This window comes from Hordeum vulgare, chromosome 1H, assembly GCF_904849725.1.
Source record: "Hordeum vulgare subsp. vulgare chromosome 1H, MorexV3_pseudomolecules_assembly, whole genome shotgun sequence".
Taxonomy (NCBI): Eukaryota; Viridiplantae; Streptophyta; class Magnoliopsida; order Poales; family Poaceae; genus Hordeum; species Hordeum vulgare.
Genome location: NC_058518.1, coordinates 513,419,656 through 513,491,744, shown reverse-complemented (window position 1 = coordinate 513,491,744; position 72,089 = coordinate 513,419,656). Strand labels below are relative to the sequence as shown.

The 72,089-nt window shown below is 43.6% G+C and overlaps 2 protein-coding genes and 2 long non-coding RNA genes across 7 annotated transcripts; 2 read left to right on the top strand and 2 right to left on the bottom strand.

The window, feature by feature from the left end:
* Positions 1-46,342: 46,342 nt before the first annotated feature.
* On the top strand, positions 46,343-47,124 carry LOC123421671. Its single transcript, XM_045107580.1, has one exon. The coding sequence runs from the start codon at positions 46,398-46,400 to the stop codon at positions 46,959-46,961; it is 564 nt and encodes a 187-aa protein (XP_044963515.1). The 5' UTR covers positions 46,343-46,397; the 3' UTR covers positions 46,962-47,124.
* Positions 47,125-50,277: 3,153 nt separating this feature from the next.
* LOC123421636 lies at positions 50,278-53,717 on the bottom strand. Of its 3 annotated transcripts, XR_006619883.1 has the most exons (7): positions 53,490-53,717; positions 53,202-53,377; positions 52,923-53,027; positions 52,732-52,794; positions 52,022-52,153; positions 50,931-51,021; positions 50,278-50,838 (listed from the first exon to the last, which is right to left on the bottom strand). It is a non-coding gene; the product is annotated as an uncharacterized LOC123421636 (long non-coding RNA). The 3 variants fall into 3 exon arrangements; XR_006619889.1 differs by lacking the exons at positions 53,202-53,377; positions 53,490-53,717 and adding an exon at positions 52,281-52,330 and having other exon boundaries at positions 52,923-53,189; XR_006619877.1 differs by lacking the exons at positions 53,202-53,377; positions 53,490-53,717 and having other exon boundaries at positions 52,923-53,185.
* A 54-nt stretch (positions 53,718-53,771) lies between these two features.
* LOC123421657 lies at positions 53,772-54,950 on the bottom strand. Of its 2 annotated transcripts, none has more exons than XR_006619899.1 (3): positions 54,805-54,950; positions 53,931-54,004; positions 53,772-53,837 (listed from the first exon to the last, which is right to left on the bottom strand). It is a non-coding gene; the product is annotated as an uncharacterized LOC123421657 (long non-coding RNA). The 2 variants fall into 2 exon arrangements; XR_006619901.1 differs by having other exon boundaries at positions 53,772-53,828.
* Positions 54,951-61,190: 6,240 nt separating this feature from the next.
* LOC123421620 (disease resistance protein RGA5-like) lies at positions 61,191-65,083 on the top strand. Its single transcript, XM_045107570.1, has 2 exons — positions 61,191-62,043; positions 62,918-65,083. The coding sequence occupies exons 1-2, from the start codon at positions 61,244-61,246 to the stop codon at positions 64,818-64,820; spliced, it is 2,703 nt and encodes a 900-aa protein (XP_044963505.1). The 5' UTR covers positions 61,191-61,243; the 3' UTR covers positions 64,821-65,083.
* Positions 65,084-72,089: the final 7,006 nt, after the last annotated feature.

Sequence of the window (72,089 nt, the reverse complement as noted above, 5' to 3'; positions counted from 1 at the left end):
TTCATGGCCGGAGATGTGCAGAGTAAAAACTAGTGCAGCGAAGCTCGGAAAGCACTTCTATTATGTGGTACTGTCCATAATGTTGAACATCACCAAGTTATGTTTGAAATATTAATAACCTACTAGCGGTCGGAGGCGCGGCGGCACGCCCATGGGAAGTTATGTTTGAAATATTAATAACCTACTTGTGGTTTAGATCTGCAGCTCGTCAAATTATTGGATTGTTCACTAAGTCGAATAATTAATATTTATGTTGATTGTCATTCCTCCCTCCATTGTGTCCCCCCGGGCAAAGTTCACCATGCAACGAAAACTCAAGTATTTGACTCTTTGAATTTAATTTCTACGCCGAATAGTTTGCAAGATGACAAAAAAAATACATATTTGCAAGCAAACTCAAAAAGTGGAATAAGTTCCAATTGAGCTACCTGCCATCTTCTTCTATTGGATCTGAACATCTTCATACACTTTTGCTCATCCAAATGGCCTATATGAAATTATCTAGAAAAATTCTTCTACAGAATTGTGAATTATCATGTCATATATGAGAAAATAGCATGATGTCCAAAACAGCCAGGAGTACGTAGATACATAGAGAACTAAATGAGAAGTTGCAGTGCAAACTTGACTGGCATTCACAAAACAGGACTCGAAATCCAAACGGAGTGAGTGGTTCGATTCCACTCTCAGAACGAGACTGAACGAAAGAAAATGCAAGTGAAACGAGACGAGAATCAAATTGTAGGCTTCTTTCCTAAAAGCGTTTAGACCCTCTCAATTGGTATTGGCATTGGCTCGAGAGCAAGGACCTTATTTGATCGCTTAGAACTTGATGGAAGGAAACTCACTCGCTTGATGAGACTGCCGTCTAAAAGTGCATAGGAAATGTGCTGGTGCTCCACGCTGTTGGTCCATAGGTGCCATCACTGTAGTTTTTACACAGCAGTTTAATTGTATAGCCAGCTAGGAAAGGACGCTGCATATTATTGGCCTGGATAACAAATCGTTCAAACCCTGCATCACTGACTTTTACAACTATATTAGTGGGAAAGCAGTATGCTTTGCTGGGTGCAGGCCATGCAAGTAAAAATGGTTAGATCAAACATTGAGTATTGTCGTCAGGAACATAATCAAGTACACAATTGGGTCACAATATTGGTTCTACAACTGGATCTGATCGAATATAGAGAGGAAAACTTCTCGTGGATATTGTGATTCTCTGGTCACTTGCAAGTTGGAACCGTCATCAGATGTGATTGCATAACGTTGTTTGCATAGAGTGTTCCTTTCATCTGCTAGTTTGAATACCTACAGTTCACAATGGTATTGAAAGGAAATAACTTTTCTTTCTTCACTGGTCTTGTGGTTTAGATCTGCAGCTCGCCAAATTATTGGATTGTTCACTAAGTCGAACAATTAATATTTATGTTGATTGTCATTCCTCCCTCCATTGTGTCCCCCCGGGCAAAGTTCACCATGCAACGAAAACTCAAGTATTTGACTCTTTGAATTTAATTTCTACGCCGAATATTTTGCAAGATGACAAAAAAAAATACATATTTGCAAGCAAACTCAAAAAGTGGAATAAGTTCCAATTGAGCTACCTGCCATCTTCTTCTATTGGATCTGAACATCTTCATACACTTTTTCTCATCCAAATGGCCTATATGAAATTATCTAGAAAAATTCTTCTACAGAATTGTGAATTATCATGTCATATATGAGAAAATAGCATGATGTCCAAAACAGCCAGGAGTACGTAGATACATAGAGAACTAAATGAGAAGTTGCAGTGCAAACTTGACTGGCATTCACAAAACAGCAAAACATGGTTCATTCAACATTTGTTTAAATTCAACAAGACTTTAGCACAGCAATAAGCAATTAGCTACGCATATAAAATAGTTTTTGGGCTTTGTTGGCATACCACTGTAGGCTATTGGACAGTGCCACAAACATATCGATGAATTTGGAAGAAGACTCGCAAGCAATATGCTTCCTTTCCTGACAAAGCCAATGTACATGGAAAGATTTACGCAATTGATTTGACTGGAACAATATGAACATGGAAATTTGTAGAGATAAACATATTGCAATGAGATGAAGTCTTTAAAAACATCACATATTTCAATTTTGTTATTTTCAACTAAAAACCAACATGAAGTAACTACAGAGAGGTAAAACAACAAAGGGAGGTACTTTGACAATAAACATTTCCAATGCTTTCATTTAGAGCCAAACATCAGTCAACACACTTAGTGGCCACATGCATCGACCTGATGCAGAGGCTCCTCCTTTTTTTAAAAAAAATCAGTCAACACACTTGTGCAATTATGACGGAAATAATTGTGCTTCCAAAATAATCAAAAGTCTTGTGTAGTTTAAGTTCCACTGGTAGGATATGCTACATTCAACTGAAAACTAACAAAGTGAGTTTTACAATACCTAAAAAGCAGAATAAATTGTTAACTGCGCTAAAGTATGTACACATCTACCTAGTTCCTCTATGCATCAGTGTGCGAAATTAGTAGCTCCTCGAGGTCACCAATCGAATCAGCGATGAACAGTGGCTGTTAAAAAAACAGAAATTGATGAATTCAAATACGTCAAAACAAAAGGAGAACAAAAATTCATCAACTAAAAACCAAGCCACCTTTCAGCAGAGCAACATCTTTCTTAGAAAATTAAAAAATCAGCCCTGAAATTGGCAGAATAAGACACCTAACATCAGTTAAATAAAGGTAAGCAAATTATAAACAAATTATGACAGAAAAATGGAGAGATTTGCTGACACCAAAGTACATGGCCTTGCATTTTTTTGAACAATAACTCCAAAGAAATTTCCGTTTCTTTCTATTTAAATCAGTCTACACAGAGTCAACATAGGGTAGTCAGGCAGACGATACACTGATGGACATAAATACTCGTGTCATCAAAAAGTTTTAGACATCCCTCTTTGTCCTGCATTAGAATAACAGTCCAATGATATATAAAATTATCAATACTTCATGTAACTCTACAGGTTGTATTGTTTAAATCCACAAAGCAAATTTGTATACCTACAGTCACTTTGATCATATAACTACCTGGATCACCTTCTCAAATAACTACAATTTGCATTACGAATAAAAGGAAACATGTCAAATTCATATTATCTGCTTTGGTACTTCGTATACAACCCTTGATATATGAACCAAAATTAAGAAACCATATTCAGATGGGGAAAAAGATAAGAACCTTTTACCTTGCAATTGTGCTACACTTGTTATTTGGTCCGACGATTCTATATGAATGCTCACAGATTTAGGACTGCACAAATAAGAAAAGATAATTCCTAGGGTCTGTATAAGGGAATCATCTACAACAGATGTTTTGAAGAGGAAGATCACGTGTGATTAAATATGGCAGCTTGGTAAATTAAATATGGAAAAAGTAATAAATAAGGATCAAGTTAGAACAAATTACCAATAAATCGAGACAGAGGGAAGTGGATCAGGGGAGTACGGTTGGCATGCAACACCGCGCCCTGTGCGACGCCCGCGCCCATCTTCAATACGGTACAGAGCAGCGCCGGCTGACTTCCCTTTGCGTGTGGCAGGGGCTCCGACTCCGTCGCGTTCAAGACCTCCAACGTGCTGGTACAGGTTGGGGCGCGGCGGCGCCACATACCGGTACCCAGAGCAGCACGTGCTCCGGCTACCGTGGCGCGCCTGCTCCCATGGCCGGCTTTGGGAGAGGCCTAGGGTTTGTGTATGAGAGCCACGTGCTGGCCGTAGGTGGGGGAGAGGCGTGGAGAGAAGAGGTGCAGGAGGGGGGCACGGAGGCGACATAGGGTGGCTCCCATGGAAGGCGAGAGAGAAGTCGGGGATGGAGAGGCCGCGTCGCTGCAAGGAGAAATAGAGAAGGAAGGAGGCGACTGGTTGGCAGCTAGGACTGACTCTAGATATTTCTAGAGTGGTGGCCTTGATTTTTCTACGGCAGCGGTGAACCATGAATCAGTCATATCAAAAGCAAAAATAAACCGACAGTGAACAGGGGAAAACCGGGGACACGTGTGACGCAGGTGAAAGCCATCGCCTATAACTGCGGACGCACCGGAGGAGGGCTAGCTTAGCAAGTTTAATATTTTATATATATATATATATATATATATATATATATATATATATATATATATATATATATATATATATATATATATTATATATAGACATATCAGCGGAAACATATCTTCTGCTCATTTCATTTGAGTTACCAAATGCATGTCATTAGTCACTTGGAATATTCGTTAGAAGTACAATATTAGGTGTATCTTTATAAGAACTATAAGTCAAATAACTCTTTCTGGATCGTTTAGAAGTAAAATAACTATATAATGTATGCTCAGAAAAAGATATTTGCATTATTTTTCTTTGGATCTATCAACGGAGGTGTGGAGGCCAATGAAACCCAGACTGTGAGGCTTTGCACCACATACACTAGTGGGGACGGGGCCTTTAGCCCCGGCCCATAAGGGGCTTTAGTCCCGGTTCACCAAGCGGGACTAAAGGGGCGGGACTAAAGGCCTAACCTTTAGTCCCGGCCCTGTTTCAAGCCGGGACTAAAGGTGCTCCACGTGGGCGTCTCGTAGCGCCCTCAGGGGTAGGCCCTTTAGTCCCCGTTCGTTACATGGACCGGGACTAAAGAGTTTCAGATTTTGTTTATTTTCGGGTTTTAGGGTTTTAGGGTTTAGGTGTTCGGGAGATTAACGTGATGCCTCGTTTGGTGTTCGGAAATTAGTTTTCATATAATTCTAAATAAAAATAATTATGCATATATATATAAGATTAACTTATCTTACAAGCGAGCATATATATATACAATTATATGGAGATCTGAATTATCGGGACTAGAGCCCGTCTATTCGATTACATGGACGAACATCAGTAATGGCCCCTAGCTACACTAAATCGTCCTTTGTCATCTATAGCTTCCGTCCTCAGAAAGGTCGCAAGCTCCTCTGCAACAGCAATCGCGCCTTTCTCTGGTAGGACCTTCTCCCTCATGGCCGTGTACTATATAGGAAGAGGAGATGAATATGAATATTAATCATGATAACAAAGAATGACGGGTAAAAATAGAGGTGTGAATGTTCATTGCTTACGTCGAATCTGTGATCCTTGTGCTCAGAGGTAAACGTGTGAATGGTCTCGCAAACATAGTATCCGCATAGATGCGTCCCCCGTGGCTGCTGATCGCACTTTACGAGAATAGAATATATATAATCAAAATAATAATCTAGCATCATAAATGTATTGAAAATAGAAGTATATCATACTACTACTTACCTGAGCCGCTCTAAAGGTCAGCTTCTCAGGCTCGATACCGGGAGTCACGCACTTGAACCGCTTCCAAACCCTGCCCGACAAGGATAATGATTTGCTAAGTTTTTCATTAATTGATATATCAGAAAATCATCGAAAGAGACCGATAGAGCGCAAGAATGATTGAAATTACCCTTGGATCATGTCCTGCAGGCTTTGGAACTGTTCCAAGGGTCTCGATAATGGGTTGAAGGCATCAACTCTTCCCTTATCAATTTGAATGTCCAACAGAATCCAATGGAAGCTGCACATGTATATATATATATATATATATATATATATATATATATATATATATATATATATATATATATATATATATATATATATATATAAATATGTGTGTGTGTGTGTGTGTGTGTGTCAGTAACTTATCAATTACACTTATAAGTGAATGGACACAACAGAATAAAGACCCTCACCTGAAGCTGTATGGAAACAGCATATGCTCACAGAAATTTTGATCTGTTAGAAACCTTAGAAGGTTTTCCTCCGTCTCCTTGGGTTTATCACTTAGCGTCGCTATATGTTTTTTATCTGGGCCAATAAACCCAATATTTAGGATGTTCCTACTTTTACGATCCAGAATCTTCATTCTGCATAATAGAGTCCAAGTTATATATAGACAATGAATTGAAATAACTAAACAAGTTATATGTAGACAACGAATTGTAAAACTTACAGACAATAGCAACTCATAAGCGATTTGTCGAGGGCGTCGCCATTCTACATCTGGACGAGTTCATCAAAGTCGATATAGATTTCTTCGGGGCGGCCGTAGTACTCCTGTGGGTCACTCTCCACGATCATCATTCTCTCATTCTTTGATTCACTAAAGTACCATGTATGCAAGTAACGCATATTTGTTGGGAGATCATCTTTGCTGACCAAAGGCGCTCCCATGACAAACTGTGGCTTAGGGGCTACCACAGCCTTGGGTAACCTGTCGTCTTGGGATGCCAGAATGTCTTCAACCGGGATACCCCATTCATCCGCCCACTTCTTTGCTAATTCCAAATCTTGCCCCTGCACCGAAGGGGGGACATTCTCGGGTAACACCCTAAGGGGTGGGATCGACTGTTTGGCCTGTTGTCCAAGCTAAGGAACGTCTGATTTTTTCTTGCTTGTAGTTGAACTTGATTTGCTCCCACTTGCACTTGCACGTGATCTTCTCTTTTTCACTTCCTTCTGCAATGTGCGTGTATAGTCATCAGGCTTATGGTGTAAGTCATACTATGATGGAAGGGTCGTGAAGTATTTTGCAAATGCTATTTGCTTCTCGGTGTATTTCGGCCGGGGCTCGGGTTCCTTCTTTTTCATCTGCGCATCATGATGTTCCTTTGCTATCCTGGCGTTTTCCTCGGGGGTACGATCATAAGGTCTGATAGGAACATTAACATGAGGTACCTTTGGGAGGGGCGACAGTTTGCGCTTTTGGGGGCTCCGTCGCTTAGAAATCGTTGGCGGAGCGTTCTTGCTGGCACGCTTCCGCTTAGTATCCGGAGCGGGTGGCGACGGAGACGGACGACCCAAGTCCGGCGGCGGTGATCGAGATGGACTCGTGTTGTGCTGGCCGACGTCATGTGGAGGGCTTGGAGGTGATGGAGGTGTAGGTGACCTGCGACAACTCGGAGGCGGTGTTGTCCTTGGGGCCGAGCCTGGAAGCTTGATGTAGTTCTTGTCCCATAGGATGACTCCACCCAGTACTTCTCCGAGTATCCTCTCATCTTTGGCTCGAGCTATGTCGAGCTCCATATCATGAAACCCTGCCATGATTTCATCCACCCCGACTTTAGCAAAGCCAGGTGGAATCTCACGGCCATGCCAGCGTGCATCAGGGCCAGAAGGTAAAGCTTGTCCGACGGCCACCTTCATGGATATGTTCTTGAATTTCTGATGGAGTTCACATGATGTTGACTCCTTGATTCCATCCACGGGGTAGCCGGGACCGCCCTCTATCACTCTTCGTGCATCGTGGGGCGAGGCCTCGGATTCAGCCACGCTGCTTTTCCGCTTAGATGGGGCGCCCGTAATATCAAGTGCAGGATCTTCCTGGCGCGCTACTCCTCTAAGCTCATCAATCTGCTTCTGTTCCTCATTAATCCTGGCAACCAACTGGTTGAACTTGTCATTCTCCTCATCGTGCTTCCGCTTCTTTGCTCTCGCTCGGCTTCTATAAGTGTCTTGGTCTCTGGCAAACCCAAGCCACCACGGGTAAGAAGGACCGAAGCCTCGCGTTCGTCCTCCATGTTCGTCATTGCCGAGGACCAGTGTGAGCAAATCTTTCTCTCTATCTGCAGTGAACTTTCTTTTTCCCTCCTTAATTTCTTTCACTATCTTTTTCCAATTCTCCCTGGGTATCCTAAGACCGTCACTGCAGATGAGGTCCCCTTTTTCTTCATCGTACGAACCACCATGCGCAAGGAACAAATTTCTTGCTCTCAATTCCCACTCATCACGGAGTGGTTCAGGTACGATGCCTTTAGCTAGCAGATCTTGCTCTTTCTTATCCCACTTCGGATGGCAGTCTCATAGCCCCCTGGCCCCAGCTTGTGGTGATATTTATTCTTGTCGGCATTTATCTTGTTCTTTTCTGATAATGCCTGGGCATCTTCTGACTCCTTGCACTCTTGAAAAGCCTTCCAGTGATTCGCCTGCTTGGCTATATACCCCTCGAATACTGGCACTTTCTTTGTCTTTAGATAGTTTTTCCATAGCTTCTTCTTCCAGCTACGGAACAGTTCGGTCATCTTCTTTAGAGTCCACTGCTTGACTTTGGCCCTCAGTTTGTCTACGGCGTCTTCATTCTCACATTTTGGCAGGTTGAAATGTGACATGAGATCATTCCAAAGATTATGTTCTTACCTTTCGGCGACATAGTCACTATCGGCTGCCCCTTTGCGCTTGTTCCACTCCCGAACGCTGATCGGGACGTGATCCCTAACGAGAACTTCGCATTGCTTCTTGAATGTGTCAGCAGCATTCTTAGGAAGCTTGGGTTCGCCAGTAGGCAATATCACCTCAAAGGTGTAATGCGTCCGTGCATCCAACTTTCTAGTCGGGCCTCGTTTCGTAGCTTTGCTCGATGTGGAGGCCTAAGAGGGAGAAACATTCGTCAAATGAATGTATATGTATACAATATAGATCTATCTCCAATATTTTTCACATATTACAAGTGATTGTCGAACTTCATATGTATACCTCACCGGACTTTATTATTTCTTCACCGGCTTCTCCACCGGCTTCTCCATCAGTGGAGCTATCACCTTCTCCGTCATTAGACCTATCTCCTGCCCCATCGGCTTCATCTTCGTGTCGGTCGACCTCCATTCCATATCCGAAGGGGTTTAGATATGACGACGGAGATTCAGCTGGTTCAACGTCGGGGCCATCTTTGATTATATCTTCGAGAAGTTCTTCCTCTTCGAGGTTCCTGATATGTGGATCCATAGTTCTGCAAAAAACGGACATTTTATTAACTAATAAACTAACAAACTATATAAGAGGGGTTGGAAACTTCGAAGTGTTGTTTTATATAGGAGGACCTTTAGTCCCGGGTCTTGGCTAGAACCTAAACTCTAAAATATGTCTAACGGATTCTCTTACCTTTAAGGATTTAACAAAATGGCGACATTCTAGATGTGTAGAAAATGATCCTATTTTTCCTGATCTCATCTACCCTTCTATATGTCACATTGTCTAGTGTCAAAGGACTTTGTTGAACTTTGTACCAAAAAAGAATTATTCTATCAGGAACTCCGTTCCAAAACAACTTTATTCCCGGGTCGTGGCTTCACCCGGGACTCCTAGATTTCTACATAGTATTCAAAGTAGGAGTACTTTTCCAATTTGAGCATTCAATAAGCAAAACCAAATCGTAAAATAAAGTAGTATTCAAATTAGCATGCATTCAATTATAAGCAAATACATCATCTCTTTTGTCCGTACATCGTCGAATATTATCACTAATACTCCTCGAATACTATCATACATATAGCATCACTGATACATCTAGAACCGTAGCGCCCGACGGGTATGGTCGCGGGCGGTGGACACCCAAAGAGAAGGAACCATCACAAGATCAAAGCTCCAGTGAGATCCCCGAAGAACCTGCCTGGTATGCTCGAACGTGCCCTCCAACGCAACCATGTAGCGACGGACGTGCTCATCCTCCTCGCTGACACGGTGACGTACCACCTCCGCGGTGTCCGGAAGCCTCGGCACCGTCACTGGCCCACGCGATCGCCACCAAACAAGGATCGGGTCAACAACGGGCTGGCTCCTTACCAACCTACGCCCCCCGGAAGGTAGAACCTCCCAATACCAACTGGGCGGAGCCCAGTCCCGCACAGGGCCCCTCTGATCAAGCAGGTGTCCTCCGCCGAGTCGACGACGAGGATGCGGGACAGGCATCGTAAAATGAACTAAAAAAATAAACTAGTTCTATTAATTTTCTTGCTAAAAATAAACTATTAACACTTAAGCATATACAATAGCAAAATTAAACTATTAACACTTAAGCATATACAATAGCAAAAATTAGGAATAATCTAAGAAACACTATTAACACTTAAACATATACACTATACAATAGCAAAATTAAATGACAAAAAAAATATTTCTTCTTCTTGTAACCCTAACCTAATTTTTCCTCTTCTTCTATTTCTTCTCTTCTTCTACTTCTTCTTCTACTTCTACTTCTCCTCTTCTTCTACTACTTCTCCTCTTCTCTTCTTCTACTTCTCCTCTCCTCCTCTTCTAATTTTTTCTCTTCTTCTACTTCTCCTCTTTTTCTATTTTTCCTCTTCTTCTCCTCTCCTCCTCTTCTTATTCTCCTTTTTCTTCTTTTCTTCTCCTCCTCTTCGTATTTTCCTTTTTCCTAATCTTATTTTCTTTTTTTTTTTCATATTTCTTCTTCTTGTAACCCTAACCTAATTCTAAATATTACTAACCCTAATAATCTAGCACAAATCTAATAACAATAGGAATTAAATGACAAAAAAAATCCTTTTCTTTTTCTTCTTTTCTTCCCTTTTTCTTCTTTTCTTCCCTTTTTCTTCTTTTCTTCTCCTTTTTCTTCTTTTCTTCTCCTTTTTCTTCCTTTCTTCTCCTTTTTCTTCCTTTCTTCTCCTTTTTCTTCCTTTCTTCTCCTTTTTCTTCCTTTCTTCCCTTTTTCTTCTTTTCTTCTCCTTTTTCTTCTTTTCTTCTCCTTTTTCTTCTTTTCTTCTCCTTCCCTTTTTCTTATTTTCTTCTCCTTTTTCTTCTTTTCTTCTCCTTTTTCTTCCTTTCTTATCCTTTTTCTTCCTTTCTTCTCCTTTTTATTCTTTTCTGCTCATTTTTCTTCCTTTCTTCTCCTTTTTCTTCCCTTTTTCTTCTTTTCTTCTCCTTTTTCTTCTTTTCTTCTCCTTTTTCTTCTTTTCTTCTACTGACCGGAGTGTTGGGGAGGAGGGGGCGGGGGGCTTACCGGCCGGAGGTATCGACGGCGCGCGGTGCGGAGGACGGCGGCACGCGGCGAGGAGGACGGAGGCGCGCGGGGAGGAGGACGGCAGCGGCGAGGAGGACGGCAGGCGACGGCGAGGAGGACGGCGGGCAGCCTGACGGCGTCGCCGAGGTCGTCGGTGTGCCGCGCCGGGCAGGAGAACGAGAGGAAGAAGAAGAGAAACGAACGATTTGGGTTGGAATTTTTCTAACTCCCGCTTATATAGGTGGATCTTTAGTCCCGGTTCGGGGCTCGAACCGGGACTAAAGACCCCCTTTAGTCCCGGGTGGAGCCACGACCCGGGACTAAAGGCCCTTTTTCGGTAGACCAAAAGGCGGGAAGCAGGGGCCTTTAGTCCCGGTGCGGAGCTCCAACCGGGACTAAAGGGGGTCTTTAGTCCCGGTTGGAGCCACGCACCAGGACTAAAGGCCCGTGCTCGGCAGGCGGCAGGCGAGGGGCTTTAGTCCCGGATCGTGGCTCCACCCGGGACTAAAGCCCCTCCTCGGCTGCATGATAAGTTTAGTCCCACCTCGCCCAGCGAGGGGGACTAACACTTGTTTATAAGCCCCGTCGCAGCTACTCCATCGAGCTCCTCTCTAAACCAGGCTTACGGGCCTAAACTGACTGTAAATTAAAAAATTGAAACTATATTTGAAATTGTGGAGAAAATTAAACCTGAATTCAAAGTGAGGTCACTTTGAATTTAGGTTTAATTTTCTTTACAAATTCTCATATAGTTTCAATTTTTTTCTATTTTCAAAATTAACTATTTTGTTATTTTCAATTAAAAACTATGCTTATTAAAATTCTTTTTGCGTATTTGAGAATTTGACAAAACTATGAAAATGAAAAGTGTTTGAAATTGAATAAATAATTCAAAACTATTTTCTATTATCAAAAGTAATTATTTTGAATATCCAAACTATTAACTATTTTGTTATTTTCAATTAAAAACTATGTTTATTAAAATTCTTTTTGCATATTTGAGAATTTGACAAAACTATGATAATGAAAAGTGTTTGAAATTGAATAAATAATTCAAAACTATTTTCTATTTTCATAATTAATTATTTTGACTATCCAAACTATTAACTATTTTCCTGTTTTCTTATCAGAGTACAAAACATTGAGTCCTAGCACCCACGGGCCATGGTCAAACGTACAACGGGATGCTGATCTGGTATGTAAATATTACCTACTCACATTATCTTGTTATTTAAGTCGGACAGTGTTATCGATCTAACTCAAAACTCTGAAGGATATGTTTGCAACGAAATGCATATCAGATATAACAAGCAGAGAAGATTCATAGTGATAGCATTAACTTCTTAACTCTTTAATACATAAGCTATCAGATATAACAAGCTTAACAGTATCACAATCGCATATTCTTCCTTTTTTCAATTAGGTAATACAGAAGGATTATGCACTCGAGCACTTTCCACGTGAATATACAATTGTCATACTCCAGCTGCCTGGGAAGAACAAGGAATGGAAATGCACATTCCGCATCAGGCCATCCGACGTGTGTGCTGCAGGTCGGTGCAGCCTCTATTTGGGAAACTTTGCCCGTGACAATCATGTTAGAGCAGGTGATATCTGCCTCTTCCAACCAATGACAAATGTTAAGCAGAGAAGATTCGTAGTGAAAGTGCATATTCTTCACAAAATGAGCACTAATGGCACTACTCAGTCGTCAGGAGGCAAAGGACAAGATTCCCATGGATGCGTGAAGGAAGGCTCGTCCCATAATTATAAATCAGAAAATACCCCTGCAGTATCTTATACTTCTAAGGAATTTTCAGGTTAAGTTTGTTCTTAAGTTAAATCAGTTACCCACTTACCCTTTAATCTCTTACTCTTCATTTTCTTTACTACAGGAGAAAATCGAGCTACAGATGAGGTTATGGAGTTGGATGATCTTCAGACGCTCTCGAAGGATTATGTCTTATCAGGGAAATGTGACATTACAGTAGCATCCGTGTTTTGTTTCTCCAACATTGTCATTTATTTAGCTAATATTCTGTAGCTACGTACATTTTCTTGTTATCATATTTTTTAGGGAAGTCGGTATTTTGGTTTTAACTCAAAACGTCTGAAGGATATGTTTACAACAACATGCATGTGCATTGCTAAATCAGCATTATGTGTGTATTGAATTCGAACAATTTAGCCTTTATGACAGTGTTAACTTCTTAGATCCTTAGTGCTTCAGCTATCAGATATAAATATATAAGCAACTTATCAGCATCACAATCACATTTGGTTCCTTTTTTCGATTAGACCATAAAGAAGGATTATGCAATCAAATACTTTCCATGTGAAGATGGCCGGCGCACCCTTTATTTAGGAAGGTTTGTGCATGACACTCATATTAGGGTTGGTGATATCTGTCTCTTTCAACCAATGACAAATGTTAAGCAGAGAAGATTCATAGTGACAGTCCATCTCCTTCACAAAGAGAGCATTGCTCATTCCCTTGGTGGAAGAACTGACATTGGCGTACACAGCTTTTCTAACAGAGATTTTCTAACACCAGCACAGTTTATGAAATGCCTGGAGAAAGTTGAGGATATTAAGTTCAAACCGCCCTTTTATGTTTCTATCATGAGCAAGACCACTGTGTGGCAGCATGACAGCGAATGTTCTCCCATCCTAGTAAGTCCAAGGAAAACATTTTTATGTTCCTTTCTGTCAGTTACTCAATTGCATCCTTATCCTTTGATAAGATAAATAGCAAAAAATCTCCCAAGTATCTCTACGCCTGTGTCATTCTAACATTTGCCCTGTGTTATGTATATAAACAGCACTTTGGCTTTAAGTATGCGACCACATATCTTGTTCAGAAGTTCGCTGCTGCTCATCTCTTACAAAGGCATTTCATTTTTTGAACTTATTTGAACTCCATACTTTTTGTGTGTTCAAAATGCACCATTCAAAGGCACATCACAAAATTTCAACAATTTCTAACTTCATTTGGTATATTTCGTGCATTTACTTTTTTTTTGAGCTAGTTGACCCTGAAATTGAAAAGCACTACAAATGAACTCTGAAAATGTTGAAAGTTGGCATGCTATCATCATTTCACCCACATAGCATGTGTTAAAAAGTTGAGAGGGCTACGACAAAAACTGGATGCACTTCGTGTACAAAACGGACAATCTCTCTCGAAGTATGAGGGTTTCGAACGAGAACTCATCTCTTACAAAGGGATTTCATTTTTTTGAACTTATTTGAACTCCATACTTTTTGTGTGTTCAAAATGCACCATTCAAAGGCACATCACAAAATTTCAACAATTTCTGACTTCATTTGGTATATTTCGTGCATTTACTTTTTTCTGAGCTAGTTGACCCTCAAATTGAAAAGCATTACAAATGAACTCTGAAAATGTTGAAAGTTGGCATGCTATCATCATTTCACCCATACAGCATGTGTTAAAAAGTTGATAGGGCTACGAAAAAACTGGATGCACTTCGTGTACAAAACGGACAATCTCTCTCGAAGTATCAGGGTTTCGAACGAGAACTCATCTCTTACAAAGGGATTTCATGTTTTTGAACTTATTTGAACTCCATACTTTTTGTGTGTTCAAAATGCACCATTCAAAGGCACATCACAAAATTTCAACAATTTCTGACTTCATTTGGTATTCTTCATGCATTTACTTATTTTTTTTGAGCTAGTTGACCCTGAAGTTGAAAAGCACTACAAATGAACTCTGAAAATGTTGAAAGTTGGCATGCTATCATCATTTCACCCACATAGCATTTGTTAAAAAGTTGAGAGGACTACGACAAAAATTGGATCCACTTCGTGTAGAAAACGGACAATCTCTCTCGAAGTATCACGGTTTCGAACGAGAACTCGTCTCGTACAAAGGGGTTTCATTTTTTGAACTTATTTGAACTCCATACTTTTTGTGTGTTCAAAATGCACCATTCAAAGGCACATCACAAAATTTTAACAATTTCTGACTTCATTTGGTATATTTCGTGTATTTACTTATTTTTTTTAACTAGTTGACCCTGAAATTGAAAAGCACTACAAATGAACTCTGAAAATGTTGAAAGTTGGCATGCTATCATCATTTCACCCACATAGCATGTGTTAAAAAGTTGACAGGGGTACGACAAAAACTGGATGCACTTCGTGTACAAAACGGACAATCTCTCTCGAAGTATGAGGGTTTCGAACGAGAACTCATCTCTTACAAAAGGATTCATTTTTTGAACTTATTTGAACTCCATACTTTTGTGTGTTCAAAATCCACCATTCAAAGGCACATCACAAAATTTCAAAAATTTCTGACTTCATTTGGTATTCTTCGTGCATTTTTTTTAGCTAGTTGACCCTGAAATTGAAAAGAACTACAAATGAACTCTGAAAATGTTTAAAGTTGGCATGATATCATCATTTCACCCACATAGCATGTGTTAAAAAGTTGAGAGGGCTACGACAAAAACTGGATGCACTTCGTGTACAAAACGGACAATCTCTCTCGAAGTATCAGGGTTTCGAACGAGAACTCATCTCTTACAAAGGGATTTCATTTTTTTGAACTTATTTAAACTCCATACTTTTTGTGTGTTCAAAATGCACCATTCAAAGGCACATCACGAAATTTCAACAATTTCTGACTTCATTTGGTATTCTTCGTGCATTTACTTATTTTTTTTGAGCTAGTTGACCCTGAAATTGAAAAGCACTACAAATGAACTTTGAAAATGTTGAAAGTTGGCATGATATCATCATTTCACCCACATAGCATGTGTTAAAAAGTTGAGAGGGCTACGACAAAAACTGGATGCACTTCGTGTACAAAACGGACAATCTCTCTCGAAGTATCAAGGTTTCGAACGAGAACTCATCTCTTACAAAGGGATTTCATTTTTTTGACCTTATTTGAACTCCATACTTTTTGTGTGTTCAAAATGCATCAATCAAAGACACATCACAAAATTTCAACAATTTCTGACTTCATTTGGTATATTTCGTGCAATTACTTTTTTTTGAGCTAGTTGACCCTGAAATTGAAAAGCACTACAAATGAACTCTCAAAAAGTTGAAAGTTGGCATGCTATCATCATTTCACCCACATAGCATGTGTTAAAAAGTTGAGAGGGCTACGACAAAAACTGGATGCACTTCGTGTACAAAACAGACAATCTCTCTCGAAGTATCATGGTTTCGAACGAGAACTCATCTCTTACAAAGGGATTTCATTTTTTTGAATTTATTTGAACTCCATACTTTTTGTTTGTTCAAAATGCACCATTCAAAGGCACATCACAAAATTTCAACAATTCCTGACTTCATTTGGTATATTTCGTGCATTTACTTATTTTTTTTAGCTCGTTGACCCTGAAATTGAAAAGCACTACAAATGAACTCTGAAAATGTTGAAAGTTGGCATGCTATCATCATTTCACCCACATAGCATGTGTTAAAAAGTTGAGAGGGCTACGACAAAAACTGGATGCACTTCGTGTACAAAACGGACAATCTCTCTCGAAGTATCAGGGTTTCGAACGAGAACTCATCTCTTACAAAGGGATTTCATTTTTTTGAACTTATTTGAACTCCATACTTTTTGTGTGTTCAAAATGCACCATTCAAAGGCACATCACGAAATTTCAACAATTTCTGACTTCATTTGGTATTCTTCGTGCATTTACTTATTTTTTTTGAGCTAGTTGACCCTGAAATTGAAAAGCACTACAAATGAACTCTGAAAATGTTGAAAGTTGGCATGATATCATCATTTCACCCACATAGCATGTGTTAAAAAGTTGAGAGGGCTACGACAAAAACTGGATGCACTTCGTGTACAAAACGGACAATCTCTCCCGAAGTATCAAGGTTTCGAACGAGAACTCATCTCTTACAAAGGGATTTCATTTTTTTGACCTTATTTGAACTCCATACTTTTTGTGTGTTCAAAATGCATCAATCAAAGACACATCACAAAATTTGAACAATTTCTGACTTCATTTGGTATATTTCGTGCAATTACTTTTTTTTGAGCTAGTTGACCCTGAAATTGAAAAGCACTACAAATGAACTCTCAAAAAGTTGAAAGTTGGCATGCTATCATCATTTCACCCACATAGCATGTGTTAAAAAGTTGAGAGGGCTACGACAAAAACTGGATGCACTTCGTGTACAAAACAGACAATCTCTCTCGAAGTATCATGGTTTCGAACGAGAACTCATCTCTTACAAAGGGATTTCATTTTTTTGAATTTATTTGAACTCCATACTTTTTGTTTGTTCAAAATGCACCATTCAAAGGCACATCACAAAATTTCAACAATTCCTGACTTCATTTGGTATATTTCGTGCATTTACTTATTTTTTTTAGCTCGTTGACCCTGAAATTGAAAAGCACTACAAATGAACTCTGAAAATGTTGAAAGTTGGCATGCTATCATCATTTCACCCACATAGCATGTGTTAAAAAGTTGAGAGGGCTACGACAAAAACTGGATGCACTTCGTGTACAAAACGGACAATCTCTCTCGAAGTATCAGGGTTTCGAACGAGAACTCATCTCTTACAAAGGGATTTCATTTTTTTGAACTTATTTGAACTCCATACTTTTTTTGTGTTCAAAATGCACCATTCAAAGGCACATCACAAAATTTCAACAATTTCTTACTTCATTTGGTATTCTTCATGCATTTACTTTTTTTTGAGCTAGTTGACCCTGAAATTGAAAAGCACTACAAATGGACTCTGAAAATGTTGAAAGTTGGCATGCTATCATCATTTCACCAACGTAGCATGTGTTAAAAAGTTGAGAGGGCTACGACAAAAACTGGATGCACTTCGTGTACAAAACGGACAATCTCTCTCGAAGTATCAGGGTTTCGAACGAGAACTCATCTCTTACAAAGGGATTTCATTTTTTGAACTTATTTGAACTCCATACTTTTTGTGTGTTCAAAATGCACCATTCAAAGGCACAACACAAAATTTCAAGAATTTCTGACTTCATTTGGTATTCTTCGTGCATTTACTTTTTTTTGAGCTAGTTGACCCTGAAATTGAAAAGCACTACAAATGAACTCTAAAAATGTTGAAAGTTGGCATGCTATCATCATTTCACCCACATAGCATGTGTTAAAAAGTTGAGAGGGCTATGACAAAAACTAGATGCACTTCGTGTACAAAATGGACAATCTCTCTCGAAGTATCAGGGTTTCGAACGAGAACTCATCTCTTACAAAGGTTTAGTAAAATTCTTTTTGCATATTTGAGAATATGACAAAACTATGAAAATGAAAAGTGTCTGAAATTTAGTACATTCCATACATGCATTACATAAAAGGTTTAATACATTATTACATTATTGCACCAATATTCCTATCTATTATTTCTGTTTTCTTCTGGGTCGTAGCCATGGTGAATCTTCATCATTCAGTAGGATGCTTGGGTCAGTTTTCACTTTGAAGGGCGGAATTTCATGAAACTTATTATAATCTTCTGACATGTTTGTCTTGTCATCTACTCCCACGATGTTTCTTTTCGCTGAAAGAACTATGTGGCGTTTTGGCTCATCGGACGATATCTTCTTTTGCTGATTTCTTTTTCTCATTTTTGTAGACATGTCCTTCACATAGAAAACCTGAGCGACATCATTGGCTAGGACAAATGGTCCGTCCATGTACGCAAGATTGTTGAGAACCACTGTTGTCATGTCGTACTTTTGGTCTACAACTACCCCGCCTCCTGTCAGCTTCACCCATTTGCACCGAAACAAAGGGATCTTAAAAGTAGGTCCATAGTCAAGTTCCCATATCTCCTCTATGTACCCGTAATATGTTTCCAAACAGTACCCATTCTCGTGTGTTGCATCAAAGCGGACACCACTATTTTGGTTGGCGCTCTTTTTTATCTTGGGCAACCGTGTAAAATGTATTCCCATTTATCTCATACCCTTGGAAAGTACATATAGTCGAAGATGGTGGCCTGGCCAAACAGTACAGCTGATCTCCAACAGTGTCATCATTCATGAGATGTGTCTGCAACCAACTTCCGAAAGTCTTCTCATGTTCCCCTTTAATCCAAGAGTCAGCCTTCCCCGGGTTTTCGGAGCGTAGAGTATTCTTGTGTCGCACGATATACGGAGCCACTGTTGGAAATATGCCCTAGAGGCAATAATAAAATGGTTATTATCATATTTCCTTGTTCATGATAATCGTCTATCGTTCATGCTATAATTGTATTAATAGGAAACACTAATACATGTGTGAATGAATAGATCACAATGTGTCCCTAGCAAGCCTCTAGTTAGCTAGCTCGTTAGTCAATAGATGATCATGGTTTCCTGATCATGGACATTGGATGTCGTTGATAACGGGATCACATCATTGGGAGAATGATGTGGTGGACAAGACCCAATCCTAAGCCTAGCACTAGATCGTGTTGTTCGTATGCTAATGCTTTTCTAATGTCAAGTATCTTTTCCTTCGACCGTGAGATTGTGCAACTCCCGGATACCGTAGGAGTGCTTTGGGTGTATCAAACGTCACAACGTAACTGGGTGACTATAAAGGTGCACTACGGGTACCTCCGAAAGTGTCTGTTGGGTTGGCACGAATCGAGATCGGGATTTGTCACTCCGTGTGACGGAGAGGTATCTCTGGGCCCACTCGGTAGAACATCATCATGAGCTCAAAGTGACTAAGGAGTTAGTCACACGATGACGTGCTACGGAACGAGTAAAGAGACTTACCGGTAACGAGATTGAACAAGGTATAGGTATACCGACGATCGAATCTCGGGCAAGTTCTATACCGACAGACAAAGGGAATCGTATACGGGATTGATTGAATCCTTGACATCGTGGTTCATCCGATGAGATCATCGTGGAGCTAGTGGGAGCCACCATGGGTATCCAGACCCCGCTGATGGTTATTGGCCAGAGAGGTGTCTCGGTCATGTCTGCCTGTCTCCCGAACCCGTAGGGTCTACACACTTAAGGTTCGATGACGCTAGGGTTATAGGGAATTGTTATACGAGATTACCGAAAGTTGTTCGGAGTCCCGGATGAGATCCCGGACGTCACGAGGAGCTCCGGAATGGTCCGGAGGTAAAGATTGATATATAGGACGGATGGTTTCGGACACCGGAAGTGTTTCGGGCATCACCGGTAACGTACCGGGACCACTGGGACCACCGGAGGTGGTCCCGAGGGACCACCGAAGGGGGGCTGCGACCCCAAAAGGTAAGATGGGCTAAGTGGGGGTGGGAACCAGCCCCTAGTTAGGCTGGTGCGCCTCCCCACTCAGCCCATGGCGCAGGGGAAAGAAAAAGAGGGGGGAACCCTAACTTAGGTGGGCCTTAGGCCCACCAGAGGGGTGCGCCACCCCTCCCCCTTGCCCTGGCCGCCACCCCTTCCCCATCTGAGGGCTGCCGCACCCCTTAGGGGTGGGAACCCTAAGGGCTGCGCCCCCTCCCTCTCCCCCTATATATGATGAGGTTCGGGGCTGTTTGAGACACGGTTTAATCTCTCTCTCGCAGCCCTGCTCCTCTCCCTCCTCCTCTCTGCAGGTGCTTGGCGAAGCCTTGCCGGGAGACCTCGTCTCTCCACCAACACCACGCCGTCGTGTTGCTGGTCTTCTTCCCCAACCTCTCCCTCCTCCTTGCTGGATCAAGGTGCGGGAGACGTCACCGGGCTGCACGTGTGTTGAACGCGGAGGTGCCGTTGTTCGGCACTAGATCGGAATCACCGCGAGTACGACTCCATCAACCGCGTTCTAGCAAACGCTTCCGCTTAGCGATCTTCAAAGGTATGAAGATGCTCTTACCCCTCTCTCGTTGCTGGTCTCTCCATAGGAAGATCTGAACATGCGTAGGAAATTTTTTGATTTTATGCTACGTTACCCAACAGTGGCATCCGAGCCAGGTTTTCTATGCGTAGATTCTATGCACGAGTAGAACACAAAAGTTGTGGGCGATGGTTTGTTAATTTGCTTGCCGTTACTAGTCTTATTCTTTTCCGGCGGTATTGTGGGATGAAGCGGCCCGGACCGACCTTACACGTACGCTTACGTGAGACTAGTTCCACCGACAGACATGCACATCGTGCATAAAGGTGGCTAGCGGGTGTCTGTCTCTCTTACTCTAGTCGGATTGGATTTGATGAAAAGGGTCCTTATGAAGGGTAAATAGCTTTGGCATATCATCGTTGTGGCTGTCATGTAGGTAAGAAGGCGTTCTTGCTAGAAACCCAAATCAGCCACGTAAAACTTGCAACAACAATTAGAGGACGTCTAACTTGTTTTTGCAGGGTTTGACATGTGATGTGATATGGCCAAAGTTGTGATGTTGCATGTATGATGTATGAGATGATCATGTTATTGTAATAGGTTTCACGACTTGCATGTCGATGAGTATGACAACCGGCAGGAGCCATAGGAGTTGTCTTAATTTATTGTATGAGATGCAACGCCATGTGCTTGCTACTTTTACTTCATTGCTAGTTAGCCATAGTAGTAGTGATAGTAGTAGTTGGCGTGACGACTTCACGGAGACACGATGATGGAGATCATGATGATGGAGATCATGGTGTCACGCCGGTGACGATGATGATCATGCGATGCCTGAAGATGGAGATCGAATGAGCAAAGATGATAATGGCCATATCATGTCACTATATGATTGCATTGTGATGTTTATCATGTTTTACATCTTATTGCTTAAAACGACGGTAGCATAATAAGATGACCCCTCCTAAAATTTCGAGAACGTATTCCCCTAAGTGTGCACCGTTGCGAAGGTTCGTTGTCTCGAAGCACCATGTGATGATCGGGTGTGATAGATTCTAACGTTCGCATACAACGGGTGTAAGCCAAATTTACACACGCGAAACACTTAGGTTGACTCGACGAGCTTAGCATGTACAGACATGACCTCGAATACAAGAGACCGAAATGTCGAACATGAGTCGTATGGTTGAATACGATCAGCATGAAGTTGCTCACCATGGTGACTAGTCCGTCTCACGTGATGATCGGACACGGGTTAGTCAACATGGATCATGTATCACTTAGATGACTAGAGGGATGTCGATTTAAGTGGGAGTTCATACTTAATTTGATTAAATGAACTTAATTGTCATGAACTTAGTCTAAAAGTTGTCTTTATAAATATTGTAGATGTCCAACGTCAACCTCAACTTCAACGCATTCCTAGAGAAAAACAAGCTGAAAGATGATGGTAGCAACTATGCGGACTGGGTTCGCAACCTGAAGCTCATCCTTGAAGCAGCTAAAAAGGCTTATGTCCTTAATGCGCCGCTAGGTGACCCTCCCGCTCCCGCAGCAGCCCAGGACGTTCTAAACGTCTGGCAAGCGCGGAGTGATGACTACTCTCTGGTCAGGTGTGGTATGTTATACAGTTTAGAAACGGGGCTCCAAAGACGTTTTGAGCAACACGGGGCATATGAGATGTTCCAAGAGCTGAAGCTAGTTTTTCAAGCTCATGCCCGTGTCGAGAGAAATGAAGTCTCCGACAAGTTCTTCAGCTGTAAGATGGAGGAGAACAGTTCTGTCAGTGAGCACATACTCAAAATGTCTGGGTTACACGGTCGTCTGACTTCACTTGGAGTCGAACTTCCGGATGATGCTATCATTGACAGAATCCTCCAGTCTCTCCCACCAAGCTACAAAGGCTTTGTGCTTAACTACAACATGCAAGGGATGGAGAAAACCATTCCCGAGTTGTACTCGATGCTCAAGTCTGCAGAAGTAGAAATCAAGAAGGAGCATCAAGTGTTGATGGTCAACAAGACCACTAGTTTCAAGAAAGGCAGGGGTAAGAAGAACTTCAAGAAAGACGGCAAAGCTGTTGCTGCGCCCGGTAAACCAGATGCCGGGAAGAAGAAAAAGAACGGACCCAAGCCTGAGACTGAGTGCTTCTACTGCAAGGGAAAAGGTCACTGGAAGCGGAACTGCCCCAAATACTTAGCGGACAAGAAGGCCGGCAATGTTAAAGGTATATGTGATATACATGTTATTGATGTGTACCTTACCAGTGCTTGTAGTAGCTCCTGGGTATTTGATACCGGTGCTGTTGCTCACATTTGCAACTCAAAGCAGGAACTGCGGAATAAGCGGAGACTGGCCAAGGACGAGGTGACGATGCGCGTCGGGAATGGTTCAAAGGTCGATGTGATCGCCGTCGGCACGCTACCTCTACATCTACCGTCGGGATTAGTTTTAAACCTTAATAATTGTTATTTAGTACCAGCTTTAAGCATGAACATTGTATCAGGGTCTTGCTTAATGCGAGACAGCTACTCATTTAAGTCAGAGAATAATGGTTGTTCTATTTATATGAGTGATATGTTTTATGGTCATGCTCCGCTGGTGAATGGTTTATTCTTGATGAATCTCGATCGTGATGTTACACATATTCATAGTGTGAGTACCAAAAGATGCAAAGTTGATAATGATAGTCCCACATACTTGTGGCACTGCCGCCTTGGTCATATCGGCGTTAAGCGCATGAAGAAGCTCCATACTGATGGACTGCTAGAGTCTCTTGACTTTGAATCATTTGACACATGCGAACCGTGCCTCATGGGCAAGATGACTAAGACTCCATTCTCAGGAATAATGGAGAGAGCCACCGACTTATTGGAAATAATACATACTGATGTGTGTGGTCCAATGAACGTTGAAGCTCGCGGTGGTTATCGTTATGTTCTCACTCTCACCGATAATTTGAGTAGGTATGGGTATATCTACTTGATGAAACACAAATCTGAGACGTTTGAAAAGTTCAAGGAATTTCAGAGTGAGGTTGAGAATCAACGTGACAGAAAAATTAAATGTCTACGATCTGATCGTGGAGGAGAATATTTGAGTCACGAGTTTGGCACACACCTAAGGAAGTGTGGAATTGTTTCACAACTAACGCCGCCTGGCACACCGCAGCGAAACGGAGTCTCTGAACGTCGTAATCGCACTTTATTAGATATGGTACGGTCTATGATGTCTCTCACCGACTTACCGCTATCATTTTGGGGATACACATTAGAAACTGCAGCATTCACTTTAAATAGGGCACCGTCTAAATCCGTTGAGACGACACCGTATGAACTATGGTTTGGCAAGAAACCTAAGTTGTCGTTTCTTAAAGTTTGGGGCTGCGATGCTTATGTAAAGAAACTTCAACCAGAAAAGCTCGAACCCAAAGCGGAGAAATGCGTATTCATAGGATACCCTAAGGAAACTATTGGGTATACCTTCTATCTTAGATCCGAAGGTAAAACCTTTGTTGCCAAGAACGGATCCTTTCTAGAGAAAGAGTTTCTCTCGAAAGAAGTAAGTGGGAGGAAGGTAGAACTTGATGAGGTAATTACACCCCCTCTCGAACAGGAAAGTAGCGCAGCGCAAGAAGTTGTTCCTGTGGTGCCTACACCGACTGAAGAGGAAGTTAATGATGATGATCATGAAGCTTCGGATCAAGTTACTACTGAACCACGAAGGTCCACAAGGGTACGCTCCGCACCAGAGTGATACGGCAACCCTGTGATGGAAATCATGTTGTTAGACAACGGTGAACCTTCGAACTATGAAGAAGCGATGGCGGGCCCGGATTCCAACAAATGGCTTGAGGCCATGAAATCCGAGATAGGATCCATGTATGAGAACAAAGTATGGACTTTGGTGGACTTGCCCGATGAACGGCGAGCCATAGAAAATAAATGGATCTTCAAGAAGAAGACTGACGCAAACGGTAATGTAACCGTTTACAAAGCTCGACTTGTCGCAAAGGGTTTTCGACAAATTCAAGGAGTTGACTACGAAGAGACTTTCTCTTCCGTAGCGAAGCTAAAATCAGTCCGAATCATGTTAGCAATTGCCGCCTTTTATGATTATGAAATCTGGCAAATGGACGTCAAAACAGCATTCCTTAACGGGAATCTTAAGGAAGAGTTGTATATGATGCAACCATAAGGTTTTGTCGATCCTAAAGGTGCTAACAAAGTATGCAAGCTCCAGCGCTCCATCTATGGGCTGGTGCAAGCATCTCGGAGTTGGAACATTCGCTTTAATGAGGTGATTAAAGCGTTTGGGTTCATACAGGTTTACGGAGAAGCCTGTCTGTACAAGAAAGTGAGTGGGAGCTCTGTAGCTTTCCTCGTACTATATGTGGATGACATATTATTGATGGGGAATGATATAGAGATGTTGGAGAGCATAAAGGCCTATTTGAACAAGAGTTTTTCAATGAAGGACCTTGGAGAAGCTGCATACATATTAGGCATCAAGATCTATAGAGATAGATCGAGACGCCTCATAGGTCTTTCGCAAAGTACATACCTTGACAAGATATTGAAGAAATTCAATATGGAAAACTCAAAGAAAGGGTTCTTGCCAGTTTTGCAAGGTATGAGATTGAGTAAGACTCAGTCGCCGACCACGGCAGCAGATAGAGAGAAGATGAGTTCTGTCCCCTACGCTTCAGCCGTGGGCTCTCTAATGTATGCCATGCTGTGTACCAGACCTGATATAAACCTTGTGATAAGCTTGGTAGGGAGGTACCAAAGTAATCCCGGTGTGGAACACTGGACAGCGGTCAAGAATATCCTTAAGTACCTGAAAAGGACTAAGGAAATGTTTCTCGTTTATGGAGGTGACGAAGAGCTCGTCGTAAAGGGTTACGTCGACGCTAGCTTCGACACAGATCCGGATGACTCTAAGTCACAAACCGGATACGTATATGTGTTGAATGGTGGGGCAGTGAGCTGGTGTAGCAGCAGGCAAGAAGTCGTGGCAGCATCTACATGTGAAGCGGAGTACATAGCTGCTTCAGAAGCGGCTCATGAAGGAATTTGGATGAAGGAGCTCATCACCGACCTTGGAGTGGTTCCAAGCACGTCGGGTCCTATGACACTCTTCTGTGATAACACTGGAGCCATTGCCATAGCCAAAGAGCCCAGGTTTCACCGGAAGACGAAGCACATCAAGCGCCGCTACAACTCCATCCAGGACCATGTCCAAACTGGAGTGATAGATATTTGTAAAGTACACACGGATCTGAATATTGCAGACCCGTTGACTAAACCTCTTCCACGAGCAAAACATGATCAGCACCATAATGCTATGGGTGTTCGATACATCACAATGTAACTAGATTATTGTCTCTAGTGCAAGTGGGAGACTGTTGGAAATATGCCCTAGAGGCAATAATAAAATGGTTATTATCATATTTCCTTGTTCATGATAATCGTCTATCGTTCATGCTATAATTGTATTAATAGGAAACACTAATACATGTGTGAATGAATAGATCACAATGTGTCCCTAGCAAGCCTCTAGTTAGCTAGCTCGTTAGTCAATAGATGATCATGGTTTCCTGATCATGGACATTGGATGTCGTTGATAACGGGATCACATCATTGGGAGAATGATGTGGTGGACAAGACCCAATCCTAAGCCTAGCACTAGATCGTGTTGTTCGTATGCTAATGCTTTTCTAATGTCAAGTATCTTTTCCTTCGACCGTGAGATTGTGCAACTCCCGGATACCGTAGGAGTGCTTTGGGTGTATCAAACGTCACAACGTAACTGGGTGACTATAAAGGTGCACTACGGGTACCTCCGAAAGTGTCTGTTGGGTTGGCACGAATCGAGATCGGGATTTGTCACTCCGTGTGACGGAGAGGTATCTCTGGGCCCACTCGGTAGAACATCATCATGAGCTCAAAGTGACTAAGGAGTTAGTCACACGATGACGTGCTACGGAACGAGTAAAGAGACTTACCGGTAACGAGATTGAACAAGGTATAGGTATACCGACGATCGAATCTCGGGCAAGTTCTATACCGACAGACAAAGGGAATCGTATACGGGATTGATTGAATCCTTGACATCGTGGTTCATCCGATGAGATCATCGTGGAGCTAGTGGGAGCCACCATGGGTATCCAGGCCCCGCTGATGGTTATTGGCCAGAGAGGTGTCTCGGTCATGTCTGCCTGTCTCCCGAACCCGTAGGGTCTACACACTTAAGGTTCGATGACGCTAGGGTTATAGGGAATTGTTATACGAGATTACCGAAAGTTGTTCGGAGTCCCGGATGAGATCTCGGACGTCACGAGGAGCTCCGGAATGGTCCGGAGGTAAAGATTGATATATAGGACGGATGGTTTCGGACACCGGAAGTGTTTCGGGCATCACCGGTAACGTACCGGGACCACCGGAGGTGGTCCCGAGGGACCACCGAAGGGGGGCTGCGACCCCAAGAGGTAAGATGGGCTAAGTGGGGGTGGGAACCAGCCCCTAGTTAGGCTGGTGCGCCTCCCCACTCAGCCCATGGCGCAGGGGAAAGAAAAAGAGGGGGGAACCCTAACTTAGGTGGGCCTTAGGCCCACCAGAGGGGTGCGCCACCCCTCCCCCTTGCCCTGGCCGCCACCCCTTCCCCATCTGAGGGCTGCCGCACCCCTTAGGGGTGGGAACCCTAAGGGCTGCGCCCCCTCCCTCTCCCCCTATATATAGATGAGGTTCGGGGCTGTTTGAGACACGGTTTAATCTCTCTCTCGCAGCCCTGCTCCTCTCCCTCCTCCTCTCTGCCGGTGCTTGGCGAAGCCTTGCCGGGAGACCTCGTCTCTCCACCAACACCACGCCGTCGTGTTGCTGGTCTTCTTCCCCAACCTCTCCCTCCTCCTTGCTGGATCAAGGTGCGGGAGATGTCACCGGGCTGCACGTGTGTTGAACGCGGAGGTGCCGTTGTTCGGCACTAGATCAGAATCACCGCGTGTACGACTCCATCAACCGCGTTCTAGCAAACGCTTCCGCTTAGCGATCTTCAAAGGTATGAAGATGCTCTTACCCCTCTCTCGTTGCAGGTCTCTCCATAGGAAGATCTGAACATGCGTAGGAAATTTTTTGATTTTATGCTACGTTACCCAACAGCCACCACGGTGGAATTGTGTAGAACTGTGTAGTGTGCTTGAGAGAAAGAATGCCCGTCCATACATACTTTTGCTTTCCTTCCTAGTGTGCCTTTTCCTTTCAGCCTACCCTCATACCGAGATTCAGGAACACCAATCGGCTTAAGGTCAGGAAGAAAGTCCACACAAAACTCAATGACCTCCTCTGTTCCATAGCCCTTGGAGATGCTTCCTTCTGGCTTAGCACGGTTACGAACATATTTCCTTAAGACTCCCATGAACCTCTCGAAGGGGAACATATTGTGTAGAAACACAGTACCGAGAATTCTAATCTCTTCGACTAGGTGAACTAGGAGGTGTGTCATTATATTGAAGAAGGATGGTGGGAACAACAACTCAAAGCTGACCAGACATTGGACCACATCAATCTATAACCCCGATAGACTTTCTCGATCGATTACCTTATTAGAAATTGCATTGAGGAATGCACATACCTTCACAATTGCCAGGCGAACATTTTCCGATAGAATTCCCCTCAATGCAACCGGAAGCAATTGCGTCATAAGCACGTGGCAGTCAGGAGACTTTAGGTTTTGGAATTTTTTATCTTTCATATTTACGATTCCCTTTATATTCGACGAGAAGCCAGACGGGACCTTGATACTGAAAAGGACTTCAAAGAAGATTTCTCTCTTCCTTAGTAAGAGCGTAGCTGGCACGCCCTTGAAACTGCCCTGGATGCATGCCATCTCTTCCTTTATGACGTTCTTGGTCCTCCCGTGCTTCCGGTGTATCTTTTGACTTCCCATACAAGCCCAGGAAGCCTAGAATATTCATGCAGAGATTCTTCGTCAGGTGCATCACGTCGATTGCCGAGCGGACCTCATGGACTTCCCAGTAGGGTAGCTCCCAAAATATAGATTTCTTCTTCCACATGGGTACGCGCTTATCAGGGCCGTTAGGAACAGGTTGGCTGCTAGTACACTTTCCAAAGATTACTTTTAAATCTTTGACCATATCAAATACTTCAACACCAGTACGGATGACAGGCTTCCCCCGGGGTTCTGCCTTGCCATTGAAATGCTTGCCTTTTTTCTTTAAGGGATGCTTGGGCGGAAGAAAACGACGGTTGTACGCGTACACATTCTTCCTACATTTGTCCAGATATATACTTTCTGTCTAATCCAAACAGTGCGTGCATGCATTGTATTCCTTGTTTGAGTGTCCTGAAATGTTACTAAGAGCAGGCCAATCATTGATGGTTACGAAAAGGAACGCTCGAAGGTCAAATTCCTCTTGTTTGTGCTCGTCCCACACACGTACACCTGGTTCGGCCCACCGCTGTAAAAGTTCATCAACTAATGGCCTTAGGTACACATCAATATCGTTGCCGGGTTGCTTTGGACCTTGGATAAGCACTGGCATCATAATGAACTTCCGCTTCATGCACAACCAAGGAGGAAGGTTGTAGATACATAGAGTAACGGGCCAGGTGCTGTGACTGCAACTCTGCTCCCCAAAAGGATTCATGCCATCTGTACTCAGACCAAACCATAAGTTCCTTGCGTCAGCTGCAAATCTCGAGAACTGTCTCTCGATTTTTCTCCACTGCCGACCATCAGCGGTGTGCCTCAACTTATCGTCTTCCATACTATCTTCCATGTGCCATCGCAACAACTTCGCATGATCTTTATTTCTGAACAGACGTTTCAACCGTGGTATTATAGGAGCATACCACATCACCTTGGCAGGAACCCTCTTCCTGGGTGGCTCGCCCTCAATATCACCAGGGTCATCTTTTCTGATCTTATACCGCAATGCAGTGCATACCGGGCATTTATCCATATTCTCGTACTTCTCATCGCGATAGAGGATGCAGTCATTAGGGCATGCATGTATCTTCTGCACGTCTAATCCTAGAGGGAAGACAAGCTTCTTTGCTTCGTTCGTGCTGACGAGCAATTCGTTCTTTCTTGGAAGCATCTTCTTCATTAGTACCAGCAACTTTTCGAATGACGAGTCAGTCGCAACCTCGCTGTGCATCAGAAATGACCCGGCCAAGATCATCAGCGGGCTCATCTGGTTCCCGTTCTTCATCCTGATCTTCTTCTTCATTGTCTTCCATTGCGGTATCAGCATACTCAGGAAACATAGATCGGTAGTTCTCATCATCGTTGTCTTCTTCTTCATCGTCGTCTTCCATCATAACCCCTCTTTCTCCGTGCTTGGTCCAAACATTATAGCCCGACATAAAACCAGACCGAAGCAGGTGGCTCTGAATGACTCTTGAGGAAGTGTAATCCTTCTCATTCCGACATTCAACACATGGACAAAACATAAAGCCACCACCATGCTTGTTCGCATCGGCTGCATCTCGAAAAGAATGCACGCCTGCTCTGTAAGCGGCTGTGCGTCGATCACCGTACATCCATGGATGGCTCATCTGCGTTATACGACAGTATATCAAATACAATCACGATCCTAAAAATTAGTACCGCACGGTCTAAACGAGGAAATATAGTTGCTAACCTTTTAGAATAAGTAGAAATAAAGAGGAAGAGGTTTAAGCGTGGCTCAGGCATCTCATATCGTAGTTGTGTTCGGTGAACTCAAGCGACATCGCTATAACACACATTTCAACAAACACCTCTAGTGCACCAAAAAAATGGAGAGCTAGCACACACCCACATTCTTTCATCCAAGAAAAATGCAAGGAGGAGGGGAGAGGGGGGCTGTGCTATATATAGGCAGAGGACTTTAGTCCCGGTTTGAGACACAAACCGGAACTAAAGGTGACGCACATGCAGGCTGCACACCGCGTAGCCCTTTAGTCCCGGTTTGGGACACAAACCGGGACTAAAGACTCCTTACGGGCCAGGATTAAAGCCTCGAGGGAGGTATTGGAATTTGGGGCGACGTGGCCGGGCCCGGCCAATGGCCCGTTTTCCACTAGTGATACATGGATTTACCATGCCTTTGTCTTCATGATGAAGGAAACATATTTTTCTGCGGAGGATTAACATCAAGACAAAGGCATGGTAAATATGTTTCCCTCATCATCAAGTACAACGAAATAACAAGAATCCGCCGAAAAATATGTTTCCTTCATCATCAAGTACAACGAAATAACAAAAACATGTAGCTTACTACACATGACTGTATCAAATAAGAATAATATCGGACCGATGTGATGCATGGGCAAAACCATGTCCACCACCTCCATTCACTGATGGCACCAGACGGTAAAAATGCATGGCATATATGTTGGCCAATGGGAGTGAGAGACTAGAAGAACACTGCTTGCCTGGTGCATGTTTACTCCAAGGAAAAGTTAAACAACTTATGAATTGTTAAGAAACTAGTATTTGCCCTCTTTTTGGAAGCGCTTAAAAAACAACTATGTCAAACTTGTAAAGGGCAGATATTCTGCAGGGAAATATAGCACTAGTGGGGACAGGGCCTATAGTCCCGACCCATAAGGGGCTTTAGTCCCGGTTCACCAACCGGGACCAAAGAGGCGGGACTAAAGGCCTAACCTTTAGTCCCGACCCTGTTCCAAGCCGGGACCAAAGGTGCTCCACGTGGGCGCCTCGGAGCGTCCTCAGGGGCAGGCCCTTTAGTCCCGGATCTTAACACGGACCGGGACTAAAGAGTTTCTGCAGATTTTGTTTATTTTAGGGTTTTAGGGATTTAGCGTTTAGGTGTTCGGGAGATTAACGTGATGCCTCGTTTGGTGTTCGGGAATTAGTTTTCATATAATTCTAAATATACATGTTTATGCATATATATATAAGATTAACTTATCTTACAAGCGAGCATATATATACAATTATATGGAGATCTGAATTATTGAGACTAGAGCCTGTCTATTCGATTACATGGACCAACATCAGTAATGGCCCCTAGCTACACTAAATCGTCATTTGTCATCTATAGCTTCCGTCCTCAGAAAGGTCACAAGCTCCTTTGCAATAGCAATCGCGCATTGCTCTGGTAGGTACTTCTCCCTCATGGTCGTGTACTATATAAGAAGAGGAGATGAATATGAATATCAATCATGATAACAAAGAATGACGGGTAAAAGTAGAGGTGTGAATGTTCATTGCTTACGTCGTATCTGTAATCCTTGTGCTCAGAGGTAAACGTGTGAATGGTCTCGCAAACATAGTATCCGCATAAATGCATCCCCCGTGGCTGCTAGTCGCACTTTACGAGAATAGAATATATATATATAATCAAAATAATAATCTAGCATCATAAATGTATTGAAAATAGAAGTATATCATACTACTACTTACCTGAGCCGCTCTAAAGGTCAGCTTCTCATGCTCGATACCGGGAGTCACGCACTTGAACCGCTTCCAAACCCTGCCCGACAAGGAAAATGGTTTGCTAAGTTTTTCATTAATTGATATATCAGAAAATCATCGAAAGAGACCGATAGAGCGTAAGAATGATTGAAATTACCCTTGGAGCATGTCCTGCAGGCTTTGGAACTGTTCCAAGGGTCTCGATAATGGGTCGAAGGCATCAACTCTTCCCTTATCAATTTGAATGTCCAACAGAATCTAGTGGTAGCTGCACATGTATGTATGTATGTATGTATATATATATATATATATATATATATATATATATATATATATATATATATATATATGTGTGTGTGTGTGTGTGTGTGTGTGTGTGAGTAACTTACCAATTACACTTATAAGTGAATGGACACAACAGAGTAAATACCCTCACTTGAAGTTGTATGGAAACACTATGTGGTCACAGAAATTTTGATCTGTTAGAAACCTTAAAAGGTTTTCCTCCGTCTCCTTGGGTTTATCAATTAGCGTCGCTATATGTATTTTATCTGGGTCAATAAACCCAATATTTAGGATGTTCCTACTTTTACATTCCAGAATCTTCATTCTGCATAATAGAGTGCAAGTTATATGTAGACAATGAATTGAAATAACTAAACAAGTTATATGTAGACAACGAATTGAAAAACTTACAGACAATAGCAACTCATAAGCGATTTGTCGAGGGCGTCGGCATTGTACATCTGGAAGAGTTCATCAGAGTCGATATGGATTTCTTCGGGGCGGCCGTAGTACTCCCGTGGGACACGCGCCACGATCATCGTTCTCCCATTCTTTGATTCACTGAAGTACCATGTATGCAAGTAACACATAGTTGTTGGGAGAGATCATCAAACTTATCTTTGCTGACCAAAGGCGCTCCCATTACAAACTGTGGCTTAGGGGCTACCACAGCCTTGGGTAACCTGTCGTCTTGGGAAGCCAGAACATCTTCAACCGGGATACCCCATTCATCCGCCCACGTCTTTGCTAATTCCAAATCTTGCCCCTGCACCAGAGAGGGAACATTCTCGGGTAACACCCTGAGGGGTGGGATCGACTGTTTGGCCTGTTGTCCAAGCTGAGGAACGTCTGATCTTTTTTTGCTTGTAGTTGAACTTGATTTGCTCCCACTTGCACTTGCACGTGATCTGCTATTTTTCCCTTCCTTCTGCAATGTGCGTGTATAGTCATCAGGCTTATGGTGTAAGTCATGCTGTGATGGAAGGGTCGTGAAGTATTTTGCATATGCTATTTGCTTCTCGGTGTATTCCGGGCAGGGCTCGGGTTCCTTCTTTTTCATCTGCGCATCATAATGTTCCTTTGCTATCTTGGTGTTTTCCTCGTCGGTACGACCATAAGGTCTGATAGGAAGATTAGCATGAGGTACCTTTGGGACGGGCGATAGTTTGCGCTTTGGGGAGCTCCGTCGCTTAGAAATCATCGACAAAGCGTTCTTGCTGGCACGCTTCCGCTTAGTATCCATAGCGGGCGGAAACGGACAACCCAAATCCAGTGGCGGTGATCGAGATGGACTCGTGTTGTGCTGGCCGTCGTCATGTGGAGGGCTTGGAGGTGATGGAGGTGTAGGTGACCTGCGACGACTCGGAGGCGGTGTTGTCCTTGGGGCCGAGCCTGGAAGCTTGATGTAGTTCTGGTCCCATAGGATGACTCCACCCAGTACTTCTCCGAGTGTCCTCTCATCTTCGGGTCCAGCTATGTCGAGCTCCATATCATGAAACCCCGCCATGATTTCATCCACCCTGACTTTAGCAAAGCCAGATGGAATCTCACGGCCATGCCAACGTGCATCAGGGCCAGAAAGTAAAGCTTGTCCGACGGCCACCTTCATGGATATGTTCTTGAATTTCTGATGGAGTTCACATGATGTTGACTCCTTGATTCCATCCACGGGGTAGCCGGGACCGCCCTCTATCATTCTTCGTGCATCGTCGGGCGGGGCCTCAGATTCAGCCACGCTGCTTTTCCGCTTAGATGGGGCGCCCGTAATATCGAGTGCAGGATCTTCCTGGCGCGCTACTCCTCTAAGCTCATCAATCTTCTTCTGTTGCTCGTTAAGCCTGGCAAGCAACTGGTTGAACTTGTCATTCTCCTCATCCTGTTGTCGCTTCTTTGCTCTCGTTCGGCTTCTGTAAGTGTCTTGGTCTCTGGCAAACCCAAGCCACCACGGGTAAGAAGGACGGAAGCCTCGCGTTCGTCCTCCATGTTTGTCATTGCCGAGGACCAGTGTGAGCAAATCTTTCTCTCTATCTGCAGTGAACTGTCTTTTTCCCTCCTTAATTTCTTTCACTATCTTTTTCCAATTCTCCCTGGGTATCCTAAGACCGTCACTGCAGATGAGATCCCCTGTTTCTTCGTCGTACGAACCACCATGCGCAAGGAACCAATTTCTTGCTCTCAATTCCCACTCATCACGGATGGGTTCAGGTATGATGCCTTTAGCTAGCAGATCTTGCTTTTTCTTATCCCACTTTGGGATGGCAGTCTCATAGCCCCCTGGCCCTAGCGTGTGGTGATATTTCTTCTTGTCAGAATTTTTCTTATTCTTTTCTCATAATGCCTTGTCATCTTCTGACTCCTTGTACTCTTGAAATGCCTTCCAATGATTCGCGTGCTTGGCTAGATAACCCTCGAATACTGGACTTTCTTTGTCTTCCGATAGTTTTTCCATAGCTTCTTCCTACGGAACAGTTCGGCCATCTTCTTTAGAGTCCACTGCTTGACTTTGGCCCTCGGTTTTTGCGACGTCTTCATTCTCACATTCCGGCAGGTTGAAATGTGACATGAGATCATTCCAAAGATTATCTTTGTACCTTTCGGCGACATAGTCACTATCGGCTACCCCTTTGCACTTGTTCCACTCCCGAACGCTGATCGGGACGTGATCCCTAACGAGAACTCCACATTGCTTCTTGAATGTGTTAGCAGCATTCTTAGAAAGCTTGGGTTCGCCCGTAAACAATATCACCTCAAAGGTGTAATGCGTCCGTGCATCCAACTTTTTAGTCGGGCCTCGTTTCGTAACTTTGCTCGATGTGGAGGCCTAAGAGGGAGAAACATTCGTCAAATGAATGTATATGTATACAATATAGAGCTATCTCCAATATTTTTCACATATTACAAGTGATGGTCGAACTTCATATGTATACCTCGCCGGACTTTATTATTTCTCCACCGGCTTCTTCATCAGTGGAGCTATCACATTCTCGGTCATTGGAGCTATCTCCTGCCCCATCGGCTTCATCTTCGTGTCGGTCGACCTCTATTCCATCTCCGGAGGGGTTTAGATATGACGACGGAGATTCAGCTGGTTCAACGTCAGGGCCGTCTTTGATTATATCTTCGAGAAGTTCTTCCTCTTCGATGTTCCTCATATGTGGATCCATAGTTCTGCAAAAAACGGACATTTGATTAACTAATAAACTAACAAACTATATAAGATGCAAAATAATTCTATTTCTATTTGCAAATAAATTCTAACTAAATAATTCTAAGTAAAATAATTCTATCTCTATCTACAAATAAATTCTAACTAAAATAATTCTATTTCTATTTGCAAATAAATTCTAACTAAATAATTCTAACTAAATAATTCATGACTTCATCATTACCTAGTAGTAATAGGAGCATGATGCTATCAAGCTTTATAAAGTTGTTTTGTAACGGAATCCCGAATAGGATAATTAGCTTTTTGGTACGCAGTTCAAAAAGAGCCATCCGAATATCGCTATTTGGAAGGACTTTGTTGAAATTTGTACCAAAAAAGAATTATTCTATCAGGAACTCCGTTCCAAAACAACTTTCGAAAGCTTGATAGCGCCATGCGTCTGTTACTACCAGGTAATGATGAAGCCATGGACCGACCCTAAACTAACTTACTTAAATTTACATAGCCCTAAACTAGCTAACACTAACCTAATTAACACTAATTTATATGCTTAAGTGATTTTTAGTGATTTAAGTGATATTTGTAGATTGTAGATTTGTATATGCTTAAACACTAACTGTGACCTAAACTAAAAGGCCCTAAACTAACTTACTGAAATTTACATAACCCTAAACTAACAATAACCTATTAATTAACACTAACTACCTAACCCTAATAACACAAATTTAAATAACACAAAAATAACACAAATAACCTATTTAACACTAACCTACCTAACCCTAAATTCACAAAATATTCTACAAATAACACTTAAGCATATACAATAGCAAAATTAAGCAATAATCTAAAAACACTAATTAAGCATCTATATACGTACAAAATTACATAAGCATGCATGCATGTCGACGATCGATCAAGAGAGGAGAGGAGAGAGGCTCACCGGCGGCAGGGGGTGTTGGATCGAGGAGGAAGGTAGGGCGACGACGACGGCGAGGAGGACGGAAAGGCGACGACGGCGAGGAGGACGGCAAGGCGACGACGATGGCGAGGAGGATGGCAGGGCGCGACGACGAGGAGGACGGCAGGGCGACGACAACAGCGACAGCAAGGAGGACGACAGGGCGATGGTGCCGGCGAGAAGGACAGCGACGACGATGAGGACGGAAGGGCGACGGCAAGGAGGACGGAAGGGCGACGGCGACGGCGCGCAGCCTGGTGGCGTCGAGCAGTTCGTCCGGTGCTGCAGGCGAGCGAGAGGAGGAAGAAAGATTGAAATGGCGATTTGGGTTGGAAATTTCCAACTCCCGCTTATATAGGTGGAGCTTTAGTCCCGGGTCTTGGCTAGAACCGGGACTAAAGACACCCTTTAGTCCCGGGTCTAGCCGTGACCCGGGGCTAAAGACCCCTTTTCGGCAGGCGAGGAGGCCGGAAACGAGGGGCTTTAGTCCCGGGTCGTGGCTAAACCAATATTCCTATCTATTATTTTTGTTTTCTTCTGGGTCGTAGCCATGGAGAACCTTCATCATTCAGTAGGATGCTTGGGTCAGTTTTCACTTTGAAGGGCGGAATTTCATGAAACTTATTATAATCTACTGACATTTCTGTCTTGTCATCTACTCCCACGATGTTTCTTTTCGCTGAAAGAACTATGTGGTGTTTTGGCTCATCACACGATATCTTCTTTTGCTGATTTCTTTTTCTCGTTTTTGTAGACATGTCCTTCACATAGAAAACCTAAGCGACATCATTGGCTAGGACAAATGGTTCGTCCATGTACGCAAGATTGTTGAGATCCACTGTTGTCATGCCGTACTTTTGGTCTACAACTACCCCGCCTCCTGTCAGCTTCACCCATTTACACCAAAACAAAGGGATCTTAAAAGTAGGTCCATAGTCAAGTTCCCATATCTCCTCTATGTACCCGTAATATGTTTCCAAACAGTGCCCATTCTCGTCTGTTGCATCAAAGCGGACACCACTATTTTGGTTGGTGCTCTTTTTTATCTTGGGCAACCGTGTAAAATGTATTCCCATTTATCTCATACCTTTGGAAAGTACATATAGTCGAAGATGGTGGCCTGGCCAAACAGTACAGCTGATCTCCAACAGTGTCGTCATTCATGAGATGTGTCTGCAACCAACTGCCGAAAGTCTTCTCGTGTTCCCCTTTAATCCAAGACTCAGCCTTTCCCGGGTTTTCGGAGCGTAGAATATTCTTGTGTCTCACGATATACGGAGCAACCACGGTGGAATTGTGTAGAACTGTGTAGTGTGCTTGAGAGAAAGAATGCCCGTCCATACATACTTTTGCTTTCCTTCCTAGTGTGCCTTTTCCTGTCAGCCTACCCTCATCCCGAGATTCGGGAACACCAATTGTCTTAAGGTCAAGAAGAAAGTCCACACAAAACTCAATGACCTCCTCTGTTCCATAGCCCTTGGAGATGCTTCGTTCTGGTCTAGTACGGTTACGAACATATTTCTTTAAGACTTCCATGAACCTCTCGAAGGGGAACATATTGTGTAGAAACACAGGACCGAGAATTCTAATCTCTTCGACTAGGTGAACTAGGAGGTGTGTCATTATATTGAAGAAGGATGGCGGGAACAACAACTCAAAGCTGACCAGACATTGGACCACATCAATCTGTAACCCTGATAGACTTTCTCGATCGATTACCTTCTGAGAAATTGCATTGAGGAATGCACATACCTTCACAATTGTCAGGCGAACATTTTCCGGTAGAATTCCCCTCAATGCAACCGGAAGCAATTGCGTCATAAGCACGTGGCAGTCATGAGACTTTAGGTTTTGGAATTTTTTGTCTTTCATATTTACGATTTCCTTTATATTCGACGAGAAGCCAGTCGGGACCTTGATACTGAAAAGGACTTCAAAGAAGATTTCCTTCTCTTCCTTAGTAAGAGCGTAGCTGGCACGCCCTTGAAACTGCCCTGGATGCATGCCATCTCTTCCTTTATGACGTTCCTGGTCCTCCCGTACTTCCGGTGTATCTTTTGACTTCCCATACAAGCCCAGGAAGCCTATAATATTCACGCAGAGATTCTTCGTCAGGTGCATCACGTCGATTGCCGAGCGGACCTCATGGACTTCCCAGTAGGGTAGCTCCCAAAATATAGATTTCTTCTTCCACATGGGTACGCGCTTATCAGGGCCGTTAGGAACAGGTTGGCTGCTAGTACACTTTCCAAAGATTACTTTTAAATCTTTGACCATATCAAATACTTCAACACCAGTACGGATGACAGGCTTCCCCCGGGGTTCTGCCTTGCCATTGAAATGCTTGCCTTTTTTCTTTAAGGGATGCTTGGGCGGAAGAAAACGACGATTGTACGGGTACACATTCTTCCTACATTTGTCCAGATATATACTTTCTGTCTAATCCAAACAGTGCGTCCATGCATTGTATTCCTTGTTTGACTGTCCTGAAATGTTACTAAGAGCAGGCCAATCATTGATGGTTACGAAAAGGAACGCTCGAAGGTCAAATTCCTCTTGTTTGTGCTCGTCCCACACACGTACACCTGGTTCGGCCCACCGCTGTAAAAGTTCATCAACTAATGGTCTTAGGTACACATCAATATCGTTGCCGGGTTGCTTTGGACCTTGGATAAGCACTGGCATCATAATGAACTTCCGCTTCATGCACAACCAAGGAGGAAGGTTGTAGATACATAGAGTAACGGGCCAGGTGCTGTGACTGCAACTCTGCTCCCCAAAAGGATTCATGCCATCTGTACTCAGACCAAACCATAAGTTCCTTGCGTCAGCTGCAAATCTCGAGAACTGTCTCTCGATTTTTCTCCACTGCCTACCATCAGCGGTGTGCCTCAACTTATCGTCTTTCATACGATCTTCCATGTGCCATCGCAACAACTTCGCATGATCTTTATTTCTGAACAGACGTTTCAACCGTGGTATTATAGGAGCATACCACATCACCTTGGCAGGAACCCTCTTCCTGGGTGGCTCGCCCTCAATATCACCAGGGTCATCTTTTCTGATCTTATACCGCAAAGCAGTGCATACCGGGCATTTATCCATATTCTCGTACTTCTCACCGCAGTGGAGGATGCAGTCATTAGGGCATGCATGTATCTTCTGCACGTCTAATCCTAGAGGGAAGACAAGCTTCTTTGCTTCGTACGTGCTGACAAGCAATTCGTTCTTTCTTGGAAGCATCTTCTTCATCAGTACCAGCAACTTTTCGAATGACGAGTTAGTCACACCGGTCTCTGCCTTTCACTTCAGAAATTCCAGTGTGCTACCCAGCTTCTTCTGGCCATCTTCACAAGTTGGGTACAACAATTTGTTGTGGTCCTGTAACATCTGCTCGAACTGCAACCTCTCCTTTTCTGTGTCGCAACCTCGCCGTGGATCAGAAATGACCCGACCAAGATCATCAGCGGGCTCATCTGGTTCCCGTTCTTCATCCTGATCTTCTTCTTCATTGTCTTCCATTGCGGTATCAGCATACTCAGGGAAGATAGATTGGTAGTTGTCATCATCGTTCTCTTCTTCTTCATCGCCATCTTCCATCATAACCCCTCTTTCTCCGTGCTTGGTCCAAACATTATAGCCCGACATAAAACCGGACCGAAGCAGGTGGCTCTGAATGACTCTTGAGGAAGTGTAATCCTTCTCATTCCGACATTCAACACATGGACAAAACATATAGCCACCACCATGCTTGTTCGCATCGGCTGCATGTCGAAAAGAATGCACGCCTTCTCTGTAAGCGGCTGTGCGTCGATCACCGTACATCCATGGATGGCTCATCTGCGTTATACGATAGTATATCAAATACAATCACGATCCTAAAAATTAGTACCGCACGGTCTAAACGAGGAAATATAGTTGCTAACCTTTTAGAATAAGTAGAAATAAAGAGGAAGAGGTTTAAGCGTGGATCGGGAATCTCATATCGTAGTTGTGTTCAGTGAACTGAAGCGGCATCGCTCTAACACACATTTCAACAAACACCTCTAGTGCATCCAAGAAAAATGGAGAGCTAGCACACACCCACACTCTTCCATCCAAGAAAAATGCAAGGAAGAGGGGAGAGGGGGGTTGTGGCCAATATATATAGGCACAGGACTTTAGTCCCGGTTTGAGACACAAACCGGAACTAAAGGTGGCGCACATGCGGGCTGCACACCGCATAGCCCTTTAGTTCCGGTTTGTGTCCAAACCGGGACTAAAGGCTCCTTACGGGCCGGGACCAAGCCTCGTTGACGGCATTGGGATTTTGGGGCGACGTGGTCGGGACTTTAGTCCCGGCCCAGATAGAGGCTGGGACTAAAGGGTCCAGGCCAAAGGCCCGTTTTCCACTAGTGTAGTAACTCTGCTCTGAATAACTGAAAATAGAACATTATGTTTAGAGAAAGCTATTTGCAATAGAGGATATTTGCAAGTGTTTGTATTTATGATAATAAGGTTTATATTAGCCAGTACCTGATTAACTTTGTTCTAAATCGCTATCGAAAGGTATGCTGAGACCAGCATATTAATTACTTTGATGTACTTCTGAGTCTGAGGTCTAATTGCTTGGTGCAACTTTAAAGGATGGATAAACTAAACAACTCACTCAGTTCTGGATCGTTTAAAAAACATGTTAGTGTCTTCCCAATCTCTCGGCCAATCAGCCTACGATGAACTTGGGCTACAAGATACCAGCAAACTGCAAATAAACAAAACAGGGCACTACTGCTACTAACTATATATCAATCACCGTGTGATTTAGTACAGCCCACTTGATTACTTTTCATCTTAAGCACTCAAGCATTATGGCAAAATCTTCACAGGCCACGGGGATATGCCGGGGCATACCAAGGAATATGTAAAAAATCAATCCAGATCAGCATCAGTCATGACGCCGTGGCAGATCATTTCGTGGCCACGGAAACAAAGCTCACACTTTTGCTCTTTTCCCTTCGGATAGATAGAGTGGGGACGTGCACCACATAAGCCCACCCTCTTCTGTTGCAGACTTGCAGTAGTTGATAACATCACGCTTTTGCTCGATTATTTATGACATGGTAAGGTCACACACACCACCAATGAGCACCACTTGTGCCACTAGTGCTCACAACTGTGATTCATGAGCTTTCACTAGGACAGATTATCCTAAGTGGAAATAATGCTAAGTGGAAAAGAACAATCTGATGTTCTCAATCGCACCATAAACCTATCATCGCAGATTTATTTTTTAATTAAAAATGAAACCCTCGCATAAATACCAACAAAATACTGTGATTCTTTAGATGAACATTTAATTTACTAAACCCCAAGTTAAGATCTAACAAAGAATGTGCCGTTATGAGAAGGTTCCTACAAAGCTCGTCCCGATCTCTCCATGAGATGAACGTTATTCAGCCTCTGAAGTAGCTTGTTCCAAGCTATCAATTTCAGTTCGATTAGACATTGATAATGAATATGCGATTATGGTTTTGCCTTTTTTAATAGGCAGTAGGGATGCGTACAGCCTAATACACACGCACACACACTAGATGTGAACTTTCACTACCATATAGGTTATCCTGGGCTTATATTACCCATGCCTTCGCCATATCCGTTATCTTGCTGAGGGCACTCCCCGCATGCACCTGCCACTATCTGTGAATGCAACTGATTGGTATATAATTCCTTGGTACAAAAGTTACGGGGTGGATTATCTAAAGAATTATCTCTGTTTTGGATCATGTACAAAACATGTTAGCATCCTCGGAATCTCCCGGCTAAAGCAGCGCCTGGAAGTGATGCTGTTAATCACATCCATCTACGATACCTCAATGTGCACTTGCATCCAGAACCTTGGGTACAAGATATACCAAGAAAGAGCGCATATATAAACAAGACAGAAAGCACTGCTACTAATTAATTATTGACCACTGGCTTTCGTAGCGCATGCACGGTCATCTTAAGCACTCAAGTACGATAATAAACTCCCCACAGGGGATTACAAGATATCAAGAAATATGTAGCTAGAGAGCAATCCAGGTCAGCACCAGTCATGATGCTATGAAGGATGTCGTGGCAGAGAACCTTTCATAGCCACGGAAACAAAGCGCACACTTTTGCTCTTTTTGTTTTGGATGCGGTGGGGATACACGCCACGGACATGCCTCCACACTATGCCGTTGTAGCAGATAAGACTGTACTTTTGTTCTATTGTTTAGGATGCGGTAGGGAGGTACACCAGGTACGCGCACACCCATGCCAATTAGCACTCATAATAGTGAGCTTTCACCCTGGATATTCAATTTGGTTGTAGAGAGCACATGCTCCTGCGTGTTAAAAATAGATGTAGTTTATATATGTGCTCAGTCCGGATGTAGTTTTTTTGCACAGGGCAAGCATTTAAAAAAAATAAAAAATAGATGTGTTTGCTGTCATATCCAAATGATACATGCAAATTTGCAGGTGAAAAACTAAAGCATTTTGACCCGTACAAAAAATAAAATAAATCAAATGCCAAATGTTACACTGAATTTTCTTTTCACCAAGGACGCACTACTATTATATATGACATGAAAATTGGCAAGCACACTTGCCACACTAATATGAACATCTGCAATTAAAATTTGAATTTTTAAATTTTATTTAGAACTTATATTGATTGTACTATTCGTTAGGGAGCGTATGCTCTCCAGAGCCAAAAGACCGCGCCCGCTCTCACCCATGCAAAAAAGAAGTGAGCTTTCACTACGACATGGGATTTATTAAGTGACTTCGTACTCACCATTCCACCGTCCCGTGCGCACAACAATGGTACTGTTCAAATTAATTCTACGTGTTAATATTGGAAAGAAAAATGTCATTTCATCAGCTTTGGACCAATCACACAACAAGTACTTAGTCGCATCGAAAGCTTATCACCGTGGACCACAATCTTCCAACAGAGCAGCATAATACCTAACAAAGAGTTGATGTTGTCAGATTCAACAAATAAACATCAGATGCTATCACCCCTGAAGTGAATATTCGAGTCAACACCTTCAATAAGTTATTGACATACAAAGTGGTGATGTTGCTTGAACAAAAACCCTCTCTACAAGCATGCTCAGCCAGAGCAGCTCACTTGTAGAAAAACGAGCATTGCAGACATTTTTTGTAGATGGGCCGGAGGTGGTTCTAGGTTCTGCCTCAAAGCCTGTGTCGCTAATACTTGAAACAACGCAGGCATGCAAGCATATATTTTTTTGGCAAACCGTCTCCAATGCGCAGACGTCTAGAGGCCTCTGTGTATTTGTAACCACCTCCAGATCTTCAGGAGCTGCTATTCCATTTTGTAATCAGTTATGAATCCAAAATTCACATAGAACTACTACTCAACACTTAGTGTACAATTCCATCGGGGTTGTCATTTCATTTCTTAACCAGCCAGGCCAATGAAATTTAAAGTAAACACTGAAATAAACATAAGCATATACTGGCCAACCCTAGAATTAGCAACTAAACATACATAAATATATAACCCGTAGTGAAACATATTTATATAAGCAGCCACTAATCATACAAAATGATATAAGAATAAAGTCACCAACCCTAGAAGCGGCAACTAAACATACATAATATATAATCCATGGTGAAACATATGTATGTAAGCAGCAACTAATCATACAAAAAGATATAAGCATACAGTCGCCAACCCTAGAAGCAGCAATTAAGCATACAAAAATATATAACCCGTGACGAAATATATTTATATAAGCAGCAAATAATCATACAAAAAGATATAAGCATATAGTCACCAACCCTTGAAGGGGAAACTAAACATACAAAAATATATAATCAATGGTGAAACATATTTATGTAAGTAGCAACTAGGCATATAAAAAGATATAAGTATACAATCGCCAACCCAAAAAGCAGTAACTAAACAAACAAAAATATATATTCTATGATGAAACACTTATAAACTCACTGTGCCGGAGATTCGGATGCCTCTATATATGGTGGTCGGCAGCGGCGGCAATCCAACCCCCTCGGAGCCACCACGTCGCCGCACAGCCGCCAACGGGAAAATCTGCCACTGCATCGTGGGGCAGCCACCAATGGGTGGATCTGCCACCAAGAGGCCATGGACGGGTGTAGCTTTCATGGCACCGCATCGCATGGGCAGATCATCCACCGCGCCGTCGTGGATTGGTGTGGATGTGCCACTGCACCGCTTGAGATGGGCTGATCGGCCACCTCACCGCCACATATATGGTTGCCATCGACGGGTAGATCTTCCACCGCGCCGGCACGGATGGGAGGATGTGAGGCCGCAAAGCCTTGGATGGGTGAGTCACCCCTGCACCGCCTCGGATGGGTAGAGTGCCACAAAAGGATGGGTGCTAGTATTTGCCTGTGGAATGGGAAGGTAAAGGGAAAATTGTAAGAAAAAAAAAATGAAATGGCAAGGCTATGGCCCCCGACGAACTGAAAAGTTCCGGATGGTCATGAAACATAAACCGCCTATGTTGTCGAGAAAATTTAGGCGGTTACAGATTAGCAACCACCTCAAATATTGTTTCTTTCTGACAGAGCTATCTATAGTAATGTAAATTGGCTGCACTTGGTGTATTACATGCGGCTTTGATCAGCTTGGTCACTACCGCCTCAGTTGTTGCTGCTAGCGCTTTTTTCAAATCATGCATCTCATTCGGCTCGTGATGCGGAAAATTCCTAGGTTGCTCGTGTCGAAGGAGAATTTTCCAGACCAACCATTGTCGCCGCCAGCGCACACACTGTAGAACGAGAAGCATCCGGCCCTCGTCATATCACGTGCCCCACAACGGCACCGCAACTCGCAAGGGCGTCAGTGCCACCAGCGGCTCTTTCCCCGATCGCACACCGCTTATAAAGGAGTAAATTTCGCACTGTTTCGTAAGAGCGGAAAAAAATCCCACAGTTCTGCCCGCCCGCGCGGGAAAAATTCGAGCGGGAAAGGAGCCTCGGAATCAGCGCAATCAATCATCAACAGTACCGGCGCGCGGAAAAAAGGGCACCTGGCCGCCTGCTCCCGAGGCGGCAGGGCCCACCCGGCCTTGTCCGTTACGGACAGAACGAATCGGGAACGGATCCCGCGCTGGCCGCCAGGGGCGGTGGCGGCAGGCCCCGGCCGCCAGGGGCTGTGGCGGCAGGCCCCATGGCCGCCTCCTGCGGTGGCGGCAGGTGCCACGTGCCGCCTGGCGCGCCTGCCGCCACCCGGGGTGGGGGTCTTTTTTGATGTTTGCACTCGCATGTGGTCTCTTTTGACAATCCCACTCGACAGGGGGTCCTTTTGGACAAAAATCCGACGCAATGTAGGCTCCCTGATGGCGCGTGGACAAGAAAACACTTATTCTTTTTTCATAATTTGGATTTAATAAACTCATTTTGTATGATTAAATGTTTATCGATTCAAAAATGGTTCTTGATTTTACAAAATGTTCAGAAATTCCTAATAGTATTTTGTTCGCGATTTCTAAAAATGTTCATGATTTCGTGAAATTGAAAGTGATATTGTATCTTGATGATGCGGCGAAATGTAATCATGACCATTGAAAATTATGAATTTTTCAACGGACATGTGTGCTAGTAGTAAATACTCGACCACTGACCTGTCTTTGGCGCCGTCCGACTATTCAGTACTTAGTAGGTATTCATTCACGTACACGGAGCTTCCACTCCCAAACGTTTTGGGGGGAAAAGGAAGCGAATATCCACTTCCGAGTCCCCACCCAAACCCAACTCTGCTGATCATATTCCTCGTATACATATATAACTGGCCCGACCAAAGCCTCCTCCTCCTCCACCTCCACCTCCACCATCGCCGTCTCCTCTCCCAACAACATCACCACGAACGCAGCTCCAACATAAAATCAGACGCCAATTAATGGGGCTCTGCATGTCCAGCGGTAGCGCGGAGGCGGAGGCGGCGGCGCGGGCGAAGGGGCAGCCTGCATCGACGGCTATGGTGCTGCTGCCAACGGGCGAGCTGCGGGAGTACCCTCGCCCACCCACAGCGGGCCAGGCGCTCGATGACATGGTAGACGCGGATGCTGGCTGGTTCCTGTGCGACGCCGACGAGATGACGTTCGAGGGGCCCGTGGCTGCAGTGGCCGGCGACGATGAGCTCCGCCCGGGGCAGATATACTTCGTGCTCCCCGCTGAGGCTCGACGGAACGGCCTCCGGAGCGAGGACGTCGCCGCTCTCGCCGTCAGGGCGTCCGCGGCGCTCGTTAGGAAGGCCAGCACCGGCCGCGGACGACGGAGGCGCGCCGGCTCGGTGGCGCCGCTCGTTTTCGCCGCCCCACCCCAGGAGGTGGAGGAGACCGTCGCTTACAAGACCGTGCCGACGCTGGCGGCGAAGAGGCGGCCGGTGAAGCGTGCCAAGAGCGCCGGGAGGATCCAGCCGCGCTTCGCGCCCGATCTGACCGCCATTCCCGAGTGCGAGTGAACCAACACAGATTGGGGAGGTGCGCAAGTTATACTTTTTTTGTGACATCAACGCAGATTGGGGAGGTGCTTTAGACTCTGTACGTATAATTTGTAGGAGCAAAATTTTGGTTAGTTTGTGCCTAAAGTCTTAGCCTAGGATGGCGACAACAAAATTAATGTGAATATATATAAAATCCTGATTTTACCAAAACTTTTCCTCATAATAGTTTCTACCGTACGTTCTCTATCTCCGACATGTTGAAAACCTGCAATTGGATGGAATGACCGATCGAGCTGATGTTCATGGCAGTGCTACAGATCGAGCACTCTGTCTTCTCATTGCTGCTCGATCGATTCACTAGCTAGCTAGTTTCTCTCCGATCTCTGTCTGGTGCGCGCTGGCGCACGGCCACTGCAACGTGGAAGTGATAGCGGCGCACACTTCTTAATTTGCCGGCATGCCGGAAGCGGAAGCTCATGTCAGCTACGAGCATCTTTTCAGCCATATGAGAATTAATTGTACTGCCCAATAGATGTAACTTCATCTCTGTCCGGTACTCTTTTTCACGTGTCTAATCTTCAGAAAATCATGATTGCATTCATTTGGTTCTTCCTTTTGCCGAAGCTTCTCTATGACCTTGTCTGATGCATGTGTGATTTGCCGAGGAAGCGAGGGTGGCCAAGCAGAAAACAATGACCTCATCTGATGCATGGCGTGGACACCCCGGCACTTCCACTCGCAAAATAAGAAGAAGCAAGACGGTCCTGACTTTGATGAGATCATGGACTACATGCATTGTGAATGTTGGAATATTAGGCAAAATTCATGATTAATTTCATTAAATACTAGTAATTTATAACTAGAACAGTAATTAACATGCAAAGCTCTCGCATATATATATACTAGATAATTCACACAGCACATGCAACATCTAACATAACATAGATAACATCACATCACGGTGCACGTACTGATCATTCATAGATGAAGTAGCCGTGACTGTTGCAGGGCAGAGATGTGGTCGACGAGCTCCCGACCAGAACATCACCACAAGCTAGGTGCTCCCACCAAATGATCAGGTCTTGAAGACGCTGCTTCTATCGAAGTAACGACGCCAAGAACGCCATCATTACCAAGCCGACAATCCGGACATGGGTTTTCCTTCGAATACGAGAACTAGAGGATGTGAGAGGTACCAAATCTTCTCGGTAATTCCTCCAACAAGGAAAACAACATCCACGGATGTTGTCACCACCGACAACTGAGCGTTGCGTAACTTCCGTTTGAAGAGACAGCAAACCACGCCAAGGACGGTGCCCCGAGGACACCCATCACCAGATCTGGAACCCGAACCCCGGGCCTGTATCGGTCCTCACGTCCGAGCCAGACCGCAAGAGCTATCCCAGGCCACACCTTCCATAGAGCCCATCAGGGCGCTGCCGCAACCAGCATGACTGCCATCTATTGGAGGAGGCCGCAACAGCTCGCGAGCTACCCGAGCATGTCTACCACCGGGCGCTGCAGGAGGCCACCTGCAATCCGCTTGCTTCTGCATGCCGCTCGAGGCCATTGCATGGCAGGATCAAGCGGATCGACGTTGCGCGTGCCACTATCGTGTGCAACATCACATGTGTGCCATGTCCTAGACCGGGCCCGACTGTCCGCGACAGCACCACGTCACCGCGACACCCGCACCACTACGTTACAAGCCGCAGGCGTCATGATGCCGTCGATGGCGGAGGCACCTGCCAAGGCTGGTACCTCAATCTGATCTGAAGATGGACCAGTGGAAGATGGCGGCGACGACACATGTGAGTGCGTCGGACCGGTTTGTGTCCCGGACCCGGTATGTGGCTCGGTCAGGGTCTCCGGCTTTAGATGTTAGGCTCGGTCTGGGTATTTGGTCCAGTTTGCACCCCTCCATCATATGGATAGAAGTAGCGGCAAATGTTGCCAAGATGATGGATTCAGACAAATTGTTGTACTGCTTTGTAAGATTTTCAAGAATAATTAAAAAAATGACCGCATGCATCTTCCGGATGCAGAGGCCGAGGGTCATCCTCCTTTTAAAAAAAAACGTGACGCCGCCGCGAGCAAGCACGCCCGCCCGTTCGAGGAACTCAATGAGCACTCTGACGTGCTATACATTAGCTAAGCCCCACCACCGCCGCCCTTGTGGTCTACTTGACCTTCACCGGCGAGTCCCTATCTTGTCGACGAGACGAGGAAGGGGAGGGGGGAGGAGTTGTCGGCTATGGTTTTCTACCCCACAGCTGCCAGAGGAGAGCGATTGTGGCGGTGTGTTGCTTGGGAGGAATAGCAGCTAGAGTAGTAGGCATATTTGGCCACCATGGCATCGTGTTTTCGCTGCGATAGCATCCCTTTCTCAGTTCGTTTCTGTTAGAAGTTTTTCAGCGGTTTATAGTTACTAGTAAGCTTGCACGTGCAACGCACGTGTAATATAATCTTAAAAAAGGATTTTCTTTAAGTTTGTTTAAAGTCCTAAACTTCCGAAGAAATACATGCAAACATTAGTAGCTACATTCTGACTATGAAAACATGAAATTTTTTTAAAAGCTTCTACCCTTGAAGAAACCTATAGTAACAACAATCAATACAAACATTTAGTTGCTTCACTTTTAGCTTGTCTCGTGATGACAGGTGGGCTGGTCGAGTATGTAATCGTCTTCCTAGAATCCCAGTCATCAAGGAAGTCTGAATGTTCATCCCGTCGTTTAATTTGGTTGATTATTGATGCATGGATAAAAAGTACTCCCTCCGTCTCAAAATAAGTGACTCAAAAATGACTAAATTTTGCACTAAGTTTAGTACAAAGTTGAGTCACTTTGGGACGTAGGGAGTATAACTGAATAATTACACATCATGATTGTATTCTGATATGCTTATGAGGTAGAATACAAAGAAGCATGCACGTGAAATTCAAATGCATCAACAAGATGAGACATTGTTCCCCAAAAATAAAGGACAAGACGTCATGTGTGTCTGGCTTGACAAAGACGACTTACTTGATGCATGCATGCATCTTTGTATTATGATGAAGCATCAAAATTGTACCTAGGAAAATACCTGCAAGTGGCATTGGCTGCCGGGCCTACTCGTTTGAACTAGTTTTTTTCTTTTCCTATCTGATGTTGATTTACAAAAGTTTGATTCAGATCCTTGTGTTGTGAGTTTGAGTCTGTACTTGTGTTGGAGAAGTATACAAGGAGTACGTAGTAAACATGTCCTAATAAGATGGATATGCTTCGTAGCTAACTATGGCCTGACCTGAGTTTTCAAAGATCTTTTTTGTACACAGGTTTTACATATCAAATTGCAATAAGATGGATATGCTTCATATATAACTGTTGTTTGTTTTTCAAAAGATTTACATCCATCCATAGTCGTGCCGACAACATGAACCAAAAACAAAATTCATAGTTCACATCAAAATACAACCTTTTCCAGCAAACTAACTCGTGCAGAAATTAATAAGAACTGCACATATGAAGCAGATGTATCAAAATTTTACATGATGCAGCCGGATCATCTTCATCAACTTTAAAGGTATATCCAACGTTGTCTTCCAGAAAGGCATATCGTGCATGACTTCCACAGATTCAGTGTACAGCTTGAAGCAAACCGTGCATTACCGCCTTCAATCCCTATTATCCTAAAAATCGGATCGCAGGAGCACCTAATCTCCCATATCGCCTGCTATTTTCTCAAACCCGGATATCTATTAGGAAGAACAATGTAGCCAGAAACATGGGGTAGCTTAGGACCACCAACGCCGTAGATGAAAATGCAATTTATAAAAATGTTAAGGTACCATAGAGAAGGTTCTTATTTCTGCTTGTGGCCTGATGTGCTTAATAATTGTATTGCTCCAATTCTGCAAGTGATAGAAGCATATAAACCATTGGAAGATAATAACTACTATCCATAAATGAAGTTGAAATTTCTAAGTAAAAGGCATGTAATTACCATTATATCCAAACTCCAGAGCTTCTGGGGCACGACCTCGTCTTGAGACCTCCAGGATGATAGATGGTTACACAGTTTGATTGGCCCAGATCTGGGTACAACAATGAAGGTGGTGTCAACCATGAAGACTCTGGCCCATATAACATATTAACATACAAATATTTTCAGTCGGAATATTTCTTCAAGCTGGTACAACCTACAGATAATATAAATACGCTTCGCTGTTAGCAATACTCCCTCCCTGATGTTTTGTTCGTTAGGTATTCAAACGAGGAACACTCCCCTGGTCCAAAAAGAGAATAGATGCATCTAGATAATTACTTTTTCATCTGCATTTAAATAAGGAAATAACTAAAAATGTTAAACATGGTAGGGAAACTACAATCTTTCCAACAAGTTCGAATATATGAGAAATAAAAGGAGAAGCAGGAGCATCAGCATTATTCTGAGAGCTCATTGCATGCAAGAACTATACAATTAGTACACAATTCACCGTGTGCTTATCATGATTGCAATAAAGGTTAATGACAGTAAAACTGGAAGTTGACCTCTCTCTGGATCATCGAATAAAGAAAAATCGAGCATCAGCATTGATGTGAGGGCTTATAACATCCAACGAATACCCTTATTACAGAATTCACCATGTGCTTATCATGATTGCAGTAAAGGGGTTAATGACAGTAAAAATGGAAGTTAACCTCTCTATGGATCATCAAATAAAGAAAAATCGTTTGCCCATCGATTTCATGAAATTAACTCATTATAGGTCTTCGGGGCCATTGTTACTTAGAAAATTTACTGTCATTACTGGATAGTTCATACATGAGTGACATACTGCTTAGCATGATCTTGTAGTAAACATGCACGTGCAACGCACGTCTCAACCAATGCACATGAAATTCAAGTGATGGTTCATATGCTGGAAAATTCAAGAAAAAATGGAAGAAATAGTGACTATAGAGAAACCATCCAACAATAGTATGCATTTTTAAAGCACACCACCAACTCAAATTGCTCCTTCAAGTTTTGAAGCGAAAGCAAATGTATAAAACCCATTTTAAGCTTGTGGGGCTACAACAGATGCCACTTACAAGCATTGTTCATAAGTCCCAACTCGCGTTTCTCTGACCCCATAACGCTTGTGCCAACCTTTGGCCGAGTCTTCTCCAATAAAAAGGGTAGTTATCATCAATACAAAGGGTAACTACATATTCCTCCTTTTCCTGCATAATTAAATTAAATAAAAAGAGAAAATGTACTTAATATATTGAAAATGAAAATGATGGAAAGGTATCATTTAGTAAAATGAAAATGATGGGTTTAGGAATTTTTTAACCCAATTTAAGTAACCTATATAAAACAATGAGGATTGATGTACTTCTTCAGTTTGCAAGTTCTCTCTGAAATACAATCGAAACAGAACTCTAAAAAGTTCAGTCATGTTGAAAATTACATGCCAAGAAGTGGCATATAAGAGAATCGAGATACCTACACAATTTTTTCTGTATTTTCTAATTAATAATAAATCACACTGCATACTGAAAACAACTAAATTCAATAATATTTTCTCTGCCCAACCACATGAGCATTCTATCAAAACAATTAAACTGAATACATATTTTACATATTTTATGACTGCTAAAAATAAAGTATAGCAATATATTTCACAACATACTTTTGTATTGCATAATGAAAAAAATCACATAGCTTGTTGATTCAAATATATCACATACATCATGTTTCTACGAAATGCTAATCATTCATACTAAAAGAATAAAGTAGGCCAGCATGTGTCCATCACCTCGATGTCAGTTTCATCCGAAGATAGTTAAGCATTAGCCTCCCAGCGCCTCCCAGTTTTGTACTGGCACATCAAGAAAGTTGCATATTGCTTACAAAGAATCTCATGCACTCAAGTGAAAGGAAGATTCTGTTCATTCAAATATTGAGATTTCATGCTTGAATTGAAGATAACTCGCAACTATACCAGACCTGGCCGTGGCCGCTACGTCCCGATTCACCACCCTCCATCCAGGTTGATCCATGCACAGGAGACAACACCTCTTAACAGTACAGTTTTCACTTCTAACTGAATAACTGACGCACAAAGTTTTAACAGAGGTAAATTTTAAATATGAAAAGACATGTGATTTTTGAAGATTTGAGTCTTTCAAACCGCACAAAATTATGGAAAATTATATTGTTTGATAGGATACAACAACCGTAATAAATATTTTAAGGAAGTACATGGTCATACTGTGAAAGGGTTACCTTGCTAGTTGCAATACCTTGTTCCTTATCTTAGTTATACTATTATCTACTCCCTCCGTCCCAAAATAAGTGACTCCATTTTGCACTAAAGTTAGTACAAAACTGAGTTATTTTTGAGTCACTTATTTTGGGAACGGGGGAGTATTATGTAGCAAAACTACGTATTCCTCCTTTTCCTGCATAATTAAATTAAATAAAAACAGGAAAATGTACTTAATATATTGAAAATGAAAATGATGGAAAGGTCTCATTTAGTAAAGGAGGCGAACATACCAAACCGAAATGTACCTTTAATAGTAAAGATTTGAAGTATATTCACCAATGTACTGCCCAAAGTCCATCAACCAGAATTATATAGTGAACCATTAAGTCCAAGAACTTATCAATATGGAATTATGACACAAAGTATGGGATCAAACTGGAGCTCCTCTTCCTCCTCTAGTGCATCTACCTCCTAATTTTTCTCATCTCTCGTGGCATTTCCAGATGGTTGGCAGTGCTGATTTTTTTTTCATTGTATTTTAATACTATTTCTCATCCAAGTCTGATTGATGGGTATATGAATTTTTGATCAGTGTTACTCATCTATGCGCCTTTTAGTATCTTCCTCATTTTTTTCTTCAACCTCTGTACAAACTAAGAAGACAAATTAGAAGGCATGACAGTACACAAGTTAAATAGTTTTTTTTCTGAAAAGATACAGATATTTAAAACAGATGGAGTACTTACATATCAACACCATTGCTGATACAGCAGTATCACCCTCTGTTTCCTTTACTATCACATCCATCCATTTTCATGACCTGCTAAATTCCAAGCCATTATTTAGGAGCAATGGCGGAGGACAGTGGAAAATTAAGGTGGCCTCACACTAAACTGAAATGGTCTCATGCAAAGCAAAACCAAAGTATATGACATCTTGATGAGTACTACCATTACACCATTACTATACACGATCTACAATTGGCACTTCGACAGAAATTCAGAAACTTATATTGCATCGTTGTGAATCAGAAAAAAAACGAATTAACAACTATGGTGACCCCTTCCCTTTCGTGTTTGCTGACCCCTGCCTCTCTGCTTCATGTCCAACTTCTGGCTAGCAGCTAGGCTAATGCCAAACTTGGCCATCGCCTGGACGTCGGTGACGATATGAGGCTGTTGTCGTCCTACACTGCTAGAGGCTGTTGCCCTTCTTGCAGAAGACAGGAGTACAGGCTCCGACATTTGGGCTGGAGCAGAGCCGTATTCTTGCCCGGTCTGATGCCGATCGTCACACTAATTGTTGCAGTACTTGCCTGTCGGAGTACCAGTTGGTGGCGGAAGTGATCGCTTCCTCAGCCAAACGCAATATGATTTACCTAGAAAATGACCAACCAAGCCACACCAACAATGCGCCCCTAGTGCCTCGACCCACACTAAAACGGGCATGTTTCACTCGAGCACACCGGCCAAGCCCATAATTGCTCCTTGTCCAATCCCCCTCTTTTCTTCCTTTTAGCAATGAATAACGCAGCCGCAGCCACCACGAACTCACTTTCGCCATCAGATTGTGTAGAAACAGTGATTAAGAATGAAAGAAGCAGAGGTGGATTTGTATTACCTGGTTGATGATGGTGTACAACTGATGCCCCTGCGGCGTCAATACAGGACCCGACCAATTTGTTGCCTGGATATGGCGAGCGTGCGAGGCAAGGGGGTTGCGACCGGAGGGGAGGGAGAGGGGCGCGGGCCGAGGAGCCCGGCATGGCGCGCGGAGGGCCGGCGGGGCGAGCGGCGACAGGCCGGGCTGGGGCGCGGGCGGGTTCGAGCGGCGGAACTGGTGGGGATGGGCCGATCCGGCGGTGCTGGGGAGAGCGCCGAGCGGCGGCTGCATGAGGCGGGGGCAGGGCCGAGCGGGCGAGCGAGCGATGCGGGCGGGGGCGAGCGGCGACGGGCCAGGCGGGAGGTATGGGCGGGGGAGCGTGCGGACGGGTGCGAGCGGCGGGGGCAACGGCGGTTGCGCGAGGCAGGGGCGGCCGAGCGGCCGACTTCGCGTGCGTGGGACGGTGGGCGATGGTGCAGGCTAGGGCGTCTGGCTGCCGTTAATTCTTCCTAAATTTCTGTACTTGATTGGCTCCTTTTCTTCGTGGAGGTGCAACAGTTTTTCGTTGTAGGAGGAGGTGGAGCTCGGTCAGCCTTAGTTAATTTGGTAAATGCACACGGTGGTGGTGCATGGATGATGGGAGGCCGTTAGATTGTAATTTGTTGTCTAATTGTGTGGTGGTGATTGGTGTTTGTTTTTGTGGAGGGTAATAGTTGTGTGTACTTAGAGAAGTTTTCGTTTGATCTTTTATTAGTAGTATAGACTAGCTTACGCCCAGAGGACACGGTATGCACTCCCCCGGCGATTTTGTAGGATGCCTGCTAACTTAGGACGTGGGTCTTCGGTTGCAAATACACTATGGTCTTCTTTGGTTTGGATGAATTTTGTAGAAATTTTGTTTGACAGGATTTATATAGGAAAGATTCCTTTATTTTTTATTTATTTTTGGGAGGAGGAAAAATTCCTTTAGAGTCCTTTGGTTTGTAGAAATAGAATTCTATTTGTATGCAGGAATATTTCCTATACCCCATATTTCATAGGAAAATAAACAAGAGGCTAGACTCAATGGAAAAAGTCCTATGACATGAACCAAATGCTATTTCTCTTTCCATTCCTATGCGTAGGATTTAATATACATGATATCACATTTTTTACAAGTTTCATATTCTTGCGATATTCATATCCTATGAACCAAAAGAAAGCGTACTTCACGTGCACGCGGGACAATGCACGAAGCGCTCTGCACAACCCAGGGGACTTCCAATGACGCTAGTTTTCCTTTGTGAGTTTGCATATTAGGCTGGTTGTAATGGATAGTATCACATACTAGTATCATGCATATGATATTAGTCTATGATACCACATCCGTAATGCATAGTATCATATGTTAGTATCATAGAGTAGTTCATTTATTGTCATGCAAAACACATAGTAGCACATCATTTAATATGATATTGTATCATGATATAATACTCAAGCCTTTCTTTCTTCATTTAATTCTATGCCACCTTATTGAGATTGTCTAGGTGGCATGCATGATACTACCTATGATACTTTCATTACGGGCACCCTTACTTGTCATGTTTCCGAAAGATGGCCCCGCATACTCCTAAATTGATGCACATCAACCCAACGGCTTGGATTAAATATGCTCGACCCACCCACCTATTACATGCATACAATGGAGCGCTGCTTTCTTAACAAAATACATGCATGACCCATCTAAGACTATTCATAATACGAGTAACATAAGTAGTAGTAATATGCATGTCACATAATCGAAAAAGTGATGTGATAAGTAATTAAAGACGACATGAACAAATGGAAATATTTTAACTAAAGTATAACGGACTATGGTAAAGCTAGTCTAATGCCAACGGGGCGAATCTCCACTATGAGGACATGCCTTCCATGTGTCTGGCAACTTGCTCATCATACTGCCTGAATCCCTGGAGGGATGTGCTTCCACAGAAGGGGAAGAATACCATCCCTTCGCTGCCGCGAAGCATGTACCATGGTTGGTTTCTGGGTGAGGGAAGACAGTCATCGTGACCTACACCCCCATGAAGAGGGCAAGTCACCGGTCTTGTAACCCGGCGACGCGGTGGCGGTGGCCTTCGTGGGATCAAACGAAGGTGTAGGTAACGGAGAGGTAGCACATAAGAAGGAGATGGACCGTACGTGTGACGCTTGGCAGTGGCAGAGCTTGGTGGGGGCTACTTGGGCCATGGCTCCCCCAGTTTAAAAAAAGTCAAGCCTATATACCTTTTTATTAGGTTTATTCTTTAACTAAAATCACTTGAAATTAATTATGTTTTCCTCCCCCTCAGGCTGCTCATAGTGCAGGTAACTTCAGCAGTAACTTAGTGTCCAGCTCAGTAGATTTGCTGATGTGTCAATGATTTAATGAAGAGAGAGGAAGGTGCAGTAACCTATTTGGTTACGGTAACAAAGCGTGATATACGAGAACTTTTTAATGCACATCCATCCGGTGCGGCTCCTTCCTCAAAAACAAAAATACACAGCCAGAGTCCATCCCCATCTATGTTACCCACATATAGATCACATATAGATCACAAAGTTAAACTACTACTATAGATCCTACAAAATAATAAATGAACCCATCTATGTTACCACCTCTATGTTACCACCCACTATGAAGGTAGTAACATAGACTAGTAACATATGCATGTTACTAGTCTATGTTACTCCCCACTATGAGCAGCCTCAAGCCCATTGCCCCCTCATGTTTTTGTCTCAAGCTCCGCCACATACGCTCGGGGCACTAAAGTAGGTTCCTCGACACGCGGGCGGGGTTAATGCAGGTAGGCAAGCAAACGGATATGGTAGAAAAAAGGCGTACGCAGCTGGCTTCAGTGAATGGCCGCTCCGTGGGCTGGTATGAATGCGGCTACGGAAAGGAACAAGTGTGTGGTGAAAGGGATTTTGAAAGGGTTAGATTAGTCAGATGCGGGCCTGCTAGCGGTCCAGATGCCCGTAAAGTTCCCCTAATTTGTCTCTCGTTTACAAAGAAAAAAATGCATTTAGACCATCAAATGGACCGATGCAAAACCATGATAAAACATGTCTGGAGTCTAGACCGCAAGGTCCAAATGGTTTGTGGGTGGCTTTAGATATGCCCTAATATATTTAGTCCCACGCCGGGGATAGGATCGCAGCGGTGAGGAGCTGCGTGACCTTCATGAAAGACGCGCTTGATGGATTAAAATTCATCAAAAGTTGCGGGCAAGCCGGCGTGTTTGTTGGTGTTATCAAGACTTGTAATCTCGTGACCTGTCTGGTCAGCATCTACTGAACCTAGGTCTGCGGGTTTGCTGATTAAAAGCTAGCCACCAAGAAATGTACTCCTCGATCCGAAAATATTTATCATGTAAATGGATGTATCTAAATGTATTTGAATTCTAGGTAGTACATCTATTTTTATTAATTTATGCGACAAATAATTTGAATACTACATTGGACCGTTGCTTGGCTATCTATCTGAAAGTATTAATCATGTAGAGCTAGTATTTATAACCTAGAAAATTAAACAAGTCTGTTTGCAGCTTGGTTATCTAGCTTAATGTCTTGGCGTGGATCTATAGGCTAGATGGATGCCGCTTAATTAAGTCATGTATTACTCCCTCTATTTTAAAATTAGTGTTTTAGTTTTAGTTCAAATCTAAACTAAGTAATTTGATGCAAGGGCTTTCAACTCTCACTACAGCTAGCGTACTTTCAAATCTAAACTAAGAGTCTAGGAGAGGTGTGCTTTCAAATCTAAACTAAGAGTCTAGGAGAGGTGTGTTTTAAAGTTTGGGTTTGTGGGGGCGCCGGTACGTACAGGCGGCACATGGTCCGCGGCTGTTGTACTCCCTAAGTCTCATAATATGAGATGTTAGGGACGGAGGGATTCCTAATTTTCATTGCTCCTTTCTTCATCCGAATCCATGAGGAGCCGCTAGCTCTCTCTCTCTCTCTCTAGTTGTGGTGTTATGCATATTACTTTTTGATTCAAGCAACTATTTTTGTGTAAAGATGTGACATGTATATGCTTGAAAAAGAGCAGCAGTGTTACTAGCGCCATATATGGTGTCTTATAATTCATACCCCCATCCCTCTGACACGCTATGGAACTACTACTCTCTATGTGCAAATATATACGGCGGATAGGCAAATTTGGTAAATGAATTTGACCCTGGTTTTCAGAAGAACAAGAAGAAACGGCAGGCATATTTGTTGCTACAACATTATTTTGTATTGCTAGAGAAAATAGCATCCAACGGTAGCGCATTTTTCAAGTGCATCTTTGGCGAAGGACCGCAAAAGTTACCGCGTTTGCTGGTGCTATATCAAGAGTTGTAATCTTGTGACGGGCCTCTATCTGGTCAACATCTGCTGAAGCTCGGCTCAAAAGAAAGCTGCTGGGGGTCTGGTAGCCATAGTTAAAAAAAATCAAACGGGTGATGTCAGGTTTTCATCGGTCGGACCACCGGTTCACCGGTTCGATGTCTGGTTTTTTATACCATAAATAATATATTTTGTATACTAGTGTCATACTAAGTGAATGTAAAATACAATTATTTACTTAAATTTGATAAGAAAGTTAGTTATCAAGATGGTTATTGGTCCAAAGATGTAACTAACATACCTATATCTAGCATCCTGGGTTTGAATTCCCTTTGATGCAGATTATTTTTCTATTTTTATGAGTGGCACTGGTTGAACCGTCGGTTTTATACCTTCGGTTCATGCAAAAACCATATGGTTTACATTTTTTTAGTCCAGTTACAAGTCGGTCTTTTTAGCTGAAAAAACCAAAAAAGGCATCGGTTTTGGGTTTTTTCGGTCCGATCATCGATCCGGTTCGGTTTTTTAAACTATGTTGATAGCTAGTGTGCATTGTATTAATCTCTTCGCTGCCAGTCTTGAAAGCACAATACGTACTTGTCCGACATATGCACATGCCTGCGCACACACCCCAGTGAATTCAATGAATTGTTACCATTGCTTAATGTCTTGGCATGGATCTATAGGAGAATTCGATGGCATTTAGGGTGGTTGTAATGGAAAGTATCATGCATATGATATTAGTATATGATACTACATCCATAATGCATAAGTAGTACCATATGTTAGTAGTAGGTCATCAATTTATAAGTCCGGCATGTGTACCTAGGTCATCAATTTGACCAACTTAATGATAAGCATATATTATAAAAAATATATCATTAAAAACTTTAGATCTTCTATTTTCTAATGATATAATTTTTATATTAAATAATAGATTTTATATAAGTCAAATTGACGACCTAGGTACATGTGCGTGCCTTCTAAAGTGTGATGGAGATAGTATTATAGAATAAGTTATTTATTGCCATGCATGAAACATAGTAGCACAACATTTAATATGATACTATATCATGATACTACTATGATACTCAACCCTCTCTTTCTTCATTCTCTTTCTTCATTTAACACGCATTACGACCATTACGACCAGCCTTAATTAAGCTTGGCGTGGATCTATAGGAGAGATCGATGACACTTAGTTAAGCTTATCGTGGATCTATAGGACTGATCGATTACACTTAATTAAGTACCGAGTATAGTGTATTGAGCACTAATATAGCAGAAGGTATGCGACAAGCGCCAACAAACGCCGTGCCACCTGCACCAAAGATGCGTTTGATCTTTATAAGGCTGCTCGTAATGGGAGTATCATAGGTAGTATCATGAATACCAACTAGGCAATCTCAATGAGGTGACATAAAATTAAATGAAGAAAGAAAGGATTGAGTATCATATCATGATACCGTATCATATTAAATGATGTGTTATTATGTGTCTTGCATGACAAAAAATGAAATACTATATGATACTAACATATGATACTATGCATTATGAATGTGGTATCATAGACTAGTACCATATGCATGATACTATACATTACGGATGTGGTATCATATGCATGATACTAGTATGTGATACTACCTATTACAACCAGCCTAATCCTCAAATGGAGTACATTTTCTTTCATCATTTTGGACTGAAATTATGATGCGATGGTGGTATGATTTTAGTGTAGTAATTACCATGACTAATGTTAATTAGCCTATTGTCTTCTTCGTACCGTTGCTTGGTTATAATATGTATTTCCTCCGTCTCAAAATCAGTGTCGTTGATCTACAAAATATGCGATATTTATTTTGAGACGAAGGAAGTAGTAACTTTGTACACAAGCTTATCTTTAATTTATAAAACTGAACAGATCCACCAGACACGCCGTGAAAGCGGCTGACATACGCACATGCTTGCCTACATTCCCCAATGAATGATTTGTAGATCTATAAACAGGCCGGCCTTCCTTCTACTCTTCACATCCACTGTTGCTTCACAGTTGACACAATAGCTAGCCTAACCAGTGAGCCAAGAGATCTAGCACACTAGCTAGGAGATGGCCAGTGGAATCGTGACGGTGGCGAGTGGTGTGATGAATCCTCTCATCAGCAAGCTCACCACTCTCATGGGCGATGAGTACATCAAGTTCAAAGGGGTGAGAAAGCAGGCCTCATTCCTCGAGAAGGAGCTCAGCGCCATGAATGCTGCCCTTCAGAAGCTCGAGCTCATTGATGAGATTGATCCAACCGTCAAGGATTGGAGGGACCATGTTAGGGAGATGTCGTATGACATGGAGAATTGTATTGATGACTTCATGCGACAATCTCGTGCTGACGATGCCAAGGCGGGCTTCATCAAGAAGACTTCTCGGCGCATCAAGAAGTTGCGGGAGCGTCTTCGGATAGCCGACCGGATGGAAGAGCTCAAGACTCTTGCCTTGGAGGCAAATGCTCGACGCCAAAGGTATAATGTTGATGATTGGAAGCCTACCTCGAGCACTGTGGCTTTTGACCCTCGATTACGAGCGGTGTACCAGGAGGCGGATACTCTCGTGGGCATTGATGGCCCAAGGGAGAAGGTTGCCACCATTTTGATGGATGCTCGAAAGAAACTCAAGGTGGTGTCGATTGTGGGCTTTGGTGGTCTTGGTAAAACTACACTTGCTAAGCAGGTGTATGACAAGATAGGCTCGTTGTTCGACTCCAAAGCATTCTTTTCGGTTTCGCAGAGGCCTGATATGACTGAGTTGCTCAATAGTTTCCAGTTGAAACTAGGGATGAGGGATCCCGATACATCTCGTCCTCGCAAGGTTGAAGACATCATTGAAGAGCTAAGGCAACATCTGAAGGAGAAGAGGTATTATTTGCACAAGCTACTCGTGTTAGATTTGAGCTGAGTAATGGGATGATATATATATTTGGTATTGATTTTTATGCATCCAAGATACATGCTTGATGTTTGCTTCTTTATGTATTTATATGATAGAGAATTAGTGAGAAAAATGCAGAAAATAAATAAATTTTAAGAATATACATATTGGAGTATTGATATATCCATCCGGTTTCATAAATGCTAGAGTATTAGAAACATGTTGCTCCCATTTTCCTTTCGTGAAAAGAGTTTTATTTTAATTTTTCAAGAGAGGGTCTGGAATGCCTACCTCACCCATATGTGCTAAAGAAGTTTGAAATTTTAATGCGTTATTCACCACTTCCTACCTTTTTGTGTGAAAATAGTTAATCCGAAGATCGATTTATGAGGTCAGATTTACATATACAGTATTGATTTTTGTCCATGCATGAGAGATTTGTGACTATTTTTACTTTATGTTTTGCGTATTTGTGATACACATGGACAATATACATAAACTATTTAGCAGAAATACAATCATTAAAATTTCGATGTAAGTTTTGGTAGTATTTTGTATATGGTGTAAAATTTGCTAGGGTATATTGGAAACCTATCGGTACTCATCCATGCCTTTAATAAAGAGAGTTCTTTTGAAAGAAATGTTCCGGAATGCCTATGCAATCCTTATGTGCTAAATGGTCATAAGCTTTTGGTGTTATTTTCTCATTCATTATGATAATCAGTACCTTCTTTGAGAAGTTCCAATATCATTTTTGTGTAAAGAGTATTTGCTCGAACCTATAGTTTTTCAAAATTTTGATGATTTTGTCCATAATTTAATTATGTTCAATGTAAGTAACTTCTTCAAACATTTGAATAGGTACCTGATTGTTGTCGATGATGTGTGGGATCAATCAACATGGAATACTATTAAGTGTGCTTTTCCAGAAGATATTAATGGAAGTAGAGTAATTGTTACAACACGAGTGGAAGATGTGGCTGCAGCAGCCTGTCAGAATGACGGCGAGGGCATCTACAAAATGAAACCCCTCAGTGAGCAAAACTCAAGAATGTTATTGTTGAATAGAGTATTCGGGTCCAAAAATGATTGTCCACCCCAACTAAAAGAAGTTATGGCTGAGATTTTGAAGAAGTGTCATGGATTGCCACTTGCAGTTATCACAATAGCTAGCCTATTAGCCAATAAAGAAACATCAAGGAAGTGCTGGGAGAGCATAAGGGATTCTTTGGGTACCCAGCTTGCCACAAATTCCACCTTGGAAGAGATGAAGAGTATATTAAACTTGAGCTACAGGCATCTTCCTGCTCATCTTCGGGCATGCCTTTTGTACTTTGGTATGTATCCCGAGGACTCTCACATCTGGAAGGACGATCTGGTTCGACAGTGGATAGCTGAAGGCCTTGTCAGTAATTTGCATGGGCATGACCTGGAGGATGTTGGCAGGAGTTACTTCAATGAGCTTATCAACAGAAGTTTGATTCAGCCTGGTAAGATATTTCGCGAAGAGGTGTTCTCATGCAGAGTGCATGACCTGATGCTTGATTTCATCTTAAGCAAGTGTGATGAAGATAACTTTATAAGTGTGGTGTACAATTATAATGACATGGCAAGACTGGATGGCAACAAATACAAGGTTCGCCGATTATCTCTGAGCTCTGTTTCTGGCCGTGGAGCAACATATGCCCCAACTATTGACGTGAGCCTATCACAAGTTCGGTCATTTACACTTTTCTGGACCCCCCTGCCTTCTCTTTTGTTGTTCAAGTATCTCCGAGTGTTGAATATAGAAGAATGCAACCAAGATAGGGAGGCCACACTTGACCTCACTGCTATTGGCCAATTGTTTCTTTTGAGGTATTTGCTTGTTAGAGTGGCATGTTTTGTGCAGCTCCCTGCTAAACTTCAAGGGCTTGTTTACTTGGAGACGTTGAAAATGCCTCTTGCACAGCTCAAGAGCATCCCCTCGGATATGGTTCGGTTGTCTCACTTGTCCTACCTTGATATTAGGATGGAAAAATTCATGTCTGAATGTGTTGGGAATATGAAATCACTGCACGGTCTGATAATAGATGACGTGATTTCAGTGAAGGTTATTATGGGTCTCGGAGAGCTGACCAATCTAAGGAAACTGGATATCAGAGTGAATCGTTGGGAAAAGCCAGAACGTGATGCTTTCGCCAGCTCCCTTGGAAAGCTCCGTAACCTCAAATGTCTCGAATTCACTGGTCGCTTTATTAGTAAAGAAGATAATGAACTGGACTCACTGTCCAATCCTTTTCCGCGTCTCGAGGAATTTATCGCCACCTCTTCATGGAAATTCCGTAGGGTTCCCGTATGGATGGGTGGTCTAAATTGCCTTCGCATCCTGGAGTTGAGTGTGAAGGAGGTGTCAACTGAGGATGTCAATCTTCTTGGAGAGCTTCCGTCCCTTGTTGTACTCTGGCTCGTGTCGTCACATATCCCAAAAGAAAGGGCTATGTTGGGCACGGGACTGTTCCCGGTTCTCAAGAGAGTAAGACTCGAATTTGGGGCTGAGGAGGATGTTGGGGGTTACCTAGGGTTCGAGGCGGGGGCCATGCCCAACCTACGAGACCTCATTTTCTCCATATCGAGGGAACACGGCGGTATACCAGTTGGCCTGGAGCACCTGCTACGCCTTGAGAAGGTCTTTATGCTTGGGGCTCGCATCGGTGATGCCATAGTATCTGCGTTAAGGGACGCTTTATCAGCGCACCCAAACCACCCTTACGTTGGCCCTTGACTAGTTGATTTCTTGTGTCTCGAAATGCAGGTTGTATTTGTCAAACTGCATGGTCATTCTGTTTTACCAGCAGTGAGCTGCTCAGCAGGTCTTTCAATTAACGATGGGCATGTGGACGTTTTACCATGTAATGTAATCTTATCTTATCTACCCCTGCATATTAATTTCCGCGTGCATCATAAGGTGTACATCCAACTGAACCTGGCCTATAATTTCTGTAGTGGAATGTGCATGATTTGATATAGTATTGTGTGATGACTGGATTGTGCGTTACTACATGCATGAGGGCACCTCTCTTGTTGAGTTTGACAATGACCTGTGACACAACTAGTTTGTTGGAACTGCAACTCAGTTTGCAAGGCCATGAAGACGATACCCACTCTCCACTCACTCTTTACATTGGCTCAACCAAAGGGCGCCATGTAAGCCCACTGGACCCGCCTTGTCATTTACATTGGTGTTCACCTGTGCATGGTCGACCAAGCCATGCTCTTGTGCCATCTTGTCATCCTTGGTCATGACATGGCATACATGAGGTGGTTTCAATCTCCTTTTCAACTAGACAAAAAACATCATTCGCAAAAAAAAACACACACACACATCAGCCTGGACGTACCGAGCGGGCTTTTAGGCCCGCTCGTGGCCCGTTCGATTTTGGCCCGCTCGGTCTTGGCCCGACAAGAAAACAGTCCGGTCCGGGCCCAGAAATTCAGCCCGAAAAAAAATCGGTCCGGTCCGGTCTTTAACCGGGCCGAACGAATGGACCGAGCCCAATAACAACAAGAACGAGTGGCCTCCTCCTCGCTCGACGCTCGTTTCCTCCTCCTCGCTCGTTCCCTCCTCTTCCTCGTTACCCTAAGGCAGCAGAACGGCGGCTCCTCAACCCTAACCCTAAGGCGACGGCGCCGTCGTCCGCGCCTCCGCGACCTCTCTCCTTCACCGACGAGTCGACGACGACGTCTCCTCTTAGTCCAAGCTGGAGGATCGTCCTCACGTCGGGGTCGCAACAAGACCACGCTGTCGATCCCGCCTCCCCTGGTTCCTCGCCGAGCGCCACGAGGAGGAAGAGGTAACCTCGTCGCCTTCCCTCACTCCCTGACTGCGTCGATGATGCATGCGTATGAAAGGATGCTCTGTTTTCTTTCTTTCCTGTCTTACGTGCTCTGTTCTGAATCCTCGTGGCTGGTGGTGGTGGTGTCATGTCTGGTGGCTAGTGCTATCATCGTAGATTAGTAGTCATGTAGAAATCTCTTTGGGTACAATCCGGTGGTGGTGGACTTGTGGTGTACTGTTATTGAACTGCTGGTGCTGGTGGTGTAGAATCTGGTGATGGTGGATAGGTGATTCATTGGCCAAATATGTTTGTTTAGAATCTGGTGATGGTGGATCCGTGGATGGATTGCTGGTTTAATTGTTTCTGAAGAAATCTGGCCATTGCTCTGTTTTTTCTGAAGAAAATGTTGCTGCTTTAATTGTTTCAGTAGCCAAATATGCCGCTGCTACCTATAATTTTAGCTGTCGCTGCTGCTGTAATTTATGTGCTAACTAACTGCTATGATGTGGGTTTTTTTTGTAGGGAATGGTGAAGGGGAATGGGTATGAGTGTTGGGGAACGTCGCATGGGAAACAAAAAATTCCTACGCGCACGAAGACCTATCATGGTGATGTCCATCTACGAGAGGGGATGAGTGATCTACGTACCCTTGTAGACCGTACAGCAGAAGCGTTAGTGAACGCGGTTGATGTAGTGGAACGTCCTCACGTCCCTCGATCCGCCCCGCGAACTATCCCGCGATCAGTCCCACGATCTAGTGCCGAACGGACGGCACCTCCGCGTTCAGCACACGTACAACTCGACGATGATCTCGGCCTTCTTGATCCAGCAAGAGAGACGGAGAGGTAGAAGAGTTCTCCGGCAGCGTGACGGCGCTCCGGAGGTTGGTGATGATCTCGTCTCAGCAGGGCTCCGCCCGAGCTCCGCAGAAACGCGATCTAGAGGAAAAACCGTGGAGGTATGTGGTCGTGCTGCCGTGGAAAAGTCGTCTCAAATCAGCCCTAAAACCTCCGTATATATAGGTGGGAGAGGGGGGACCTTGCCTTGGGGCTCAAGGAGCCCCAAGGGGGTCGGCCGAGCCAAAGGGGGGAAGGACTCCCCCCCAAACCGAGTCCTACTTGGTTTGGTGGGTGGAGTCCTTCTTTCCTTTCCCACCTCCTCCTTTTTTTCCTTTTCTCTTTGATTTTTCTTCCAATGCGCATAGGGCCCTTTTGGGCTGTCCCACCAGCCCACTAAGGGCTGGTGCGTCACCCTCAAGGCCTATGGGCTTCCCCGGGGTGGGTTGCCCCCCCGGTGAACTCCCGGAACCCATTCGTCATTCCCGGTACATTCTCGGTAACTCCGAAAACCTTCCGGTAATCAAATGAGGTCATCCTATATATCAATCTTCGTTTCCGGACCATTCCGGAAACCTCGTGACGTCCGTGATCTCATCCGGGACTCCGAACAACATTCGGTAACCAACCATATAACTCAAATACGCATAAAACAACGTCGAACCTTAAGTGTGCAGACCCTGAGGGTTCGAGAACTATGTATACATGACCCGAGAGACTCCTCGGTCAATATCCAATAGCGGGACCTGGATGCCCATATTGGATCCTACATATTCTACGAAGATCTTATCGTTTGAACCTTAGTGCCAAGGATTCATATAATCCCGTATGTCATTCCCTTTGTCCTTTGGTATGTTACTTGCCCGAGATTCGATCGTCAGTATCCGCATACCTATTTCAATCTCGTTTACCGGCAAGTCTCTTTACTCGTTCCATAATACAAGATCCCGCAACTTACACTAAGTTACATTGCTTGCAAGGCTTGTGTGTGATGTTGTATTACCGAGTGGGCCCCGAGATACCTCTCCGTCACACGGAGTGACAAATCCCAGTCTTGATCCATACTAACTCAACGAACACCTTCGGAGATACCTGTAGAGCATCTTTATAGTCACCCAGTTACGTTGCGACGTTTGATACACACAAAGTATGTTGGGGAACGTCGCAAGGGAAACAAAAAATTTCCTACACGCACGAAGACCTATCATGGTGATGTCCATCTACGAGAGGGGATGGGTGATCTACGTACCCTTGTAGATCGTACAGCAGAAGCGTTAGAGAACGCGGTTGATGTAGTGGAACGTCCTCACGTCCCTCGATCCGCCCCGCGAACAATCCCGCGATCAGTCCCACGATCTAGTACCGAACGGACGGCACCTCCGCGTTCAGCACACATACAGCTCGACGATGATCTCGGCCTTCTTGATCCAGCAAGAGAGACGGAGAGGTAGAAGAGTTCTCCGGCAGCGTGACGGCGCTCCGGAGGTTGGTGATGATCTTGTCTTAGCAGGGCTCCGCCCGAGCTCCGCGGAAACACGATCTAGAGGAAAAACTATGGAGGTATGTGGTCGGGCAGCCGTGAGAAAGTCATCTCAAATCTGCCCTAAAAGCCCCATATATATAGGAGGAGGGAGGGGGACCTTGCCTTGGGGTCCAAGGGATCCCCAAGGGGTCGGCCGAGCCAGGGGGGAGGACTCTCCCCCCCCAAACCGAGTCCTACTTGGTTTGGTGGGAGGGAGTCCTTCCCCCTTCCCACTTCTTCCTTTTTTTTTCTTTCCTTTCATTTTTTCTTTCTTGGCGCATAGGGGATTGGTGGGCTGTCCCACCAGCCCACTAAGGGCTGGTGTGACCCCCCAAATGCCTATGGGCTTCCCCGGAGTGGGTTGCCCCCCTCCGGTGAACTCCCGGAACCCATTCGTCATTCCCGGTACATTCCCGGTAACTCCGAAAACCTTCCGGTAATCAAATGAGGTCATCCTATATATCAATCTTCGTTTCCGGACCATTCCGGAAACCCTCGTGACGTCCGTGATCTCATCCGGGACTCCGAACAACATTCGGTAACCAACCATATAACTCAAATACGCATAAAACAACGTCGAACCTTAAGTGTGCAGACCCTGCGGGTTCGAGAACTATGTAGACATGACCCGAGAGACTCCTCGGTCAATATCCAATAGCGGGACCTGGATGCCCATATTGGATCCTACATATTCTACGAAGATCTTATCGTTTGAACCTCAGTGCCAAGGATTCGTATAATCCCGTATGTTATTCCCTTTGTCCTTCGGTATGTTACTTGCCCGAGATTCGATCGTCAGTATCCGCATACCTATTTCAATCTCGTTTACCGGCAAGTCTCTTTACTCGTTCCGTAATACAAGATCCCGCAACTTACACTAAGTTACATTGCTTGCAAGGCTTATGTGTGATGTTGTATTACCGAGTGGGCCCCGAGATACCTCTCCGTCACACGGAGTGACAAATCCCAGTCTTGATCCATACTAACTCAACTAACACCTTCGGAGATACCTGTAGAGCATCTTTATAGTCACCCAGTTACGTTGCGACGTTTGATACACACAAAGCATTCCTCCGGTGTCAGTGAGTTATATGATCTCATGGTCATAGGAATAAATACTTGACACGCAGAAAACAGTACCAACAAAATGACACGATCAACATGCTACGTCTATTAGTTTGGGTCTAGTCCATCACGTGATTCTCCCAATGACGTGATCCAGTTATCAAGCAACAACACCTTGTTCATAATCAGAAGACACTGACTATCATCGATCAACTGGCTAGCCAACTAGAGGCATGCTAGGGACGGTGTTTTGTCTATGTATCCACACATGTAAATGAGTCTTCATTCAATACAATTATAGCATGGATAATAAACTATTATCTTGATACATGAATTATAATAATAACTATACATTTATTATTGCCTCTAGGGCATAATTCCAACAGTCTCCCACTTGCACTAGAGTCAATAATCTAGCCGTCACATCACCATGTGAATTACATTGTAATAAATCTAACACCCATACAGTTCTGGTGTCGATCATGTTTTGGCCGTGGAAGAGGCTTAGTCAGCGGGTCTGCTACATTCAGATCCGTGTGCACTTTGCATATATTTACGTCCTCCTCCTCGACGTAGTCGTGGATGAGGTTGAAGCGTCGTTTGATGTGTCTGGTCTTCTTGTGAAACCTTGGTTCCTTTGCTAAGGCAATGGCACCAGTGTTGTCACAGAACAAGGTTATTGGATCCAGTGCACTTGGCACCACTCCAAGATCCGTCATGAACTGCTTCATCCAGACACCCTCCTTAGCCGCCTCCGAGGCAGCCATGTATTCCGCTTCACATGTAGAATCTGCTACGACGCTTTGCTTGGAACTGCACCAGCTTACTGCACCCCCATTAAGAATAAATACGTATCCGGTTTGCGACTTAGAGTCGTCCGGATCTGTGTCAAAGCTTGCATCGACGTAACCTTTTACGGCGAGCTCTTCGTCACCTCCATACACGAGAAACATCTCCTTAGTCCTTTTCAGGTACTTTAGGATATTCTTGACCGCTGTCCAGTGATCCACTCCTGGATTACTCTGGAACCTGCCTGCCATACTTATGGCCAGGCTAACATCCGGTCTAGTGCACAGCATCGCATACATGATAGAGCCTATGGCTGAAGCATAGGGGACGGAGCGCATATGCTCTCTATCTTCATCAGTTGCCGGGCACTGAGTCTTACTCAATCTCGTACCTTGTAACACTGGCAAGAACCCTTTCTTGGACTGTTCCATTTTGAACCTCTTCAAAACTTTATCAAGGTATGTGCTTTGTGAAAGTCCTATCAGGCGTTTTGATCTATCCCTATAGATCTTAATGCCTAGAATGTAAGCAGCTTCTCCTAGGTCCTTCATAGAGAAACTTTTATTCAAGTAACCTTTTATGCTCTCCAAAAGCTCTACGTTGTTTCCAATCAGTAATATGTCATCCACATATAATATTAGAAACGCCACAGAGCTCCCACTCACTTTCTTGTAAATACAAGATTCTCCAACCACTTGTATAAACCCAAATGCTTTGATCACCTCATCAAAGCGTTTGTTCCAACTCCGAGATGCTTGCACCAGTCCATAAATGGATCGCTAGAGCTTGCACACCTTGTCAGCATTTTTAGGATCGACAAAACCTTCGGGTTGCATCATATACAACTCTTCCTTAAGGAAACCGTTAAGGAACGCCGTTTTGACATCCATCTGCCAAATTTCATAATCGAAAAATGCAGCTATTGCTAACATGATTCTGACGGACTTAAGCATCGCTACGGGAGAGAAAGTCTCATCGTAGTCAATTCCTGGAACTTGTGAAAAACCCTTTGCCACAAGTCGAGCTTTATAAACGGTCACATTACCGTCAGCGTCCGTCTTCTTCTTAAAGATCCATTTGTTCTGAATAGCCTTGCGGCCCTCAGGCAGCATCTCCAAAGTCCACACTTTGTTCTCATACATGGATCCTATCTCGGATTTCATGGCTTCTAGCCATTTGTTGGAATCTGGGCCCACCATTGCTTCTTCATAATTTGCAGGTTCATTGTTGTCTAACAACATGATTGATAATACGGGATTACCGTACCACTCTGGAGCAGCGCGTGATCTCGTCGACCTGCGTGGTTCAACAGAAACTTGAACTGGAGTTTCATGATCATCATCATTAACTTCCTCCTCAACCGTCGCAATCACAGAGGTTTCCCCTTGCCCTGCGCCACCATCCAGAGGGATGAGAGGTTCGACAACCTCGTCAAGTTCTATCTTCCTCCCACTCAATTCTCTCGAGAGAAACTCCTTCTCGAGAAAAGTTCCGTTCTTGGCAACAAACACTTTGCCCTCGGATTTGAGATAGAAGGTGTACCCAACTGTCTCTTTTGGGTAACCTATGAAGACGCACTTTTCCGCTTTGTGTTCTAGCTTTTCAGGCTGAAGCTTTTTGACATAAGCATCACATCCCCAAACTTTAAGAAACGACAACTTTGGCCTTTTGCCATACCACAGTTCATATGGTGTCGTCTCAACGGATTTCGATGGTGCCCTATTTAAAGTGAATGCAGCTGTTTCTAATGCATAACCCCAAAACGATAACGGCAAATCAGTAAGAGACATCATAGATCGCACCATTTCTAATAAAGTACGATTACGACGTTCGGACACACCATTACGCTGTGGTGTTCCAGGCGGTGTTAACTACGAAACAATTCCACATTGTCTTAAGTGAGTACCAAACTCGAAACTCAGATATTCACCCCCACGATCAGACCGTAGGAACTTGATCTTCTTGTTACGATGATTTTCTACTTCACTCTGAAATTGCTTGAA

Excerpts from the sequence above, each read along its gene's own strand:
- LOC123421671 (XM_045107580.1), top strand. The coding sequence starts at position 46,398 with ATGGGGCTCTGCATGTCCAGCGGTAGCGCGGAGGCGGAGGCGGCGGCG.
- LOC123421620 (XM_045107570.1), top strand. The coding sequence starts at position 61,244 with ATGGCCAGTGGAATCGTGACGGTGGCGAGTGGTGTGATGAATCCTCTC. Across the intron at positions 62,044-62,917 it reads CAACATCTGAAGGAGAAGAG|GTACCTGATTGTTGTCGATG; the intron begins GTATTATTTGCA and ends ACATTTGAATAG.